General features: G+C 54.6%; 4 protein-coding genes across 7 annotated transcripts in view; 1 reads left to right on the forward strand and 3 right to left on the reverse strand.

Moving 5' to 3' along the window:
• Window positions 1-5,814: 5,814 nt before the first annotated feature.
• Window positions 5,815-27,122, reverse strand: MMP15 (matrix metallopeptidase 15). Its single transcript, XM_003263109.3, has 10 exons — window positions 26,173-27,122; window positions 15,099-15,247; window positions 14,343-14,471; window positions 12,521-12,828; window positions 12,005-12,166; window positions 10,838-11,091; window positions 10,339-10,477; window positions 9,348-9,498; window positions 9,081-9,196; window positions 5,815-7,700 (listed from the first exon to the last, which is right to left on the reverse strand). Exons 1-10 carry the CDS (start codon window positions 26,332-26,334, stop codon window positions 7,261-7,263), a joined length of 2,010 nt encoding a protein of 669 aa, XP_003263157.3. The 5' UTR covers window positions 26,335-27,122; the 3' UTR covers window positions 5,815-7,260.
• Window positions 27,123-31,063: 3,941 nt separating this feature from the next.
• On the reverse strand, window positions 31,064-51,360 carry USB1 (U6 snRNA biogenesis phosphodiesterase 1). Its single transcript, XM_012505037.2, has 7 exons — window positions 51,157-51,360; window positions 50,107-50,273; window positions 42,364-42,547; window positions 38,238-38,291; window positions 35,114-35,219; window positions 33,494-33,577; window positions 31,064-32,408 (listed from the first exon to the last, which is right to left on the reverse strand). Exons 1-7 carry the CDS (start codon window positions 51,252-51,254, stop codon window positions 32,304-32,306), a joined length of 798 nt encoding a protein of 265 aa, XP_012360491.2. The 5' UTR covers window positions 51,255-51,360; the 3' UTR covers window positions 31,064-32,303.
• A 711-nt stretch (window positions 51,361-52,071) lies between these two features.
• Window positions 52,072-58,068, forward strand: ZNF319 (zinc finger protein 319). 3 transcript variants are annotated; one of them, XM_030796231.1, is made up of 2 exons: window positions 52,072-52,338; window positions 54,220-58,068. In XM_030796231.1, the coding sequence occupies exon 2, from the start codon at window positions 54,477-54,479 to the stop codon at window positions 56,223-56,225; it is 1,749 nt and encodes a 582-aa protein (XP_030652091.1). In that variant the 5' UTR covers window positions 52,072-52,338; window positions 54,220-54,476; the 3' UTR covers window positions 56,226-58,068. The 3 variants fall into 3 exon arrangements, with proteins under 3 accessions (XP_030652091.1, XP_030652099.1, XP_003263156.1); XM_030796239.1 differs by lacking the exon at window positions 52,072-52,338 and adding an exon at window positions 52,528-52,644; XM_003263108.2 differs by lacking the exon at window positions 52,072-52,338 and adding an exon at window positions 52,690-53,248.
• A 6,575-nt stretch (window positions 58,069-64,643) lies between these two features.
• TEPP (testis, prostate and placenta expressed) overlaps window positions 64,644-65,157 on the reverse strand; it is an 11,614-nt gene continuing 11,100 nt past the window's right edge. For both annotated transcript variants that reach the window (XM_030796262.1, XM_030796254.1), the window contains exon 8: window positions 64,644-65,157. This exon is cut by the window's right edge and continues 203 nt beyond it. The gene's annotated coding sequence lies outside the window, so the exon portion shown is untranslated.

The raw sequence follows: 65,157 nt of genomic DNA on the forward strand, positions 1-65,157 counted from the left end.
CACTTGAGGTCAGGAGTTCGAAATCAGCCTGGCCAACATGGTAAAGCCCTGTCTCTACTAAAAATACCAAAAAAAAAAAAAGAAAGAAAATTAGCCGGGTGGGCGTGGTGGTGCGTGCCTGTAGTCCCAGCTACGCAGGAGGCCGAGGCAGGATAATCACTCGAACCTGGGAGGTGGAGGCTGCAGTGAGCTGAGATCGTGCCACTGCACTCCAGCCTGGACAATAGAGTGAGACTCCATCTCAAACAAACAAACAAAACTAAACCAAACCAGAACCTGACAGCTCACACTGGCTTCAGAAAAGTGAGTTGATCAGTACATGGAACTGCAAAGTCGGGCCGCGAGCCCTTAGGCACGGCTGGATCCAGGTGCTCAGATGATCCCTTTCCACAGCTCTGTGCCACTTCAAGGCTCCGTTTTCTTCTGTACTGGCTTCACTCCGGGGCAGGCTCTCTCCCTGTGGGGGCAAGATGACCTGTCAAGGGCTCCAGGCTCACATCCCAGGAGCTCAGCAATCCCAGTGGACACAGGTTTCTCCCTCCCAGGGACTCCAGGAAAAGTCCCAGGGAGGCCCTGATGGGCTAGGCTTGGGTTTCCTGCCCACCCCTGCACCAGGCACTCGGGAGCTGCTGGCTGGTCCTGGGGCACAAGCCCATCCAGCCACCACTGGGTGAGCAGTCAGCTCCGCCAGAGTCCATGCACTGAGAGAGAGGAGGGGTTGTTCTTGCAGGACAACGCAGGGGCCACTGGCAGAGGGAGGGGAGGCCAAGCAGAGCTCCTCCTCACTAGCCGCTGGAAACTCGTGCTCCAGGAAGCACAGAACTGCCCTTTATCAGGAAAGCTGAATTAATCCAACCCCCTGCCCTTGGTTCTGCAGAAGAGCAGATGCAGGGTCCTCCATGGGGGTGTGGAGGTGGGGGGTAAGATAGGGGAGGGTGGGAGGAGAGTCCTGCCTGGGGATCAGAAGACATAGTTCAAACAGTAGGTGACTATGGCCTAATCAACCCCCTCTCCAGGCTCAGTATCCCCATCTGTAAAGAGAGATTGATTGGGCTGGAGTCTACAGGTTGTAGGATAGTGCTGCATCACTGGCTCTGAGGAATTCCTTCCTTCCTTCCTTCCTTCCTTCCTTCCTTCCTTCCTTCCTTCCTTCCTTCTTCTCTCCCTCCCTCCCACCTTCCTTCCTTCTTTATTCCCTCCCTCCCTCCCGCCTTCCCTTCCTCCCTTCTTTCCCTCCTCCCTCCCTTTCTCCCTCCTTCCCTTCTTCCTTCTTTCCTTCCCTCTCTCTCTTCCTCCCTTCCTTTCTTCCTCCTTCCTTTCTTCCACCAAAAATAAAATTCTAAGCCCCCTCCCCCCGGTCATCTGAATGGACTCCCTCCTTTTGGCCAAGGGCACTCCAAAGTTAACCTGAAAAACTGCTAGAGGCCATGACGGAAAGGGTGGGGGGGTCGGACATGCCTCCTTATACCCTTTTCCCTTTTGGAATTCAGGAAAAGCCAACCAGCATTTAGCATCAACACAGATCTCAAGTCTGATTAAAAAAAAAAAAAAGTTTACAATCCATTGTCTCGGAAAGCCTGCTACCTGGAGGCTTCATCTGCATGATGAAACCTTGGTCTCCACAACCCTTTATCGCAACCACAGACATTCCTTTCTATCGATAATAACTCAACAAATTGCCAATCAGTAAAATTTAAAATCTACGTATAACTTGGAAGCCCCCACTTTGAGCTGTCTTGCCTTTCTGGACCAAACTAACGTTTATCTTAACTGTATTTGATTGATGTCTCATGTCTCCCCAAAATGCATACAACTAAGCTGTGCCCTGACCACCTTGGGCATGTGTTCTCAGGGTCTCCTGAGAGCTGTGTCACAGGCCATTGGTCACTCATATTTGGCTCAGAATAAATCTATTTCAAATATTTTTAGTTTAACTTTTTTTTTTTTAAGACTGTCTTGCTCTGTCACGTAGGCTGGAGTGCAGTGGTGAGATTCGGGCTCGCCACAACCTCCGCCTCCCGGGTTCAAGCAATTATCCTGCCTCAGCCTCCTGAGTGGCTAGGATTATAGGAGCCTACCACCACACCCGGCTAATTTTTGTATTTTTAGTAGAGACTAGGTTTCACCATGTTGGCCAGGCTGGTCTTGAACTCCTGACCTCAGGTGATCCACCCGCCTCAGCCTCCCAAAGTGCTGGGATTACAGGAGTAAGCCACTGTGTCCAGCCTTTTTCTCTCTCTTTTTTTTTCCTCTCTCTCTCTTATTTTTTTTTTAAGAGTTGAGGTCTTGCTCTGTCACTCAAGCTGGAGTGCAATGGCATGGTCATAGCTCACTGTAGCCTCGAATTCCTGCCTCAGCCTCCTGATTAGCTGGGACTACAGGCATGCACCACCTTGCCCTATTTCTGAACAGTTTTAAATGGAATCCAGTTGATCCCATTAAGAAATCATGCTGTGACCCATGTCGAGAGGGGAGTAATATTATTTGTCCAAGAGAGGCCTCTGAGCTTGACTGTCAGTGGAGGGGAATTGCAAGGCTATTTCTGGCGAAGACTGGAGTGGGTGAAAGATGTGGGGGTGGGAGGTGTCAGAGGTGCTTGGAGAGGAAACCTGAGCCTGGGGCTTGGAGCCCAGAGTCTGGGAAGAAGGGCAAGTGCTTCGGTGAGGGAGGAGCTGGGGCAGGGCAGCCCTGTCCCCAGGGCCCAGTTGGGTGAGGCCTCAGCAGCTGGGAGGGAAGCGGGTGGGACAGGAATGTCCCTCTTCCCAAGCACCTGTCCTCAGGCTGGCCGACCTGTGACCCCGTCCCACAAGCAGGAAACGGACACCACCCCAGTGCCCACCAGGTACCTGCACTTAGAGTAAAAATATTGGTAATGAACCATCGAGAGCCTTTCACAAGCCAGGAGCTGTTCTACGTGTTTCTAAACATCAGCTCCACCAAGCCGCATGATGGAATAGGCATGGCCGCATGCCCATTGTACCGGTGGGGAATTGGCTCAGCGAGGCGGAGGTACTTGCCCAAGGATGCACCCCTACCCTGTGAGTGATGGAGCCATGGTCAGTGTCTGCGTGCCTGGAACAAGGGGCAGGCTGGGCTCAGAGCTGAGGAGATCCATGTGCTGTGGAGCCAGAGGCAGAAGGAAACAACCACCTTGAGGAAGGCAGGCAGGAATCTGGGATGGGGAGGCCACACACTGGGTCTTGAAGGGTCTATGCCATTTGCACAGGATGAGATGTACAGGGAAAAGTTTTCCAGGGGAGGGAACAGTGTAAGGAAAGGCATAGAGGCAGGCAAGTGCAGGGGACATTTGAGACAGGGTGAGAAGCCTGGCAGGGGCCTCTGCCAGCACTTTGTGGGTCATGAGGCCACTTGAGAAGTCAGCTGAGGGTGGAACTGCTGCATCTTGAAAGTGCTGTGAGGCTTAAAATTCCCGGCATTTACCGAGGTAGCCGAGGGGGGCTGTCCCCTACCTCCCCGTGTGGTTCCTCAAATTGTCAAGTGTAAGGAGGAAAGTCTGGGAGCTAAAGTCCCCAGAGGCAGGGCTGGAGGGTGTGGAGGGGCTCCTCTGGGACCTACACGCAGGACCCCACTATGGCCTGGGCACTGTGGATGCGCAGGAAGCCAGCATTCCTTCCCGTGAGCCGGAGGAGAATGGCCTCTGTGTAAGCCACAACAAAAAGGCTTTTCTGCCAAGTTTAAGGGGGAGGAAGCAGCCAATTCAGCCCCTGCCCCGGCCTGAAAGAAGGCTCTGTTGGTGGCCCTGGGGTCTTCGATGCATAGAATGTGCGGGGAGGAAGGCTGATTGGCAGGGGCCACCTTGCCCGTCCTGATGCTCCGGCAGCACCAGGGTCCGGTAGAGCTGGGCTGTGGTGCAAGTTGGTCCAGCTGGGTCCTAATCCTGGCATGGCCATTTCCTAGCTGTGTGACCTTGGCCAAGTCACTTCACCTCTCTGAGCCTCTGCTCTCCTGAGTAAAATGTAGATGGGGAGCTTGTGAGCCTTGGGGTCACAATCACACATTTAGCACGTGCCCGGCGCCAGGCCCTTGCCTGCAAGGTTGCCAACACCTTGCAGCCACCCAGCATCCTCTGTCCACCTCCCACAGCAGCACCAGGGCTCAGGCACCGGATGTTTTAGACTCTAAAACTCCAAACTGTGCAAATGCAGGAAAATAAAGTCATAAGAAAACATGTCAAATTGTCAACACAGGCTGAGAGATTATGGCAACTGAGACTTTTCTTCTTTTTGCTTATCTTTAATGTCTTAGTTTTCGCAGCTGGGAATTAGTAAAAATGTAAAGGAAAAAAGGGTGCTGAGGGAATGGGGGCTGTGAGGGGCCCAAGGTGAGTTTAGGTTACAGTCACATTAAAAAACAAGCAAACAAAAAAACGATTTAAAGGTGCAGGCTCCTGTTTAATCCTGGGAAGAAGAGATGGGGGTTAGGCCTCAGGCAGGCCTGGGCTCTGGGCTCTCTGGACATAGGGGAGACAGGGCCTAGCTGTCCCATCCACCCCTCCTCATGCAAAGCTCCCCACAAGGATAGATAGGGCTCTTGGATGGGCCGTGCCTTCAGCCACTGGGCCTCTGAGACTTTAGCATCGAGCTTGGGGGAGGAAGCCTCTTTAGGCAGTTTCCTGAGGAGCTGAGGTCTCTGCCAACTCTCTCCCCTGGCCTTGGCTCTGAGGAAGGGCTTGACTCAAGGCCTTTCAAACTCTCCTCTCATCCCTGGGCCCCCACACTGCCCTCCACCTGCCCGGTGACCTCTGGGCTTTTGGGGGACCCTAGGGACTCAGGTAGGAGGCAGACCCGGGAGGGACCCCGTGGCTTCTGCCACACGAAAGCTGACAAGATGGCGGCTGCTTGGAACCTCCCCCTGCTGCCGCCAAGGCCCCTGTGGTGAGGGAACTCACCGGCTGTTTCCTAGATGAGCCCGAGAGGCCTTCGAGGTTTCCAAGGGCCAGCACTTCCTACTCTCCCCAGCCAGTTTCAACACAAAGAGAGGAAGGGGCAGGACGGGATGGGACTGGTTGTGGGGGTGGGAGCTGGGCCTGAAACAGGCGGAACGACCCTGCCTGAGGACTTGCAGAGGCCTGGCCTGCTCCGTGGTGGGGGTGCGACCCCTACTGCAGCAAATCATCACATTCCTGAGGGCCCAGGCTAGTACCTAAGAGGCTTGGCCAAGAGCATGGATGTGGGGGCTAAGGAGGACCTCCTGGGTCCACAGCCATGCTCAGACTCTAGGGATGGTGACGCCTCAGTCTCCTGCCCTCCTGGGGTATCACTTGCACCCTGCACAGGCCTGGGTGGGATTTTCTGCTTCTCAAAGATGAAAGGGCAGGTCTTGGGTGCCCACCACTCTGAGCAGCATGTGTGGGGAAGGGAACTTTTGGAATCAAAGTGCCACAATTTCCCATCTCTCTCTGGGCTCCCGTCAGTGCTCAGAACCCAGCCTGGGAGGACTGGCCTAGCTCCTCCTCCACTCCTAGATGGGGAGGGCTTGTGGCAAACTCGGTTGTCTTTTCTCAGCATGAACAAACGGCAAACTAACTCCATGCGCCCTCCCTGCCCCACCCCGGCAGGGTGACCCCAGGTGCCCTGCCTCTCCCTCTTCTGGACTCTTGAGGGCAGCCCTAAGCTCTGACCCTCCCAGGGCCTAGTTTCCAAGGGCCATCGGGAAGGACCCCCCATGGAATTGAAACAACGTCTCCTTGGCATTGAGGTCAAGCCCCCTAACCCTAGCATGGGCTGGACCCCCACCACCTGCACGCCCTTCCAGCTGAAGGCTCCAGCCCAAGGCCTTACAAACAAGGACACATTTGCCGGCTGTACAATTTATTCAGTGCACATTATTTACAGAAATAAATGTATGGGGGTGGACACGGAACCCCCGCGGCCCCACCCCTTGGCTGGCTCTCCGGTTCTGCAGGGGGCAGAAGCTGCCGGACCCGCACTTGGTGCCAGTGCACAAGAAACCACTCGTAGAGGCCAGCAGAACCCTTCACCCCCAAAGCGCCTCGGGGATCCTGGCTGGCAGACTCCACTTGCTCAGGGCCATGGGGAAGTAGAGCCAGCTGTACAGTACCATTTCCCACAGCAGCCACGGCCTCCTGCTTGCTTTGGGAAGGAAAAGAGGAAGGAGGCATCTGTCCTCAGGGCTGAGCGCAGGAGGGCAGCCTCTTAGGCCACAATGGGCTCCTTCGTGGGGTTCACAGTCTGATGCGTGGCTGGCCTATCCCCACCAGTGTCTCTCCTCCCAGGACCCTGGGGGCACAGGGAGCTGGAAGGGAGGAACCCCTCATGTCCAGTGCCTGGCACTGTGGGCACCCATTCACTGCCCAGGCCTAGGCACCCACCAGCCCCCTCTCCCTGGGGCTCAGGACACTGGCAGCTGAAGCCCGAGGGAGCTGGAGCTCAGACCCCTGAGGCTAGTGGTGTGAGTGGGAGAGGGAAGGAGGAGGTGCAGGGAAGGAACAGAGGGTTCTAGCTCAGGGAGGCATCTCTGCTAGGGACGAGGCGGCTGCTTCCCTGGGGAGAGGGGCCCTGGCAGACTCCCTTTGGTCCGTGGTGAGGCAGGCCCAGGGCCCTTTCTCCAGAGAGGGAAGGAGATGTGGGCCCAAGGGGAGGTGGGAGCTGGGAGCTGCTGCCGGGGGTGGGCTGGGTTCTCTGGCACAAGGAGCCAGGGTCGCTGAGGCTGTCAGAAGTGGATTGGGAAGTCCGCTGGATTGGGAAGGAACCAAGCCTCAACGGGGACTCAAGGGCCACGGCCCACCTCCCTTCCAGGTCCCCTTTGGCCTGGGGCTGCCCCTGGGTGGAAGGCTCTTCCTAAGGCCCAGAGAGACTCACTTGGGAGGGAGGGGACCAGGGAGGCCAGACAGTCTCCAACTGGGCAAAGAGAGCCTGGCAGTTACAGCCCTGGGGCTTAGGCTGAGGAGGTGCTGCTCTTCCAATGTGGGCCTCTGCCCCTCTGCTCCCCTGGCTGTGGCCAAGCCAGAGGACGATGGGGGCCTAATTCCCTGTCTGGAGCAGAACTACCTTTAGAAAATTCTAAACACCCTGCCCCGGTCAGGGAAACAGAAACAAATTGTCAAGTAAGGTGCCAAAAACAAAACAAAACAAACACCTGGGCATAAATAATGAGGGCGGGGCAGACAGGGTGTGTGAGGGCTGAGAGGGGTCCCTACCTGGGGGCGGAGGGAACCCCTGGGAGCCATCTCAGAACCACAGGTGCCCCCTGAGCACCGTTAGCAGGAGCGCTGGGTGGTCAGACCCACTCCTGCAGCGAGCGCTTGCAGTAGAGCAGTACACGTGGCGCACCCTTGCGCTGCATCTGCACCAGTGCGTAGGTGAGGCCCAGGACGCAGAGCAGCAGCAGCAGTGGCACCAGCACCATCACCACGTTCACCGTCCGTGCCACCTCCTCCATCTGCACCACCACGCGGCTGCCCCCGTCCTTGTTGACCCCGGCCCCAAAGTCCCCATCCCCATCCCCCATGTCGCCCTCTGCGCTGTCTGCCCCGGGCTCTGCACCCCCATGGGGGTTGAAAGGCGGCCGGGCCACGTCGGGCCATCGGGGGCCTGGCTCCACGTGCTCCTGGCAGCCCATGAAGTCCCGCAGGATGGACTTGGGGTAGCCGGGCTCCATCCGCAGGCGCTCATTGTCGAATTTCCAGTATTTGGTGCCCTTGTAGAAGTAGGTGTAGGCTGTAGGGGCAAGGAGGCCAGAGTGGCGTCAGGTTGAGCTGAACCACCAGTGAGAACAATCAAAGGCCAGGACATGCTGAGGGCTTCAAAACACCCTTCTTATCATTTGCTTCCCTGAGTATTTTCAAATATGCCCCTTCTCAACTTGCATAAGCCAGATTGAGGCTCAGAGGGCTTTGGGCTAAGGGTACGACTAGAACCCTGGGCTTCCTGACCAGACTGACATTAGCTGGGGCAGGGCCTGGAAGGGTCCTATAGCCTGCTGGGTTGGGGGCTGCAGTCAGGGATCCTGCTGCCCCTTCCGAGAACTGGCTTTACCTCACACCATAGAGGTTCGGGGTCTTGCTCAAGGCCACACAGCACCCCACAGTTGTTCTAGAGCGGAAGGAACCTGGTGCTGCCTTGGGCTGGCTCTCTGGCCTTGGGCACCTTGCCAGCATCCCATCAATACCAGGCAAGGCCAGGTTTCAATCAAGGGGTGAGCACAAGAGATCAGAGCAGCTGCAGAGTGCCAAGCTCACATACAGAAGCTGTGTAACCGGCCTGAGCACTGGCAAAGCAGGCAGGGTCCCCCCTGAGTCACCCAGGCTGGAGTACAGTGGTGCGATCACAGCTCACTGCAGCCTTGACCTCCCAGACTCAAGCAATCCTCCGACCGCAGCCTCCTAAATAACTCGGACTATAGGTGCAAGCCACCACACCTGGCTGATTTAAAATATTTTTTTGTAGAGACAGAGTCTTGCTATGTTATCCAGGCTGGTCTCGAACTCCTGGACTCAAGCGATCCTCTTGCATCGTCCTCTCCAAGAGCTGGGATTACAGGTGTAAGCCACTACACCTGGCTGGTTTTTCTTAAATGCACTAGAGACCTTGCTAGAGAAACAGAAGAGGCACAGCTCCCTGTCTCTTGGTTATAATGACAGAGACAGGGCTTTCCTTCTAGGTAGGTGAGTGATGACCTGGGAGGATTTTCACCCCTAACACTCTGAGCCAAGCCTGCCCCACTCAGGCTCAAGGCTCCCCTAGGATTGCCTGGGGGTGGCTGGACTCTGTGGGCATCAGGGCAGTTCCGAGCTCCAGCTCCGGACGCAGGCAGGACTGGCCTGGAATCCTAACTCCGCACCTCCCTGGCTGTGGGATTTGGGGCACTCTGCTCAAGCTCTCTGGTTTATTAGTTTGCCTGTCTGTAAAAAGGGAATTTTAACTATGCAGGAAAGACCAGGGTGTCAAGCTGGGTAAGCTCCCAGCCCAGAGCGTGACACAGCGTGTCTCCCATACACACCGTCACAGTGCCGGGTGACCTTGGGCAAGCCCTGCCCCATGGTGTGTGTAGCAGGGGGTATTAGGTGCTGGGCAAACTGGGAGGGACTGGCCAGGTACCTGCATCATTGCTCAGGAAGGCCCCTTTAGGGGAGGCAGGGATCCCCTGCCAGACACTGATGGGCTTGGGGTACCCAGGGTCTCCACGCTGTGTCTCCTCGTTGAAGCGCCAGTACCTGTGAACAAAAGCACCAGGCTGTGGACCTAGAGACCCTGCTTGGGACAGGACCCATTCCCCACAGGCAGTGGATTCCTTCCGGGTAGGCCTGAGGTTGAGGGGGGCCTAGCTGGGGCCTTCTCCCCTTAGGGGAGGGGCGCACTGCTCACCTGTCCTCTTGGAAGAAGAAGGTGTGGCCTGTGGGCTCCCACCAGATGGCTGTGTCAATGCGGTCATAGGGGATGCCCAAGCCATAGCTGGTCAGCGGCTGTGGGTAGCCGGGCTCCAGGTTCGCTTCTCGAAAGAGCCAGTAGCGGTCACCTGAAGGAGGGGTGGCAGGCACAGTGAGGACAGGCCTGGGGCTGAGGGGTGTGTGCAGGAAAAGAATGCTCTTCTGGGCCCACAAAATCACACTCACACCCCTCTACATATCCATGACAACATACAATGAGATCACCCGCGCATCACACGCTGCACTCACAGACACCTGAGGCACACTTGTTCCCATGAGCAAGAGTCACCCGTTCACACTCATACATGCCAGATGCCATCCACAGCCCTTGCTTCCATGTGCACATCCACCCCCGCACATATAGTTCTTGTATGGGGAGGGGGCTGCCTGGCCTCTGGGTCTGGGGGCTGTGTCCCTGGAGCACACCCGCAGCCCTCACAGTGTGTGGCCCAGGGCTCCCTGCTTTTAGTGTGGGGCCAGCCCTGTCCTCAGGGAGTTCCTGCCTCGCTGAAGCTCAGGACAGTGGGGTCAGAGCCCCGGTGGATCCATCACGGGGCACTGCCCTGCAAGACCTCGTCTCTGCAGACAGACCACAGAAATCTGGTCCCGGAGTGGGCTGGGGGCACCTGTTCTTATGAGGATGGGGCTGCAGGAGGCAAAGAGGCAAGGACAGAGGGAAGCAGGGCTGAGCCCTTTGCTGCACAAGGTGGCCAGGCACTTCTGGGTTGCAGGTCCAACTCTGCCCCCGGGCTCTATCTTCCTCCCGTCCCGCCTTGCTGCCATGTCCCCATCCTCCCGGAGTGAGCTCACAGTGGGGGCACAGGACCAGACATGCAATGCAGCCCTTCACCTCCTCTTCTCTCAGATCCAGCAGGGTCAGAGGTCATGGCAGGAAGGGTGCCCAACCCCCTAACCCTACCCCTGCTCACCTTTGAAAAAGACAAAACGACCATCTTGGCGCTCGTAGGCTGCACTGATGTCACCGGGCAGACCACGCCAGAAGTGCCCGATGGGCATGGGATAGTTGTCCAGGACGCGGTTGTGCCGGACTCGCCAGAACCAGCGGCCCTGGGGAGGGTGTGGTGTGAGTGGGCAGCGCAGGCAAGTTGCCTTGGCCGGGAGAGGTGCCATCCTCAAACCACCCCTTCCCAGGTGAGGGTGGGCCCAAGGAGAGGACACTGAGATACTGAGGCAGGCAGTGGCTTGGAAAGCCAGGGCTGCACAGAAACAGAGCCCTGAGCTGGGGAGCTGGCACCAGGGCTTGCTGTGTGACCCTGGGCAAGTCCCTCAACCTCTTGGGCTGGATTCTTCCCCATCTACAGCTGAGGGCTTAGTGGCTCCCCGGGGCCTGCTGAGTGAGGGTGGGACAGGGGGCCCAGAGTAGCCAGGGAAAAGGCTCAGGGACAGGCATGGAAGGCGGGGCCAGACCTTGAACACGAACATCTCCCCGCGAAGCATGGCCACTGTGTCAAAGTCCCCGTCGCAGATGTTGGGGCCATACTGGTCGGGCCGCTCTGTGGCTCGGGGCTGGACTGGAGGGCCTGGCTTTGGGGGCCGCTCTGGCTTCCCACCTGGGGGTGGTGGCTGGGGAGGCCGGGGCGGCCGGTGATCGGGCCGGCCTGGGCGCCGTGGCGTCACAGTGGGGAGAGGCTGGGTGGGCTGTGGCTGACCGTCTGGGGTACCTGCAGAGAGGCAGGGGTTCAGAAGTGAGGTCTGTTTTCCTACTCAGAACCCTGGGGCCCGGGGCCCCCAGCACAGGCCCACCCAGGTGGAAAGTAAAATCCTGTCCATCTACAGCAGACCCCTCCCCAACACCTGCCTCCATCCTCGGTGGGACCTGGGTACTCCTCCTTCCAGCCCCTCCTCGACCTCCCCACACTGACCTTGGGTCACTGTGCTCCTGAGGGTGTCTACCTGCATGTCCCCTTGGGGACATTCCCCTTGGGATGCCAGCCTGCTCCAGCAGAGGCTCCAGGCCCTGGCTTCAGGTGTTTTGGACTCTGCATTTCCAAGTTGCTGGGGATGCAGCAAGGGGTGCCCGTCAAGTGCCCAGCATGGCAGGAGGTGCCAGCCCCGAGGAGGGCTCGGTGTGGGCACAGAGTGCCTTGGCCTACTGAACTGGCCCAGGGGACCTCACTGCTGGAGACTTTCTCGGGTGGGCCCTGGGTGGGGGTTGGCACTTCCTCAAAGCCACTGGGAAGTGATAAACCAGCAGCACTGCGGACAGAGTGGTGACAGGCTCGGGCTGGGAGTGACGGTGGGAGGAGGCGGGTCCTGGGATCCCCCAGGCCCTTGTGGTCTAGTAAGAATACCGCCAAGGGTGAGGAGGAGAGGAGGGTCATGAGGAAGCTGTGTCCCTTCAAGGCCTCTAGCCTGCAGCCACAGCCTCAAGTGAGGCCCAGGCCCTGGAGGCAGCCTGCCCTGGGTTTCATTTCCAGTACCACCATTTATTCCCCAAATGATGTGGACAAGTCACTAATCCTCACTGGGCCTTGGGTTCCTCATCTACAAAATGGGGATGACAGCAATGCCTACTCCTCATTGGGCAGGGACTTGAGAGCGGCATGCAGAGCCCGCTGGTCACAGCCCACACACCGTAGAGCTGCTGGATGCCACGGAGATCGTCCTCGGGCAGCTTGAAGTTGTCGACGTCCTTCCACTGGTAGAACGGGGCCATGATGGCATTGGGGTTGCTGGAGTGCTCCAGCCCCAGCGCGTGGCCCAGCTCATGCACTGCCACCAGGAAGAGGTTGTTTCCTTTTGGGGAGAGAAGGGGGGCAGCACAGTCAACTCTGGCCAGTCCCAGGACTCAATCACCCTGGACCCTCCAGGCTGAGGCTGCCAGAGAGCCTGCCCTTGCTTCCCTCTTGGAAGAGGCTGAGCTCTTTCAGTCTACAACAACCCCATCTGAGAAATGGGTACAATCATCCTTTCTTGCCTCCCCTTGGAGATGGTGGGACAACAGACTGAAATCGAGTGTAGTGATCCAGAGACAAACACAGGGGAACTCTCTCCTCCCAGCCCCGTGGCTGCTGAACCCACTCAGCAGGGTGTTGTTGCCCAGCTCCGGGGCCACCTGCCCTGCCCCTCACCCTGGCCAGCTGTCCTCACCATGCAGGTCAGTGCTGGAGAAGGTCCAGGGCTCATCTGCGTCAAAATGGGTGTCCCCGCCCAGGCCGGGGCCAGGGAAATAGGCGTGGGCCAGAAAGCCACCGGTGCCATCAAATGGCGAGCTGTCACCGTGGAAGCCAGAGGCAAAGAGTACCATGATGTCGGCCTCCTTCTGTCGCCGCAGCCGGATGTCTTCATAGGGCACCTCCTGGAAGACCAGGGGCGTGGCCTGCTCCCACACGCGGAAGGCCCTGCGCACCGCCTCCATGGAGTGGTACCAGCCCAACTTCTCCGTGTAGTTCTGGATGCTGGGGATGGATGGGAGATGAGTGAGCGGATGCAGGGCCAAGGGCCTACTATCCTCTGCTGGCATGTTCCCAAGAGCGCATGCAAGGTCATCAACAAACCCGTCATTATCAATTGGCAGTTTGCTTTGATGTAAATCATAATTCGAATGTGTCAAATCCAGGAGATCATGAAGATCATTAAATTAAGATTGCATTGTGGCAAATAAACTGATTTTAAGTAAGCGAGACATTAAGTAAACTAAAATACAGGTGCTATGTGGCTGGGGGAAAAGTCTAGAAAATGGGATGCAAATGGGTGAGGTTTGGGAAACAGGCTGAGCAGTTCTCAATGTTGAGCTCCAGGGTCAGGCAGACCTGAGTTCAAGGCCTGGCTCTAACAGTATCTGTGTGACCTTGGGTAAGTGACTCTCTGATTTCCAGTTTCTTTCTTTCTTTCTTTTTGAGATGGAGCCTTGTTCTGTCACCCGGGCTGGAGTGCAGTGGCGCAATCTCGGCTCACTGCAACCTCCACTTCCTGGGTTCAAGTTAGTCTCCTGCCTCAGCCTCCCAAGTAGCTGGGATTACAGGCATGCACCACCACACCTGGCTAATTTTGTATTTTTAGTAGAGATGGGGTTTTTCCATGTTGGTCAGGCTGGTCTCGAACTCCCGACCTCAGCTGATCCACCCGTCTTGGCTTCCCAAAGTGCTGGGATTACAGGTGTGGGCCACTGTGCCTGGCCAATTTCCAGTTTATCTGTTAAGTTAGAAAAGAGTGTGTGTGTGTGTGTGTGTGTGTGTGTGTGGTGGGGGGGGTACTTTCTTCACAGGGTTCCAGTGAGGATTAGAGGAAGTAAGTTGTAGCCAGAGACTGCATTTGATGACGTATGGTGAGGCCTGCTCTTACCTATACAAATCAGATTCAGCTCTGTGTGCTAGAGAGGCTTCCATTAAACCTGAAGGGAATATTTTAGCTGGTTGGACCTTGAATTCACTCTGGGGGCTTGAGGTCTAAGTGACCATGGGAACCACTCTTCCTTGGGAGATGGAGCTCAGAGTCGGGACAGAGCCAGACTGGAACAACAAGGGGAGCCCCTGGGGACAACCACATGGCCCAAGGCACACTTGGCTGGGGGGTTTTCTTGCTCAAGAACTCAGCAAAAAGGATAGGGCCCCTGAACCAAGGATTCTGCAGGTGACTTGCTGCCTGTTCACTTGATGGATGCCTGGATTCCTGCACCCTAGCCGTCCCCCGCCCCTTGCCAGTCTGTGCTGGGGCAGTAGCCCAGCTGTGCCCAGTGAGGCTAGCCCCTGCCTGCCGGGAGGTGGGAGGTGGGGAAGGACAGGGCAGAAGTAGCTTGAAGGGTCCTGACCTTCCCTCGAGGGAGACTGCCTGGCGTGTGTGGCTGGTCTCATCAGCGTGAAAGCGGGCTGGACTGTTGAGGTTGGGTGCCCTGAGGTGGGCTCTGGGAAAGGAGGCCTGAGGCTCGGCCTGCTGAGGGGCAGATGCCTCCCTGGGCAGCTGAGCCCCCTACCTGAAGGTCAGATGGTGGTTGTTCCACTTCCTCCCGGTGAGGGCATAGCGCTTCCGCCGCCGCCGCAGATTGGCTTTCACTCGTACCCCGAACTGGTCTGGCACCCCACAGCGGGGCCGCTTCATCCACCTGGGACACAGACACAGAAGGGTGAACAGGGAGCCTCCCCTCCACACACCTGCCTGTTCTGGCACTGCCACTTCCAGGCTTCCCAGCTGCCCCTCCTATGACATGGTGGGGACAGGGGACTCTCAGCTTCAACTTCCAGTAAAATGGGCAAAATGCCTATATTGGAAGACTGAGTGCCCAGGAGTGGCTCAGTCAAGGTGAGCCCTTCTCTCATCACCCAGTAATGGAGGGTCGCTCAAGGCCTTCTGTCCTGGATACGTTATGCTCTGTGCGTTCTTTTAGGGACATGGCTTTAGGTCATGTCACTTATTAGATTCATAGCCATGCCTAGCTACGATTTCCCTTCCACAGCTCCCGTACTGCACCTCCACACTCCCTTGGCCATGTCAGACATCACTAATCACTGTGCTCCTTACTGCCAAGGCCTGGATTCTGCCCCTGGAGCTTTCTCAATACAAGGCTTTGGGCAGCCACTCCAACCAATCAGAAGTGACATGGAGGACCAAACCATTTGGCATCTCTTGTCTAGGTCACTCTCTTCTGGAAACTCCACAGGCTGAGCCCTCTTGAGAGCAGGCCAGATGGAAGGCAGGTGCCTGTGGGGTCTGGATGGTGGGGGGAACTCACTCCTTGGTCTCTTCATCGAGCACACCGGTGACTGGGATCCCGTAGAAGCGCTGCATCTCTGCAAGGGCCGAGGCCAAGATCTGGGCGGAACGCATGGTGGACATATGGCGGCTGGGCTGGGGCAGGTAGCCATAAAGCCGCAGCCAGTTCTGCAAAGAAGCCGCAACTCCGTCAGCAGATCTTGGTAGCACTGCTACCTCCAAACATGCACAGCCTGTGCCGACCGCTTCCCACCACCTCCACCACCGCTGCCCTATCTGAGCCATCATCACCTCCTGCCCAGGTGACCGTGCAAGCCTCAGCACCCTCCTCCCAGTCATCTCTCCTCACATAAGAGCCAGAACAAAGGCCAGGTCAGGTCTGATCAATCCTCTGCTTAGAACCCTCTGAAGATTTCTCATTGCAAAGGAAAAGCCATTTGTACAAGAGCCACAAGGCCCTCACTCTGTCACCCCACCTTAGCTGGCCCTCACCACCATCCACCCCAGCCGGGCATGCTCCTGCCGCAGGGGCCTTTGCACTTGCTGCCCCTGCTGCCTGATGCACTCTCCCGCCAGACAACTGTGTGGCTTTCATCCTCATTTTCTTCAGGTCGCTGTTTCAATACCACCTTATCTAAGAGGTGTTCTCTGACATGTTAAAAAAGGCCCCATCAGCTATACCCTGCAGCCCCCTCCTTCCTCTTATGCTTATCACCCATCTGATGCACTGTACATTTCAATTAGGTGTTTGCTATTTGTCTTCCCCCATTAGGACAGAAGCTGTGTCCACAGTAGCTGACAACTGCACTGGCCCCTCTAGGGTGGGCCCCTACCAGGCCAAGGACCCAAAAGGATTCAGGACCTTTTGACGCCTTACTCTTTGGCACTGCTCCCCAAAGACCTTAAATCTCCTGGAAGGAGTGGACAGATGCAGGTACCCACCCAGGCTTGAAGGTAGGACAGAAGCCTGAAGCCCCGTCCCTGCTCTGCTACAAACTCTTTATTCTCCCTGGGCCCCAGCTTCCTCACCTATAGAATGGGGAACCATGGGCTGTTGAGGGGTGAGGTTTGAGGAAAACAGCCTTGGAAAAAGCTGGTACACAATGGGTGTACCCTTCCCTTTCTAAGGCTTGCTTGGCAAGTCTTCTCATCCATCCACCACCCACCCTGCCAGATGTTTCTGAACACCCTCTGTGCCAGCTGGGGGCCATGGGAGGGCTAGGCTGAGGCATCCTGGCCTTCAGGAACTTACAGTCTCCCTGGGAGACCCAGCACACCTATATAAAGCAAGGAACCCATACCCCACAGGTTGCACAGCCAAGCCAAAGGGCAGAGCCAGGCCAAGCTGTGGTAGAGAGGGGATTCTGCCCTGCCTGCTTCACGTCCTCAAGCCCTCAAGAGCATGGTGACCGCCACGGGAGGCAGTGACCAGAGGCCAGGGGCTGCCCTGGACCTTGGACACTGCAAGTGTCTGACTTGTCTGGGTTTCTGGGGGTCTCCAGAGTGAGAAGCCCTTAAGGCCGGCACTCTGAGTGCTCTGGGATGTGAGGGCTGCACCCCGAGGGCCCAGGGAGCAGGGCAGTAGCTGGACACAGTGGTTGCTTTAGGCTGACAGCCATATCTGCCTGCCACCAACGTTACATCTAATACCTCAGGCACTTGTTTTCCGGTGCCATCCACCAGCCCAGCCCTGGCACCCGGCCAGGGCCCTGGTGTGGCTGGGCAGGCCAGCTCAGTGGTACCCAGGCTGCTGATAGACGGAGCAGCTGCTGACCCAAGGAGGGGTAGCATGGAGAAGCTGCCAGGGTCACAGACTGGATGTGCAGCCACAGCTTTGAGGCCTCTCAGAACCCGGGAAACAGCCCCAGAGCAATGAGGTGGAAATGCAGAGCTGAGAAACCACCACCAGCTCTGGGGACAGGTGGAGCTAGGCAGACCCTGGCTTGGCTATTTCCGAGGTGTGACTCCACCTCCTCATCTCTCAGTTGGTCATCAGTAACAGGGGGTTGCACCAGGACCTGCCTCATCTCCTGGGTTTCTGTGAGGAGGAAATGTAAAGTGCACGCTAGTGCCTGACACCACCCTGGGCAGCAGATGGTGCTCGACAAATGTGCAAATGACAGAGACCAGAGGCCTGTGTGGTTGTCCCTGGGGCAGGCAGCCTTTGGCCTCCTCGACCCATCATTGACCAAGAGGGCTGATGGGTCTGGACTTCCCAAGACTGGTGATGGGCCAGGCTCCACCAGGACCCCAGAGTGGAGGGAGGCAGGAGGCCCCTAGGACCCCTCCACTAGCACTCCTCACCTCTGGCCCAGGGCGCATTCCCACAGCTCAATAAGATACTGGCAATGTCGTGGGTACCCTCCCTGTTCTTCCCAAGCATGGGAAACCTCTCCCAAGGCTCCTGTGCTGGAAGGTGGGGAGTGGCAGATCCACCATCCTTAAAGGACAGTTTTCCTGAAGGTGCTTGGGGAGATCTAGAAGGCGAGGCCATGATGCTCAGCGAGCTCTAACGGCAAAGGGAATGCAGCTGGAGGCTGGGGGAGTGGTGGGGGACTGGCTGCCGGCAGATGAGGGCACCTCTACATCACTTATTTGCATAAGGTAAAAATATCTCTGGGAGCACAATCATGGGCCACGGAGGGACTGATTAGCGGTATCTGCGGAGCGACAGGAGGGGAGGGTGGGGGAGGATCAGGCTGGGGCCCTGGGGAGGAAAGCGAGGGAGCTGGCCTGTCTGCAGTGAAGAGCTCCAGAGAACGGCAGAGGGGCCCCTTCAACCCCGGGGCCAGCTCAGGGGCTGCCAGGAGGGTCCCAAGGGCACTATGGACCCTCCACACAGAGAAAACAGTATTGAGTTCCAGGGAAGTCAAGAGCTTCCATCTCGCTATCAGCCAAGCTTGAACCCTCAGCCACCTGGGGAGAAGAGCCAGAGGCTGAGGATGGGGCACCCCTTGGGCAATGACTGGGGGAGTTGGGGGGTGGTAGGCAGAAACACAGCCTTGGCGCAGACCACCCAAACCTCTGGATAACAAGGCGAAGCTGACAGAGCATGCCTGACTGGTGAAAGTGTGCTCAGGGTGGCTGAATGCCAAGTGCCCATAAATCTGCCCGGGTGGCAGCAATACCACCCATAGGACTGTGAGCTTCCTCCTTTCCCCAGGGTCCAGAAAGAAGTTTCCCGGCACCCTCCTGCCATACTAAGTGGGACAAGCTCAGGAGAACACAGGAGGGAAGAGACAGCAGGGGGTGGGGACGTGGGGGTGGGGCCAGAGGTGCTGCTGCCTCCAGGTGGGCAGCGTGGGGAGCTTGCTGAGCTGCTCTGCTGCCACTGGGCAAAAGGCGCAGATGAGTCCTCAGGTCATAACTCGCAGTCCCAGTGTTCAAGCTCTTGCTGCTCCTCCTGGTGACTGTAAAAACTGTCCCTAATACAAGGAACCTCTTCCTGTTACCTAGAGTCACAGGTGGGGTAAGCCAAGTGGGTGAAGCTTTGCTTCTCAAGTAAGGAAACTGAGGCTCAGAAAGTCTTGTAAGTGGCAGAGTAGGACAGGATTTGAAGCAGTACTTGGTTTCTTCTGCCACCAAGGCCACTGTCCAGTGGGAGGGAAGGAGGGCTCTGGGGCCATGAGGGCCCCTCCCTTCTGCAGCTTGGGGTGTGGGCTGCTGTGGGGGGCACTGGCCACTGTGGTTCTCTCAGCCATCTCTTTTTTTGAGAAGGAGTCTCACTCTGTCACCCAGGATGGAGTGCAGTGGCGTGATCTTGGTTCACTGCAACTTCTGCCTCCTGAGTTCAAGCGATTCTTCTGCCTCAGCCTCCTGAGTAGCTGGGACTGCAGGCATGCGCCACCATGCCCAGCTAATTTTTCTATTTTTGGTAGAAACACGGTTTCACTGTGGTGGCCAGGCTGGTCTTGAACCCCTGACCTCAGGTGATCTGCCCACCTTGGCCTCCCAAATTGCTGGGATTACAGGCTGAGCCACCATGCCTGGCCAATTTCTTTCTTGACTTCCAGACCCCATCCCATTAGTATTTATTGACACTTCAGGTGAGTGGCAAGGAGATATGGGCCACCAGGAGTCAGAAGGGGGGTTCCTGGCCCCTGGCACACAGCAGAGGTCATAACCGCAGCACCTGAGTCTGGCATGGGCCAGCCACCCATTCCAGCCCCTAATGAATGCTCACAGCCACTCCTGAAGGGTAGATTTGTGACCATTCCCATAATACAGACAGCAAGGTTCAGAGATAGTGAGTGCCTCACCCAGGGTCCCAGAGCTGATCTGGGCTGGAGCTGGGGCTATGGGACCAGGCCAGCTCCTCTTGGCCTCAGGCTGGGGACACTGGGCCTTTCTCAGGAGCAGTGCCCAGCACAGCACGGGGAAGGGTGCCTAATCCTCCCCACACCCAACATCTCCGGCCGGGTCTGGGCGCTGGGCCATCTCAGTCCACCCTCCCCCACAGGCTGCCGAGAGGGTTGGTGTAAGAAGCCGCTAGATCAATACTGTGCAGTGAGCAGCCGCCACGGTGGGGGAGTGGGAGTGGGGTGGGGGAGGGGGCGAGCGTCTGCTGCCGCCGCCCCAGCCGGCCCTTCCAGCTCATCCAGCACTCAGATCTGTGGAGCTGGCCGGCATCCCCCCTCCCCAGGGCCCTTATCAGACCCCAGGCGATAAGGACACTTTCTACTGGGCTCTGCTTTGCCTCTGTCACCCAGGTTCTGTCTGCAATCTGAGCAGACCCAGGCAGAGTTGCCCAGCCAGGCACAAAAGAAGCCTTGTCAAGGCTGCCAGCGATGGATCTGGCCCCCAGACCTTTTGTGGCCTTGTGAGGTCCTCACCATGCCCATCTCCCCTACCCTGTAGTCTTGGTGTTGAGGGCTCTAGGGAGCAGGCCAAGGCTGTGCCCAGCTCTGTACTCCCAGCCACTAGGCACAGAGCCTGTGCTGAATGGGACGAGTCCTGGAGGAGCCAGGGAGCTTGCAGAAGGCAGGGTGCGCACTCCAGGCCCACAGGGCCCACCTGGATCAGCGGACCTGAGCCAAGAGTCCACTCACCAGCTGGTGGCCCCAATACCATCAAGCCCAGCCACCCGCCGGGACTCCATGGACTACAGCTGGCCAAAAACTCATCCAGCCTGCATCCTGCAGACAGGGGGCGCTCACTGCCACTCAAGGCAGCCCATTCTCTCTCTGGACAGCAATGACTGTTAGCCCTTCCTCATGCTGAGCGGAAGTCAGCCCCCGAAGGCTGCCCCTTGGTCCCGACTGCTAGTCCACATAACAGGCCTCCCAGCAACGGAAGATGGCTAGGATAACTTTTCTGAGCCTTAGTTCCCTCCTCTGCAAAATAGGGCCAAGACCATCACTCCGACCCACCAAGTGGGGTTGAGAGCACCGATGGCGCAACTACCCCCAAGGCCAGTAAAGAAAGGTGGCATGGGCAGGGCACGGCAGCTCACGCCTGTAATCCCAGCACTTTGGGAGGCCGAGGCAGGCAGATCACGAGGTCAGGAGACTGGGACAATCCTGGCTAACACAGTGAAACCCTGTCTCTACTAAAAATACAAAAAATTAGCCAGGCGTGGTGTTGGCGCCTGTAGTCCCAGCTACTCGGGTGGCTGAAGCAGGAGAATCGCCTGAACCCAGGAGGCGGAGGTTGCAGTGAGCCAAGATCACGCCACTCCACTCCAGCCTGGGCCACAGGAGCAAGACTCTGTCTCAAAAAAAAAACAAAAAAAAAAAGGCCGCATCGAACTAGGTCCTCCTTGGTGGATTGCTCACTACCTTTAGAGGCAGCATGGTCCACATTTCAGCAGTTCTAGGACATATATGCTTAGTTTGGGCTTAAATCTGCTCCCTCCCATGGGTCTTAAAGCGAGTTGCAGGTGGGGGCTGGGACTCTGGGTGGTGGGGAAGTCCAGCAGGAGAAGCAGGAAGGAGGAAGACGTCTTGAGGTCTGACCACTTCTTTACCCAGCAGCCTTCCAGCCTGCCCCACACTCCTTAACTTGGAGGAAAAAACAACCGGGTTCCCTGGCCAGTGGGCGGGGTGAGGAGGCCTCTGTTAGCCAGGAGTTTCGGGCCTGGCTGGGGGCCCGGCCTTGGGTCCTCACCTGGAAACCTCCCTGCAGGTGCTGACTCCTAGATTGGGCTGTCCACAGGGCAGAGCTTGGGTGGCTGGAGAGATGGGGGCAAGGCTGGGTGGGCCTGGGGAGGGCTTTTGGCTCACATAGCTCAGGCAGCTCTGGCTCCACCTCAGAAACCTCTTTCCCACCTGGATCAGGCCCAGCAGAATTCTGCCTGGTGGAACTTCCACAGGATGGCACCCTAGACTCTGACCTGTAGCCTCTAACCCCTCATGGGGGTTGGGAACCTGGATTCCAGGCCAGACTGAGCTGGGTTCAAATCCAAGCTCTGCCACTCCCTGGCTATGGAATGCGGGGGTCATTTCTCTCAACTCACAGTATTAGTTTCCTCTTTTGTAGATTGGGTAATGACAGTATCTACACTTGAAGAGTTAATACAAGGATTAAATGTGAAAATGCTTACAAAACATCCCTAGTCTGCGTCCACAACAGACACAAGTATGTTGAAGGTGCTCAAAAATAACACCTGCGCCTCCTTAGGCCCCCCATGCCAGGCATTGTGCATAGCGTTTAGTGTTTTGCACATAAATGCAATGAATCTCCCCAGTAACGCCATCAAGCAAATATACCATTGCTATTCCCTTGTCATAGAGATCCTGAAGTTCATACAGGTTCAGTGACTTGCCCAACAGTAAATGCCATTTGCTTCTGTCACTGTTTTGCACAATTTTGCCAGGGAGGCTCTGGACACAGGGTGTAGGCCACCGTGTTGTGCACTATTTTGCACTGCGTATCAAGTGCCATGCTCATAAATGCTGAATGTGGAGTTGGACTCTCACCCCTACAGGGTGACAGTCAGTCCTAGGGGAAGGACAAGGCAGTGCCAGTGCCCTGGAGAGGTGATCTAGACCTTGGCTTGCATCACCACCAGCCGATGGCAGCAGGATGGGGGGCATCTCCAGGGGCTAGCTAATGGCTGGTACCAGGGGCTTATCCACCTGTCCTGACACTGGAGGCTGAGTTGGGTCTCTTCCCACTTTTTCTTCCATTCCCACGAGGGCCATGGGATTAGGGAAGAGGCATCCCTCTTTGCCTCTGGGATCCAGGCCCAGCTCCATGGCCTCTGGTCTCAGGAATCCCTGGAACCTGTGTCTGACTGTGGAGCAGCCCTATCTGAGCTGTCACTCAGGGCTGTCCAGCCAGATGGTGCCTACTGTGTCTCAAGTCTGGAGCATTCAACCGCCTTCAGGGTCCCGGTCCTCACACTCAATGGTGGGCTTCTCCCAGGACCCTCTTTGTAAAGGAGAGAGATAGGAGCAGAGTCTGCAACTGCTCTCTGCTGACTCAGAAAACACATCTCCAGGACCAAAGCATTGCTCCTGCTGGAGTGTCCAAGAGAGGGAGCCACCTAAGCTTTGGGATGATATGGAGAATACCCATTCTGATCTGATCTGGAAAGTAGTGGTTCTCATAGCGACCACCACAGCTAGCCTGAGGCAGAGATCAAATTCCCAGCGGGGCAGAGGTGATGATGGCAGGGAACATCTGGACCAAACAACAAAAGGGCCACAGAGGGACAGCAGAACAAACCGCTCAGCAGGGAGGGGATTTTCCACGCCTGCAGTGTAGCCATCCTGAATGGGCATAAGAGACAGCAGTGGGCACTGGGCTTTTGGGGAAAGTCTTCTTTTGGGGGTGGGGATAGCGTGTATTTCCATGTTGCTCCTCTCCACATTCATGGATATCTTTTAAGTATCGGCATCCCTTGGGGTGGGGCAAAGGAGGTATTTATGTTCAGAGGTCACAGTGGGAAGGTCAGGCCAATACACTGCTCAGACAAGGAGCTTACACTGGGCTGTTCTCTCCAAGGAGACAGATGACTGGCTGGACCCAAGGGCAGCCCCAACTCGGAAACATGGCAAGGGCTGGGTGTGAAGGGCATGGCCCAATGAGATCTAGGTCCCTGGCTGTGCCAATCAGACCAGTTCTCTCTGGGTCTTGACAGAGCATGGAGAGGAGTGATTTGCTACTAGCAAGAAAACAGAGTAAAAAGCAGAGACAAGAGGGGAGGGGGAGAAGATTCAGCTTCTGTAGATTCCCAATGACGAGGCCCCGCTATTAACCCCCTTTTCTTAGCTGGTGGGCACAGATGGCATCTGTAGTTTTGCTCTATTTAAAAAAAAGAAGGGACCAGTGCCCCCCCCCGCCACCCCCCAGAGCCAGCATGGAAGGGCTAGTAGAGACTGAAGCGCAGGACACCCAAGACTGTGGCTCACCTGAAGGTCAAAATGGTAATTCACGCTGACCCCCTCCCAACGCCCCCACCCCCGCTGCCTCATCTGCTCAGTGGCTGGGTAGGGGCTAGGAAGATACTCGTGGGCCTGTTCAGGAAAGGTGGGTGGATCTGTTTTGGTGGTGGTGGCACCACACCTGTGAACTCTGGTAGCCTGAGTCACCTCCACGAAAAAGGCTGAGGGCCTGAATTGTGCCAGGGAGGGGGGGGGTAGGGGGAGGCAGGTGAGATAAGAGCTCCCCTGGTGAACCTGGAGACTCTCAGCCCTGCAGGGCAGGAACAACAGTGGGCACCTCGGCCAGGTGGGGATCTGGCCCGGAATGGCTACAGACTGGGACCGGACATCCAAGGGAGAATGTGGGATAGGACAGGGCAGCTCAGTGGTGGGCTAGGGCCTGGCAGGTTGCAGGAGTCTGTCAGTTCCTAGCACATGCCAGGCTCCTTGATGTCTCAGCCTTGTGAAACTCCTGTGGCTTCCACCCTGGGAGGGGAGAGAGGAAGTGGAGAGGGGCTGGCCTTGGTTCAACTGCCAAGCTGCTCCGAGAAGGTCCCAGCCATGACCCAACTGGAGGCCTGAAGCTGTGTGGATGAGAGAACCAGCCCTTCTCCAAGGAAGGGAGGCTCAACACAGGGTGTAGGCCAGGCCCAGGAGTCTGAGGCCCCAGGCCCAGGAGTCTGAGGCCACAGGCCCCGGCAGATGGGCTGGCTGCTGAGGCCATTTGACTCTTTGGGCCCACATGTGGCCAGACCTGATGGGACTCTAGAAGCAGCCTGTACCCAAAGCCAACTGTAGGAGCTGGGACACTCCACCTGTCTCTAGCCCTCTATCTGCATGGCTGCCAACATTCAGGGCTTCCTAAACCTTCCGGGGTCTCTTCCAGCCACTGCCCAGGTCCAACCCAAATGTTTCCCCAGGAGTAGGGCTCCAGGACAGTCACAACCTCCAGATCAGGAGCATGGTTTGTGATAATGCAACCATGGCTTCTTCCCTGGCGGCATCGAGCTGTGGGCACTCCCTGAGCTGGGGAGTTGGGGTAGGGGTGAGATGGAACTGGAAAAGCAGGAGAGAGAGAGAGTGAGGCCCCTCCAAGTATAGGTCCCTGCATCCCTGAGCTCCTGGCCAGCTAGGATGCCATTAGCAATGCATGGCCATTGAATTCCATCACTGCTTCCTATGTACAGACGCCATCCCTAAGTAGATTAGAAACTCACGGGTGGGACTGTGACTTGAAATTCTTTGGCACTCCAGCCCAGAGTGGCAGGTGGGCCCAAATGGCACTCTCCACCCAGTACTTGGGTCACAGGCTGAGGGGTAATCCTCACCAACAGGAGCCCCCTAAAGCTCCTGCCTGCCTGTGTGAATGGGGTGGGGGAGGGTGGCCAGACTGGGTCGGGGCGGGGCTCCTATCCTGCCTCCTGCCAGGGCCTGGCTCCCTTCAGCTCTCCCATGGCCAGGCCAGGGAGGGAGGGCAGAGCAGGTGGGGAAATGGCTGGGAGGTGTAACTCGAGCCCAGGAGGAATTCCCTGCCCTTCCTCTATGCGTTTATTAAAGTAGGGCGGGGAAGGGCAAGCTTCCATCGGAAAAATCTCCCAGGCAGCCCGGGGAGGTGGGAAAGCCGCCGTGGGCCAGGGAGGGAGCACCAGCCCAGCTGCAAATAGAAACGGCGCTCAGGCCCGCAGCCCGGGCAGCCCAAGGGCACCAAGGCCTGAGCACCGTGCAGAAGCGGCTCCGGGGTGGTTCTTTCTCCCTACTCCCCCGCCCAATCCTCTCCCCGCCTATCTGGGGCAGGGCACAGGTCTTAGAAGTCGGGGAAGAGTGGACCCTGCTCTTGCTCTGGGGCAAGAAAGCTGGGGCCTTCAGTGTCCGCGCTCGGGAGACACCATGGAGCTGGGGCGCTGGCTGGACTCGGCTCTACGCCGGGATGCCGCGCCTGGTCACCCGCGGGACCCATCCAGAGCGGGACCCCAGGAGGGACGCCAAGCGGGCTCCTAGCGAAAGGAGGCGCGGGGTCCACCCTCTCCAACCCGGGGCTTCGGCGTAGGGGCGCTGTTGGGAGGCAGCGCTGTGGGAGGCAGGGTCCGTCCTTAGGACGCCGCCCGGGCGTGGCTAGGCTTCCTCGCAAGAGCGCAGAAAGTCGCCAAAGCGCCTCCGCAACCCGAGTCCACTGCCTCAGCTGTTTGCACCCATCCCCCCGCCTCCATCCCGGCCCGCCGTGCGCGGCTCGGTATCACCCAGACGAGAGGCCACCTGGGCAGGAGCGCTGTTGCCCAGCCGCCCAGCTCCTGCTCCGCCTGTGGCTGTCCCCGAGAGCAGCCCCCTCCCCACTCGCAAAGAGCGCCACTGCGCGCCAGCCGGGCTCTCGAGGAATCGGCTGCCCTGGAGGGAAGGAAGGAGGGGAGGCAAGGGCTGGGGGCGGCTGAAGCGGCTCCCGGGACACAGGCTGAATGTAAGGGGGTCGGGGTGGGGGTTCAGTGCCCAGAACAGGGCTGTAGGAGTAGCGGGGAGGCGCGAGGCCCTGCGCCCTCCAGGGTTTGCGAAGAGGTGCGCTGCAGAGGGCGAGCTGGGGAGGGGCAGACTGCCAAGTCCGCTTTCTTCCCCTCCACGGCCCAGAACAGGGGGGCGCGTCTCCGCTCCCTCCACCTCCAAGTCCCAGGCTGCGGACGTGGCGCCTCTCCCTCCAAGCCTCCAGCCCGCAGCCAAAGGGCAGGGCGGGGGTCTTACCTCGGCATGGACCTCTGCGTCTTCGGCCGCTACGCCAAGGCCCAGGCAGCCCAGAAGCACCAGGAGCAGCGGCAGCAGTCGCGGCCGCGCCGCCTCCTCCCGGTCGCCGAGGAGGCTGCCCGTCCAGCCCGGCCGTCCGGGCGCGCTCCGGTCGCTGCCCATGCTCTCGGCGCCCAGCCCAGCCCGCAACACTGCACGCCGGATCCTCGCACGCGCCTTGGAAACTTGCGACGCTCCCTGGCTCCTGGCCCGGCAGGCGCGCCGCGGACCTCGGGCTCCCGGTCCCAGCCGGAGCCGCCTAGGTCGCCTCGGCAAATTCCCAAGCCCGAGAAGCGGGCACGGCAGGTCCGGGAGCTCGGAACCAGCCGGCGGGAAAGGGGGCCGGCCGGAGCTAACCCCCGCGAGGTCCCGCAGCCTCGGCGCCCAGCGCCTGGGGCCCGGCTCCCGAGAGCGAGCGCAACTCCGGAGCCTTTGTCTGGCTCAGCTCTCCGGCCGCCCAGTCCCGCGGCGCCCCCTGCGCGTCCAGCTCCCTCTGTCCATGCCCGGGGCCGGGCGCTGCCCGGAGCGCGCGCCTCCTGCACAGGGATTCTGCTCGCCGCCGCGCCCGACCGGGCCCGGGTCCCCCAAGCAGTCCCGGGAGGAGGCGCAGGAAGGCGACCCGAGAGAGCGAGCGAGAGAGCGAGCGAGCCAGCCAGCCAAGGAGCGGGCGCCCGACGTCCCCGGCGAGTTCAGCGCGGCTCCGGGCTGCTCCCAGCCCTCCTCCCCGCGCGCCGCGGCCGCCGCGCTCTTAAAGGGCCAGTGTGCTCCCAGTGCGCGGACCCGGGCGGGGACCGGGGGCGGTGCCCCAGCTGGAGGCTTCTCACGAGCAGGTGCGGGCGGCCGAGGCCCGGCAGGTGGGCGGTCCGTTTACGCTTCCCAGACGGCGGGAAACCTCTCCAGCGCACCCCGCGTCACTCCCAACCCAGCGTCTAGGGGGCGGGGGTGACCTCCAACGCGACCCCCCCGCGGAGGGAGGAAGCAGGGAAGGCGTGGTCTCCCCGCCTGGGAGGAATGAAGACTCCTCCTTCTCATACCTGGTGGGGGATACTGAGGCCGAGGCGGACGGGAAGGAGGTCTTAGGAGAGGGACCAAAGAGTCGTTTTAGGCTTAAATATATATATATATATATGGATATTTGTCAGCCGGAAACCTCTTTTCAAAAGCCCCAGGGTGTCTCTGGCCATTGAATAACTTTCCTCAGTAGCAAAGTGAGGGTTTTGTGCGCGTCGAGGGCGCGTTGCGGCGGACAAGAGGCAGGTTTAGGAGGGACACGGTTCAAGTTCCGAGTCCGTCCCTTAGCTGCCGCTTGCACGTGGGCAAATTAATCTCTCCGAGCCTCCATGTTCTTATCGGGAAGGTGGGGTAAATAGTTGGGGTGAGGGCGAGGTAAGGCTTCCGGTTCCTGGCCTGGCGCAATAGGTGCCCAAGCACTTTGGCCACTGGCTGGTGCGAGTGAAGTGTGACAGTGCGGCCCGACTCGGCGCGGGGCGGGTGGACACACCTCCCCGCGAAGCTTAACGAGCTGGATTTCATTCCATTCCGGAAGCAGCTTGAGGTCGGGGCGGGGTGGATGCAGGAGGCCAGAGCTGGGAGGCCCGGGTCGAAGGTCCACCGAGACCCGGGGACCAGGCCAATGGCAGCCCTGGCGCGGCGGACTGGCCGGCGTGGTCAGTGAGTGAGAGTTGCAGGCAGGAGGGCGGAGACCGAAGATAAGCTATTCCTTATCTTCAGACCCGGAAATGGAAGCCGTCCTCACCTGAGTGCGGTTTTCTCTAGAGCAGGCCCTCGGGGCACCCTAGCCGGCCTCACCTCCCGGAAACTGGAAATCAGGAGACCTGGCAGAGTGCCTTAGAAAGGGCGCGTTTGAACCCTCCTGGGATGTCCTTGGGGAAAGGAAGTCGGAGTTTAGAGAAAGGAACCGGGCAATTTCATCATTTCCACGGACTCACTTCTCTGTGGGATCCGTCATCTGGGAAGTGGGTTTCTAAATTCCCCACTTTGAAATTTGCTTTTGGGAAATGTGCAGTGGTCTTCAGACACGGACAACAGGGTTGTCTTTGTTTAACCGACCACGTTGCACTCTTTCATGATATTTAGTCCCGATTAGCCAATTTTAAAAAGTTTGGGGCTAGGTAAAGTGGCTCAAGCCTGTAATCCCAGCACTTTGGGAGGCCGAAGTGGGAGGATTGCTTTAGCCTAGTAGTTCAAGACCAGCCTGGGCAACATGACAAGACCCCATCTCTACAAAGAATACAAAAATTAGCCAGGTGTGGTGGTGTACGTCTGTAGGCCCAGCTACTTGGGAGGGTGAGGTGGGAGGATCACTTGAACCCAGGAGGTTGAGGCTGCAGTGAGCTATGATCATGCCGCTGCCCTTCAACCCGGCTGACAGAGCGAGATCCTGTCTCAAAAAAAAAAAAAAAAAAAGTTGGGGTTTAAGGGGCTAGCTGTTAGTGAGAGGAGCCCAGGAATGAATGGAGCAACGTTTTTTGAGGCCTGGGTTGGTCAAGTCTGGTGATTTTTTCTCTGTTGGAGGTTCCTCCCTTGGGGTCCAATCCTGCCTTAAGGAAATGACATCCCCTGTGACCAGATCTTGAACCTCCCAATTATTGGTTCTGGCTCCTGTAGGTACTTTGGGAATCCAAGGTGGATTTGCACCTACATCCAATCCAAGATAGCTGGGTTTCTACCGGGTCTGGCCAGCACCCAAAGCCCGAAAGGACTAGTCAGTGGGACTCAGATGTGTGAAGTCCAGCCCTTCAATCAAGTAGCTTTAAACCTTATCCATATTTTGCCAATACCGTTTCATCTCTGCCCTGACACCCCCGCCCACCACCACACACCTTTTTTTCTTGGTCTTTTGAATGAAAGCCCAGACATGGTGTTTCAGAGCAGTTTCATTTAGAGGTCCCGATGTGGTGTGAGGGGTTGTAAAAAGCTCTGGATCAGAAGCCAGGTCCCTGGGTTTTTGCCTCAGCTGTAATTTACTGGGCAATCTGAGCAAGTTATTCCCCTCTTTGGGTTTGTTTCCTCATTTGCAAAAGGAGAGTTCTGAGGTCGTAGGGGAGGTCTCCTGTTCAGTGAAGGAAAGTAGCTGTGGGGTGGAACTAAGCCCAGGACACCCCCTCCCCCAGCTCTCCCCTCCAGGGGCCCCTCGGGTGATGCACCCACCGGACACACCATCAAACGTGAAGCAGGCCTTGGAACTCTTGGTGCCAAGACAAGGAATAAACAAACAAGCCAAGGTAATTTCCCTCTCCCTTGGAAACAAAGCTGGGGTGGTCTGGAGAGGCGCTGGAGAGTGCCAGGTGGAAATCGGCCAAACAGGCGTGAGATGATTTCCCTGCCCTGCGGGGAACATCTGAGGACACTGAGGCCAGATGTGTTGATTTTGTACTCTCCCTGGTGCGATAAAATCCTCATCAAGAGCATTTCTTTGGGCCGGCCTGCCTGGGGGGGACCGCAGCCTGCTCTGGTCTTCCCTCTGTCTCCAGAGTTGTCTCCCATGTTTCTCCTCTTGTGGAGAATCTCCTCTTATGGAAGAGCCCCGGCTGCTTCTGCACTGTCAGCGGGAGCGCTTGCTGAACGGGCTTACTCTGCTCCAGAGGCACAGTGAGTGTCTGGGTGCCCGCCAAGCTCCTGCCGCCAGCCTCCTCCTCAGGCCCAGCCTGCCCACCCCTCCCCCTCAACGAGGCTCCTGCTTCCTTCCTCCATTGCCACCTTCCATTCTCCATTGAGGAGCCAGTTATTGATCTTGGCCCATTTCTCAAAGTTACTGCACTCAAATTCCATCCTCAGCACAGACGGATTCCCCAGCCACATCCTCCCCCAGGGGAATGGCCCAGTCCCTCTTCCTGGGCTTGTTGATGAAGGCCCTACCTCACACCTGCCCCCCTCCCAATAAGAGCCAGTACCCAAGTCTGGGGAAGTGCCATGTTGAGGATGGGGATTCTTCTCTGTGCTCCCTGCCTGCTCAGCCCTGCTGTGAGCACCCAGAGGGCAGACCTAATCTGGTTCACCAAGTGCCCAGTTCAGGGCCTGGCACAGGGCAGGTGTCAGTTAAGTGCAGGCTGCACAGCCAGAGTTGCCGTGTTGCTTGCAAGCCAGAAAGTATGCCCAGCCTCCTCCTCTCCAGAAGAACCAACCTAATGATGAGTCGGAGTCAGCAGATCAATGCGGTGGGGAGCAGGAACAAGGCACAGAATGTGCCTGGGTCTTTCAATGCAGTGGCTGGGAGGCTGCCTCTTTCAGGAAGGTGGGGTTGCAGGGGCCACCATGGGATCCTGGGCAACAGGCCCCTCTCCCCACACCTTTCCCTCAAGCCCTATGTCCCCACCCAGATGCCAGGCCTGACCACGAGGTGGTGTGCAGGGCTGGAACAGGGCCGCCCCAGCACAGGACCTGAGGTTAGGGCTGAGTACGGCCCTATTTCTCATGCAAGCAAGTCACTTAACCTGTTCTTGTAACAGAGGACTAGACATTCCCACCCTGTTTACCTTTCAGGAGGGATATTGGGAGGAAGACACGAGAAGGTTCTGGGAAGTGCTCAGTGTCACAGCAGTATAAGGCGTCAATGTCTGCCTATGTGGGTGAGGGATGAGGGTAGTGACCCCTGCCACCTAGCTCCAGGCTAGATGTGCTATGTGAGAACTCTGTGTGTAGACCTGGCAGGCCAGGTGACCCCTCCCTACCCCTATTTTACCGAAGCATCATTAATGCCTCTCAAGGCCACCTTGGAAGTCACAGCAGAGACTTCCAAGAGTCCTCCCAAACTGTGAGACACAGCTGGACAGGGTAGGGGAAGGTGACAGTCATCTTTTCACTGGGTTAAATACAAGTAGTCCAAAAAAGATCCAAAATAAAAAATGCCATTTTTATTTGTTGGACATAATTTAAAACTGTAACATAAAAAGATTTCTCTGTCCATCACCAGAAATCCAGAAGACACCTGAAGAGGACTGACTGTTCCTTTGCCACGGGGAAGGTTTGATGAAAAAATTAAAATCCCATGCATCCCTGGCCCTTCCTCCACGTTGCCCCTCAGAATGCTTGCAGCTGCAGCAGGCAGGAGGCAGCAGGAGAACCCGGGCTGTGGAAGGCCCCTCTGCCTCTCTGGGAAAGCTGCTGGGGAAGCCAGAGGTCACAGTGCATTGGAGGCCTGGCTTTCAGCCACTGGCCAGGCCAAAATGAAACATCTGCTCAAGTCTCCCCAGGCACCTTGCTGGGGGTGAGTGGGAGAAAGAAGTGGAGAAAACTGATGCTGGACCACAAGTTATCACCCTGTACCTTGGCCTTGAAGTGGCCCCTGCTGGCACAGGAGCAGGGTGAGAGTAAAAGTAAATAAATAAAAGCGACATGCTTCAAGGAGAGAGGGTGACAGACCCACTGAAGCACCCCATGTCCTGGCTTGACCAGGGATAAGCCAGGGCGTGATGATTTAAAACACTCTGATCTGAGGCCAATGGCATCAAAATACAAATTGCTGAAGTGGGAGAGGGAGTGAAGGGCTGTTTGTTAGGGGGACTACAGTGGAGATTCTGGCCAGTGTGGGTGGGCTTGCCAGTGACCCCAATATTTCCTTTGTGTAACAACCAGAGTAAGAATTAGGATGCCCAGGCTGCCCTCTACTGGCAGTTTCTGCGAAGGACCACAACACAGCAGCACCCAACCTGCAACCCACAACAGCCAAGACAGGAGAGGGAGAAAGGAGAGAGAAGAAAGGAAGAGAGAGAGAGGAGAGGAAGAGAGAGAGTAGAGGAAGAGACAGAGGAGGGGAAGAGAGACAGGAGGGGAAGAGAGAGGAGAGGAAGAAAGGAGAGGAAGAGAGAGAAAAGAAAGGAAGAGAGAGGAGAGGAAGAGAGAGGAGAGGAAGAAAGGAGAGGAAGACAGAGAGGAGAGGAGAGAGAAAGGAGAAGAGAGAGAGAGAGAGCATATCAGCACTCAGGGAGGATGAGTGGCTACACCTCCTGCCAGCTTGAAGGCATGGCTGGGGCCTCCTACTGGGAGGCTAGAAGCATCTCCATCGATTTTAGCAGGTTCCTCCATCTCAGCCTGGTCTGCAGAGGGCCCTGGAGGAGGAAGGCCTCTGGTGCTCACTTCAAAGGCATCGAGAAGAACTTGTTCCCAGACTTGCAGCGGACTTGCTCAGTGTGCACGCGCAGCAGCACCTCAGCATCTTCAAACCCATCCACGATTGCCTTAAAACAGCAGCCAGGGGAGGACAGTCACATTAAGGGGCATCTGGGACCCGGAGGGCACTGCAGACAAAACCAGCTCACCCAACTTGAGAGGCTGGGCAAGGTTGAGGCTGCAGGCTCCAGGCTCTGCATTGGTGATCTTGTCTGATCACTTCTGTAATCTCTGAGGTTGGTCCTATCATCTCAACTTTACAGATGAGGACACAGATGCTCAGAGCCCTGGATCACAGAAACAATAAAACCAGGCCTGGGACCCAGGTCTGCTGGAGCCCAAACTAGAGCTCTTTGCCACCTCCAGCAACATCAGGCTAAGAGCAAGGTGGCTCCTTAATGAGGGACCACAGCTGCATCCAGCCTGCACATGTTTGGTTTGGCTTGCAAAATGTTTTTTAAACATCCAAATTAGTTGCTGACACTTGAAAACTGACAGATTACATGTAAAAATCTAGGTTTCTGGCTTCTCTTATGAAGCAGAAGTGCTGGCAACTCTAGGCCAACCTTCCCACATGGCCACACTCCCTACTGTCTCCCCAGCCAGGGCTGGAGTATCAGCCGCCGCTTACCACTTCATGTAACCTGCTGGTTCTCCTCCAAGGGCGCAGATGGGAAAGTGGAATCTTTCAGCTACTTATCAAAATTTGATAGACTCTGGGGGCTGGATGTTCCTTACACCTGGTACATTTCACCCATTTTCAGTGCCAGGCCCGAGCCTCTGACCTCTGGGCAAGTGGCTAGGACTTCAGGGGAAGCCTGCAGCCTCCTCGCAGATCAGTGTTCTAGGACAGTGCTCCCCAAACTGTAATGTGCACACAAATCCCCAGAGATCTTGTTAAAATGTAATTCTGATTTCTTAGGTCTTGGTGGGGTGGGGGCAAAGAGCTGTATTGTTAATAAGCTTCAGGTGACACTGAAGCTGCCGGTCCAGGGGCCACACCTTGAGTCGCAAGGGAAGGTGTTGGGGTCTCCTGCCATGTCATTTGTTTCCCAGGGATTCAGGTTTGGGTGCCTCATCCTCCCCCTCTCCAGCATCTGTCCTGTCATTTCTGGAGTTCAGCGCCCTCTGTGCTCCCACCCTGGAAATTCACCTGTAGTTCCTGCAGGCACTGCCCCTCCAGCTGGAGACGTGCATCACCCACACACCAGGCCAGGCTGAGGTGGAAAGAAGGGTCCTGGGGAGGGAAACGAGAGGCAGGTGGTCACCTGGACCCCTTGGCAGGCCCTGCAATCACAGCAGGTCTGTGACAGAGCTGTCGCGACGTCCCTGCTGGATCCCTGGCCTGCCCAGTGGGAGACAAGATCCTCAGTGTCGATCCCAAGCACCCTCCACAGACAGACAAAACAGCACAGGACTGGTCCTTGCTATGGACTGAATCGTGTCCCCTCCCCCAAATTCATGTAGCCCTAACCCCCAATGTGATAATATGTAAAGATGGGGCCTTTGAGGGGTAATCAGGGTTAGATGAGGTCATGAGGGCAGGACCCTCATGATTAGTGCCCTCTAATCACAGAGAGCTTGGGCACTGCTCTCTCTCCCTGCAGCCCCCAACCCCTGCCCCACCATGTGAAGGTGGCCATCTATAAGCCAGGAAGAACCCTCACCAGAAACCGACCACGCTTGGCCGGGTGCAGTGGCTCACACCTGTAATCCTAGCACTTTGAGAGGCCAAGGCAGGTAGATCACCTGAGGTCAGGAGTTTGAGACCAGCCTGGCCAACATGGTGAAGCCCTGTCTCTACTAAAAATACAAAAATTAGCTGGGTGTGGTGTTGCACACATGTAGTCCCAGCTACTTGGGAGACTGAGGCAGAATTGCTTGAACATGGGAGGCAGAGGTTGCAGGGAGCTGAGATTGTGCCACTGCACTCCAGCATGGGCGACAGAGTGAGACTCTGTCTCAAAAAAAAAAAAAAAAAAAAAGTCATCAACCACGCTGTCACCTTGATCTTGGACTTCTAGCCTCCAGAACTGTGCAAAAATAAATTTCTGTTATTTAGGCCACCCAGTCTATGGTATTTTGTTATGACAGCCTGAGCTAAGACAGTCGTATTCACAGAGGCTTTCCTTGAAGTATCATAGAGGGTCATTACATCTGTGACATGAAAGAAAATCTACCCTCTATTCGGATCTAGGACATTCCAGTATACACCATACTTTTCAGATGACATGAACAAAATCCCCAAAGTCTCAAGTTTTGAAGCAACAATAATTGTCTCCATTCAAATTCATACTTATCTCCCTCAGCACGGTTTAAAAACATATATCAAATAAAATGAATGGCCCTTCAAAGCCCTGATAGTCGACTTAGAGTCCAAGTGCCCTTGGAGGGCCTGGGCAAGGTGCAGGAAGGTGTGTGAAGGCTACAACTCTTCTCTGAGGGTCAATCTGACCTAAAATTATTAGGGACATCTACTTAAAAAATGTGAAAACAACATGGGAACATTATGGAGCAGAGGGTATAAATCTCGGGCGTATTTAGGATATAAAGCAAGTTTTCTAAGAAATGTTGGACTTTGGGTGGGCTGCATCTGACTACACCTCAAAGCCCTCACCTCCCGAGGTGTGCATCCTCAGAAGGCTGGCATTCGGAGCACCGACACGGGAGGTTCTGAAGGGTCTTCGGTTTGCCTCTTACGAGGGCTTCTTTAAAGACAGTTTTATTCTCATTAGAAATGGCTCAATGGAGAAGCAGCAGCCCCATTCGTTACCTGGTAGAAAGTGGTGAGGTCGAATTCCTCCATGACTCTATCCACCTCTGAAACCAGGTCCAGGAACTGGGCATGCCCTGAAGTGACCTCAAGCCCAATAAAGGTCCTGGGGAGAGGAAGACAACGCAGGCATGAGATGCAGCCTCTGAGAACACCAGCCATCTGTGCAGCCGAGGAGGAGCCAGGCAGAAGGCCAAGAGGCCTGGGCCGTGGGTCTCACCGTCTCCCTGGTACACTCGCTTTCCTGCTCCATGAGCCAACTCTCTCAGTCCTCAGATTCTCTGTCTGTAAATCTTCCTTTCCCAGTTCTCACCCACACAGCTCTCCTCCCTCCCCTGGATCTAATAACCCTTCCAGGAACGCCTTCACCCAACACTGCCAAGTCACGAACCCAGAAGCTTCTGCACCCCCATTCTCCATCATCGTTCCAATTGCAAATGACTCCTGTCCTCAAGGAGGCCTCTTCTCAAGGACTTTGCTCCCTGGCATCTGCCACGCCTCCCACAACCACTCAGGCATGCTCTCTCTCATCTTTAAAAACTCTCCCCTGAACCCATGGTTGCAGCCAGTCCCCATCCCATTCTCAGTGAAACTTCTCAAAAAGATGATTTGATCCACCATCACTCTCTTTCTCACCTCCCATCTTCAACCCACTTTGCTGGAAGTGCTCTTGTCAAAGTTGCCAACAACCTCCATGTTACCAAATCCAAGGGACACTTCGCTGTCCGCCTTGTACCCGCCCAGCAGTATCTCACACAGTGGACTCTTCCCTCTTTGAAACTCTTTTCTCTCTTGGCTCCCAAGACATCACCTGCCACGCAGTCCTGATTTAATCCTGCCTCCCGTCTCCCGGTTCAGGGTCCTCTGCCACCCTCTCTGCTCTCCAGCCTCCCCGTGGTGAAGATCACTGGATCTTCTCCATCTGTACTCTCCAGGAGGCTGATCTCACCCAGCCCTGCTTCCCACACAGGCCAACACTGCCCACATTTCTATCTCCAGCTGGTCCCTCTCCTGAACACCCAGTTGTATATGTGACATTTCCACCTAGGGGTCCAATAGACAGCAAAACCTAACAGGTACAAACAAACAGGTACAAAGCAGAACTTTTGCTTTTCATCCCACCAGTGTCTCTTATCACAGAAAACGGGGCCAGTTGTTCCAGCCTCAAACCCAGGAATCAATGTTCATCTTCCCCTTGCTTCACATAAATCCAACCCATTGGTAATTTGGTTGCTTCTGCCTCTAGTGTATCTCCAATGTGTCCACCTCTTGGTCTTCCATGGCCACCCTAAGATTAGGCCACCAATGGTCCCTCACCTGGACAATGACACCTGACTCCTCTCTGGTTTCCCTGCATCCACTCTTGCTCCCTTCTATCTTGCCCCCAGACTCCATGGCCACAGACACACCATCTAGCCAGACTGACATCCCCAGATATAGATCAGATCATGCCTCTCCTCTGCTCAAATCCCTCCAATGGCTTCCATTGTACTGAAAATTCAAACTCCTTACTTGACCTTGCAGCCCCTGGATGGGCTAACCCTGCCCATCTCATCTCCTATCATTCTCCCACATGCTTTCTGGGATCTGCCTCACTGGCCTCCTCAAACATGCTGAAATCTTCCCTGCCTCGGAGTCACTTAGTTTGCTATGTCCTCTGCTTGAAGCTCTTGCAACAGCTCCTCCCAAGGCTGGCTTCTCATTCTCAGGTCACCATCAAATGCCATCTCCCTGGCCACTTCCCTGGTACCCTCCTGGACTACCCACTCCTGAACATCATATCACACCACAGTTATTAACAAACACTCTCATTACTTGTTTATTGTCTGTCTCCCCTCCGAATATGAGATTGAAAAGAGCAGGGGCTGTGTCTACCTCTTCACTGATGAATCCTTAGCATACAGCAAATGCCTGGCACAAGTGGGTGCTTAACAAACTTGTGCAGCATGGAATAAATGAACGAATAAATGAGGCCCCTTTCAGAAGTGCTCAGAGAAGGTGGACCAGTGAGTGCATCAGACAGGGAGGCTCGGTTTGAAGGCAGGATAATCATTTCTTCTTATGTTCATCTAACACTTTAATACTTTTAACTTTTCAAAGGCCTTGGGGCTCATTTGAGCCTTACAACTGCCTAACAATGGATGGTGGGAGGCGTGTGCCAGTGTGAAAACGAAAGGTCACAGAGATGAAGACACGGACCAAACACCACAACTGGGATGGAGCTGGGCAGAAACAGGTTTTCTGACTTTCACAGGTTTTCACTAAACCAAGATGCTTCTCTCAATCTCTGTACAAAACCCGCCACATGCTCCTCCAGTCATTTTTTATTTATTTATTTATTTATTTATTTATTTATTTATTTATTTATTTTTGAGACAGAGTTTCACTCTTGTTGCCCAGGATAGAGTGCGGTGGCGTGATCTTGGCTCACTGCAACCTCCTCCTCTAGGGTTCAAGCGATTCTCCTGCCTCAGCCTCTCGAGTAGCTGGGATTACAGGTGCCTGCCACCACACCCAGCTAATTTTTTGTGTTTTTAGTAGAGATGGCGTTTTGCCATGTCAGGCAGGCTGGTCTCGAACTCCTGACCTCAGGTGATCTGCCCGCCTTGGCCTCTCAAAGTGCTGGGATTACAAACGTGAGCCACCGCACCTGGCCTTTTTATTTTTTTGAGACAGGATCTCACTCTGTTGCCCAGGCTGGAGTGCAGTGGTGCAATCTTGACTCACTGTAGCCTCGACCTCCAAGGCTCAAGCAATCCTCCCATCTCAGCCTCCCAAGTAGCTGGAACTACAGGCACACACTACCATGCTCAGCTAATTTTTGTATTTTTCATAGAGACAGGGTTTGGCCATGTTGCCCAGCTGGTCTGGAACGCCTGAGCTCAAGCTATCCACCTGCTTCAGCCTCCCAAAGTGCTGGAATTACAGGCATGTGCTACTGTGCCTGGGATCTCCCAGTTATTTTTCTTAAAGAAAGGTTCAGGTTTGGGGATAGCTGCCTTTATAGTCATAGAGTTGGTTAAAAGCAAACAAAAAACGGGACAAACAAGTCCAGAAATAAAGCACTCAATTTTTGCACCAAAGAATCTTCCTCTAATGGTGATTGGGGGTTGGGAGGACCCACCTGGTTTTCTCTTGATTGGTGTAAATCTTTACCTGGTTGGCAGTAAAGAAGAATCTGAAATTTAGAAGACCATATTTCAGGAAAAATCGTAAGAAAAAAAGCAGAAAAAATAGCTTATGTTAAAAAAACAGCACTTTGAAAATATAGTTAACTCATTTTGCACTTAATATTATCACCCCATTATGCAGGTGGTATACTGAACCCTAAAACATTAGAGCTGGACAAGACCTTGAAATCACCCAGCCCGAGTAACGCACAACATCGTCCAGATGCTAGTAAAAATTTTACTTTGTTAATAGCAGTTCATTTCGATAAACAATTTGAGACTATCTCAACTTTACTGATGGGAACTGAGAAAGCCTTATTGATCAAGTAGGTGATAATGGACTACTTAACAGCTGATTCATTTCTTGCAGTTTTTTAAAAAATAGACGACTCCGATTTCATCTAAGCAATCACGAGAACATTTCTTCGTGTGTCAGGGCTGAGCTCAAGCCTTTGCACGCTCCATTTCTCGAATTCTCATACAACTCTGTGAGCAGCCTACAATTATGCCCATTTTACAGACAAAGAAACGGGGGCATGGTGAAGCTGAATTTAGTGAGCCAGGATTTGAACAGTCAGTCTGCCTGTTTCCAGAGTCCTTGTTGTCACCTATGACCCTTTAGTGAGGGGAATAGGTCTGTTGGTGTGAAATCGAGACAGATGCCCCCACCCACCCACCCCTCAGATCAATAACACAGGAAGAGTCAGGCTCAGCTAGGTAAGTGCTTTGACTTGGACTGGTTCTGTCCTTTGTTCTCTGAGACACTAGCAATCTCACCGTGGAAAGTCTCGTCACAGAAACAGATCATTTTACAGCCCCCAGGCCAAGGGTCTCACTCCCATCTGAGGGAACATAATATACCAGCATGCTGGGTAGAGCCTCACAATCTGCCCAAGGGCAAAAGTCAGTCAGCCAACTCTCTGCCTCTGGAGAAAATGTAAGGGATCACAGAACCACCAGGAGCTCGGTTAAGTGAAGCTTTTAGGAAGAGTTCTCAAGGTGTCTCCCAAATATCCTGGAGTGGACATTGGATGTCTGTGCCCAACCAAAACTCCTTCTCCTGGTAACTTCGTGTTGCAGGATGGCTCTCCACCTAGGGCCCAGGCCTGGCCAAACAGAGCTTAGCATTTCTTCAGTCACAGCAACAGAATCAGGGGTGCACCGCCCACTCTTGGTCACCTTAGGCTCAACCAGATGATCAAAGTTGAAGAGACCACACCTGCCCGGGCTTCACTCATGACACAGATCCTTTCCTCAGAGGGAACCAGCCCAGGGGTCCAGGTGCTGTTTTCTAGTCTCTCAGTGAGCAAGGGAACCAGCCACATATACATCCCACAGGGATCAGTATTTCTTGCAATGGACTTTAGGCAGAGTTTTCCTAAGTCCCAGCAAGGGACTCATGCCCAGTTAACGAACCACTCTATGCAGGGGTGCCCAGGCCGTGGCTTCCCTGGAGGGGTGCAGTTCATGCCGTCTTCCTAGCGCAAGTGCAGTGTGCCAGTCATCAGCACTAACATAGCCACTCTCCTCCTTCATCCAGGGGCAGAGTTTCCGCAGGATAAGGGAGGCACTCTGTGTGGAAGGGCCTGTTAACTCTTTACTCCCAAAGAAAGCACACAGGAGCCGGGTCAGACCAGGCAGTCATGGCTGTGACTTGTGCTGAAGCCAATCAGAGAGGGAGGCTGTCTTTCCAGGCTGGTACACCATTAGCCGGGAGATGCGGTGGCTTCATCATTGTGACAAAGGAAGGGGACAGAGCTGAGATGGTGAACAGTCTGCCTGTGGTGGTGGCAGTCAGGTGCCATCTGATATCTTGTCACCCCAGTCCACTCATGCATGAGCCAGTGCTACCTCTCAATCTTTTAGTTATACTGGCCTATAAATTTCTCTTTGGTTTAAGCCACTTTGGGTTGGGCTTCTGGCACCTGTGGTTAAGAGAGTCCTGATAATATACAATCAATCAATTTGATAATGACAATACAAAGAGGGGGAGGGCTGGACTAGGTTGAGAGATGAGTTTCAGTCCTGATTCCCTGGCCGAGTGACTGCATTGGGACAAATCCTGTCCTCCTCTGGCCCTCAGAATGGGTTCAGCTAACTGAGCAGTTTCCCAGTTGGGCAGTGATATCCTATGGAATTCCTGGGCCTATGGCCCTCTGAACTGTGGGAATGGGGCTTTGGCTAGAAGACTGTTTATTTCTGTTTTACACAGCCACACGTCAGGCTTTTGTGCAACACCTCATTTGAAAAAAAGCTCTGCTGATAAAGGCAGGGTCAGAAAACCACCAGCCGGGCAGCTTCTTAGGCTCCTTCTAGTATCAACAGTAGAGGATCCAGAAAGATATTCTCTGGGCTCCCTCATTCCCGCTCCATGACTCACCAAGCATCTATTTGATGTCTACTGTGAGCAGAGCACTTGGAAAAAAGCTGCGGGGTAATTCAGAGAGAAGCCACCGTCCTGGCCTGGAGGAATGTGGGCTCCAGGAAGGAAGATGGACACAGGAATGACTGCATATGAGGGTGAGTGAAATGACCACCAGGGATAAAGAACCACAGGACCGACTGATCTCTAGACGGAGGGGTCACCTGTGAAACAACCACAGGACCGACTGATCTCTGGACAGAGGGGTCACCTGTGAAACCACAGGACCAACTGATCTCTGGACGGAGTGATTCTGCAGGAGATGCCAATCGGGAGAGCCTCAGTGAAAGAGCAGGGTTTTGATCTGGACCAGTCTAGCAGGAGATGCATTTCTGGTAGGAAAAGAGTTATGAAATAATGCAATAGGTAAGGGGGAAAAAAAGCCCCAGGCTGGCAGACAAAACCAGAAGTGGGGTCTGGTACTAACCCTTCACCCAAGTGGTGTGCTGAGGGCACCCATAATCTCCTTTCACCCCCATAGGCCCCCAGTGAGGTAGCTCCCACCATTACCATGACCTGTTTGACCTATCATTGTGAAATGATAACATATATGTTGGACTCAGCCTCCAGTTCCTGACACAGAGATCCTAAAACCTGTGTCATTTCCTAAGCAGTGGGGGTGCTAGGAGCATCTTTTGTTCTATTATCTGGTCTGTGACCCTGGCTCCTGACACAGAGCTCCTAAATCCTTTGGAATTTCCTGGGTGACAGGGGCATCTTTGGTTCCAATGAGGCAACTCTTGGTGGGGTCCTGGATGGGGGCTGATCACAGAAAGAGCAAGGCATGATTAGAAGCTGGGAACTTTCAGCTCCACCCCCTACCCTTGTGGGATGGGAGGGAAGCTAGGGACTGAGTTAATAATCCATCATGCCTACATGATGAAGCCTCTGTAAAAATTTGGAACTACAGGGTTTGAGGAGCTTCCCTTGGTGAATAAGAACACACCCATGTGCTGGGAGGGTGGCTCACCCCCAGCTCCACAGGGTCAGATGCTCCCATGCTCGGGACCCTTCCAGACCTCACCCTACCTATCTCTTCATCTGGCTGTTCATGTGTATCCTTTAATATATCCTTTGTAATAAACTGGCGACCTAGTAAGCAGACTGTTTGCCTGAATTCTGTGAGCCATTCTAGCAAACGATCAAACCTGAGGAGGGGGTCCATAGAACCTCTGATTTGTAGTGAAATCAGACAGATGTTATGGGTAACCTGAGAGTTTAACACTGCAGACGGTGTCTGACATGGAGCGCAGTCTTGTGGGACTGAGCTCTTAACCTATGAAGTCTGCACTAACCCTGGGTTATTAGTGTCAGAATTGAGTTCGATTATAGGACACCCAGTGGGTGTCTGGAGAGTTAGGTAATTTGTTGGTGTGGAAAATCTCTACACATCTAGTCACAGAAGTGCTGGAAATACTGAGCGAGAGCTTACAGAAAAACAGTTGGCTTTTCCTACAGAGCAGATAAGGCATCAGGGGTGTCAAGAGCTTCCATGGTATACCCAAGGTCACGGAGGACAAGAAGTAGAGCAGGCAGCCCCAAGAGAGGGGCCATATTCTATCTTTAGGTCTGGCCTGCCTGCTGGGGTAATGCCCACAGTAGCTCAGGAGAGGAGAAGCCGTGGAGGGGAGGGAGCAGAGGCAGAGGGAAGCACTCACCTCTGGAAGGAGGTCATACGAGCTTTCAGAGCCTGCACGAAGGGGAGGATCCAGTGATGGCGCAGAACCACGCTCTGGGACAGGCTGAGGTGGAATGCCTCCATCCTTACCAGCCGGGGGACATATGTCTGGGCATGGGGCAGCAACACATCAAGCAGATCCAGGAACTCCTCCTTGGCTTCATCTGGAGGGGAAGGGTAAAGAGGGCAGGCCGTTCTCTCAGCCAAGGTGCCACGGCTGAATGAAGAAGCCCAGAAGGCAGAGGGAGGTCCTTATTACTCTGGGTTTGGGGAGAAAATTACTTGGACAGCAGCCTATGTCTATGTCTTCTAATAGAATTTTATTTTCATTTTATTTATTTATTTGTTTGTTTGTTTGTTTGTTTAGAGAAGGAGTCTCGCTCTGTCGCCCAGGCTGGAGTGCAGTGGTGCGATCTCAGCTCACTGCAAGCTCCGCCTCCAGGGTTCACGCCATTCTCCTGCCTCAGCCTCCCGAGTAGCTGGGACTATAGGCGCCCGCCACCACGCCCGAATAATTTTTTTTTTTTTGTATTTTTAGTAGAGACGGGGTTTCACCGTGTTAGCCAGGATGGTCTCCGTCTCCTGACCTCGTGATCCGCCCGCCTCGGCCTCCCAAAGTGCTGGGATTACAGGCATGAGCCACTGTGCCCGGCCTTATTTATTTATTTTTTTAGATGGAGTCTCACTCTGCCAGAGGTTGGAGTGCAGCAGCACCATGACGGCTCACTGCAACCTCTGTCTCCTGGGTTCAAGCAATTCTCCTGCCTCAGTCTCCTGAGTAGCTAGGATTATAGGCACCCACCACCACAGCCAGCTAGTTTTTATATTTTCAGTAGATACAGGGTTTCACCACGTTGGCCAGGCTGGACTCGAACTTCAGACCTCAGGTGATCCACCTGCCTCGGCCTCCCAAAGTGCTGGGATCACAGGCGTGAGCCACTTCTAATAGTATTTTAATAGGTATTTCTGGGAAGTCCCAGCTAGAGCAATCAGACAAGTGAAAGAAACAAAAGGCATTCAAATTGGAAAGGAAGAAGTGAAATTATCCTTGCTTGAGGATGATATGATCTACTCGTCTTTTTGTTGTTGTTGTTGTTCTTTTTTTGAGACAGTCTTACTCTGTTGCCCAGGCTGGAGTGCAGTGGCTCGATCTCAGCTCACTGCAACCTCTGCCTCCCAGGTTCAAGCAATTTTCCTGCCTCAGCCTCATGAGTAGCTGGGACTACAAGTGTGTGCCACCACATCTGGCTAATTTTTCTATTTTTAGTAGAGATGGGGTTTTACCATGTTGGACAGGCTGGTCTTGAACTCCTAACCTCAAGTGATCTGCCCACCTTGGCCTCCCAAAGTGCTGGGATTACAGGCGTGAGCTACTGCGCCCGGCCTGATCTTATATTTGGAAAAGCCTAAAGACTCCACCAAAAAACTATTAGAACTGATAAATTTAGTAAAGTTGCAGGATACAAAATCAGCCTACAAAAATCAGTAGCATTTCTACATGCCAACAATGAACAATCTGAAAAAGAAATCAAGAAACCAATCCCAATTACAATAGCTACAAATAAAATAAAATACCTAGGAATAAACTTAACAAGAAGTGAAAGATCTCTACAATGAAAACTATAAAATACTGACACAAGAAATTGAAGAGGATACAAAAAAATGGAATGATACTCCATGTTCATGGATTGGAATAATCAATAATGTTAAAATGTCCATGCTATCTAAAGCAATCTACATATTCAATACAATCTCTATCAAAATACCAATGACATTCTTCACAGAAATAGAAAAAAAATCCTAAAATTTATATGAAACCACAAAAGACCCAGAATAGTCAAAGCCATCCTGAACAAAAAGAACAAAACTGGAGGAATCACATTACCTCAAATTATACTACAGAGCTATAGTAACCAAAACAGCATGGTACTGGCCTAAAAACAGACACACAGACCAACAGAACAGAATAGAGAACTCAGAAATAAATCCATACATCTACTCTGAACTCATTTTCAACAAAGGTGCCAAGAATATACACTGGGAAAAGATAGTTTCTTCAATAAAAGGTGCTGGGAAAACTGGATATCCACATGCAGAAGAATGAAACTAGGCCCCTATCTTTCGCCATATACAAAAATCAAATAAAAGTGGATTAAAGACTTAAATCTAAGATCTCAAACTATGAAACTACTACACATTGGGGAAACTCTCCAGGACATTGGTCTGGGCAAAGATTTCTTGAGTAATTCCCCAAAAGCACAGGCAACCAAAGCAAAAATGGACAAACGGGATCATGTCAAGTTACAAAGCCATTGCACAGCAAAGGAAACAATCAACAAAGTGAAGAGACAACCCATAGGAGAAAGTATTTGCAAACTATCCATCTGATAAGAGATTAATAACCAGAATACATAAGGAGCTCAAACAACTCCATAGGAAAAAAACTAATAATCCAATTTTTAAATGGGCAAAATATCTGAATAGATATTTCTCAAAAGAAGACATACAAATGGCGAACAGGCATATGAAAAAGTGTTTAACATCATTGATCATCAGAGACATGCAAATTAAAACTATAACGAGCTATCATCTCACCCCAGTTAAAATGGCTTTTATCCAAGACAGGCAATAACAAATACTGGTGAGGATGTAGAGAAACACTGTTGGTGGGAATGTAAATTAGTACAGCCATTATAAAGAACAGTATGGAGGTTCTTCAAAAAACAAAATAGAAATACCATATGGCCCAGAAATCCCACTGCTGGGTTTGCACCCAAAAGAGGAAATCCGTATCTCAAAGAGATATCTGTACTCCCGTGTTTATTGCAGCACTATTCACAATAGCCAGGATTTGGAATTAATCTAAATGTCCATCAACAGACAATGGATAAAGAAAATGTGGCACATATACACAATGGAGTACTGTTCAGCCACAAAAAAGAATGAGATCCTGTAATCTGCAATAATATGGATGGGAACTGGAGGACATGATGTTATGTGAAATAAGACAGGCATAGAAAGACAAACTTTCCATGTTCTCACTCATTTGTGGAAGCTAAAAATTAAAACAATTGAACTCATGGAGATAGTAGAAGGATGGTTACCAGAGGCTGGGAAGGGTAATGGGGGTGGGGCAGGTAGGGTGAAGAATGAGGATGGTTGATGGGTACAAAAATATATAGTTAAGTACAATAAATAATATCTAGTATTTGATAGCACGACAGGTGACTACACTCAGCAATCATTTTCTGTACCTTTTAGAAGAAGGGAGTACAACTGGGATGTTCATAACACAAAGAAATGATGAATCCTTGAGGTGATGGTACCCCATTTACCCTGATGGGATAATTACACATTGCATGCCTGTATCAAAATAGCTCATGTACTCCATACATATATACACCTACAATGTACCCAAAAAATTAAAAATAAAAAAATTTAAAGTTTTGTAATTTTTTCTTTAAAAAGTAGGTGTTTCTGGTTATAGAAGTAACACATGCTCACAGCAGAAAATTGAAGTCAATAAGCAATACGCAGGGGTCTTCCGGTTTCCAATCCAGCATGTAAGATGCTTAGAAGTCGCCACCTCATCCTAACAACAAGCAAAACTCTGAACAAACTGAAAAAGCAACAACTATTCTTAGCTCTATAAGAGACGTGAGGTCACAGGGCAAACTGCTGCCCCTAAAATCAGAGATACCAACAGGCAAATACAGAGACTCACAAATTACCAGAGCAGAAACCTACAACGAGCTGAAAGCTCTGCAGGAACCAGCGGCAAGGTAGGGAAACCTGAACTGTAATTGACAAACTGCCTGAGACTCAGTGTGTACAAAACAAATCTGAGTTAAAAACTCCAGGGGAACTCTGTCGGTGGGGGGCCCCGCATTTTTGTGAGGTTTACCTCCTAGAGGTCTACCAGGTTATCACAGTGAATACTGGAGAAAAATACCCTGTGCTTCTGGCTGGGGAAGGGGGAAAGCAGCCATTTGGAAACACATAGGAGCATCCTGTTTTTCTCCCTCCCTTCCTTTATTTTTCTTTGAGACAGAGTCTCACTCTGTCGCCCAGCCTGGAGTGCAGTGGCACCATCTCTGCTCATGCTGCTCACTGCAACCTCTGCCTCCCGGGTTCAAGCGATTCTCCCGCCTCAGCCTCTCGAGGAGCTGGGACTACAGGCATGCGCCACCATGCCCGGCTAATTTTTCTTTATTTTTAGTAGAGCCAGGGTTTCACCATGTTGGTCAGGCTGGTCTCCAACTCCTGACCTCAAATTATCTGCCTGCCTCAGCGTCCCAAAGTGCTGGGATTACAAGGGTGAGCTACCGTACCCAGCCGGGAGCATCCAGTTTTTCTTTTTTCTTGTTTTTGAGACGGAGTCTGGCTCTGTCGACCAGGCTGGAGTGCAGTGGCGCGATCTCAGCTTACTGTAAGCTCCGCCTCCCGGGTTCACGCCATTCTCCTGCCTCAGCCTCCCGAGTAGCTGGGACTACAGGCGCCCGCCACCGCGCCCGGCTAATTTTTTGTATTTTTAGTAGAGACGGGGTTTCACCGTGGTCTCGATCTCCTGACCTCGTGATCCGCCCGCCTCGGCCTCCCAAAGTGCTGGGATTACAGGCGTAAGCCACCGCGCCTGGCCTCCAGTTTTTCTTAACAAGGTCTGCCCCCAGGAGAAACTTACTGAATTACAGCCTAACCTGAAAGTGTTTTACCAGACTCTTAACTGACCTGGAGGAAGTGAAATACCAAACTGCAGCACCTTCTGGCCATCCTGTCCCACCTAGGAGGGGGAGAATTCTGAGAAGCTTGTGGGAAGTTCGCAGTCCAGAGGAACCGGCTCACCAAAAGATTGACACCCAATCACAGGACTACAGAAGGATTCTTGTCCCCCACCACCTCACCACCACATTCATACAGGCCTGTTTACCACAGTTCCTTTTACATAGTACTTCATGTCCAGCTATCGAGGAAAAATTACAAGACATACTAGAGGGCAAAAATACAATCTGAAGAAAAATAGTAAGCATCAGAACCCCTTAAATATAAAAGACTAGAAACCATACAATGTCAGATCTCAGGCCATAATGAAATTAGACTAAAAGTCTACAACAGAAATGTAGCTGGAAAATCCCCAAATACTTGGAGATTAAACAACACACTTCTAAATAACACACGGATCAAAGAAGAAATCTCCAGAAAACTTTATAAATATTTTGAACAAAATAAAAATGAAAACATAACTTATCAAAACTTGTGGAATGCAGCAAAAGGTGCTTAGAAGAATATTTATAGCATCAAATGCATATATTAGAAAAGAAGACCTAGGCTGGGTATGGTGGCTCATGCCTGTAATTCTAGCACTTTGGGAGGCTGAGGCAGGTGGATCACTGGAGGTCAGGAGCTTGAGACCAGCCTGACCAATATGGTGACACCCCGTCTCTACTAAAAATACAAAAATTAGCTGGGCATGGTGGTGCGTGCCTATAGTCCTAGCTACTTGGGAGGCTGAGACAGGAGAACCGCTTGAACCTGGGAGGTGGAGGTTGCAGTGAGCTGAGATTGTGCCACTGTACTCCAGCCTGGGCGACGGATCGAGGCTCCCTCACAAAAAAAAAAAAAAAAAAGATCTAAAGTCAATCATCTGAGTTTCATCTTAGGAAAGTAGAAAAAGAACAGCAAATTTAATCCAAAGTAAGCAGAAGTAAAGAAATAATTAAAATTAGAGCAGAAATCAATAAAATTGAAGAAATCAATAAAGAAAATCAATAAAACCAAAAGCTGGTTGTTTGAAAAGATCAGTAAATCAACAAGCTTCTAGCCAGGCTAACTAAGAAAAATAGAGAGGGCACACAAATAACTAAAATCAGGAATGAAAGATGGGACATCATTACAGATCCCATGGATAATAAAAGGATAATCAAAGAATACCATGAATAACTTTGTGTCCACAAATTTGATAACCTAGATGAACTGGAACAATTCCTTGAAAGATCCAATCTGCTAAAACTCACAAAAAAATAATCTAAATAGGCCTAAATCTATTAAACAAATTAAATAAATATATATATATATATATATATTTTGAGACAGAGTCTCGCTCTTTTGCCTAGGATGGAGTACAGTGATGCAATCTCGGTTCACTGTAACGTCTGCCTCCTAGGTTCAAGCGATTCTCCTGCCTCAGTCTCCCAAGTAGCTGGGATTACAGGCACCCGCCACCATGCACGGCTAACTTTTTTGTATTTTTTTAGTAAAGCCAGGGTTTCACCATGTCACCCAGGCTGGTCTCAAACTCAGGCAATCTGCCCGCGTTGGCCTCCCAAAGTGCTGGGATGACAGGCGTAAGCCACTGCACCCAGCCTGAATAAATAATTACCTTCCAGCTGGGCTCTGTGGCTCACACCTGTCATCCCAGCACTTTGGGAGGCCAAGGCGGGTGGTTCACCTGAGGTCAGCAGTTCGAGATCAGCCTGGCCAACATGGTTAAACACTGTCTCTACTAAAAATACAAAAATAAGCCAGGCGTGCTGGCGGGCACCTGTAATCCCAGCTATTCGGGAGGTTCAGGCAGGAGAATCGCTTGAACCCGGGAGGTGGAGGTTGCAGTGAGCTGAGATCACGCCATTGCACTCTAGCTGGGCAACAAGAGCGAAATTCTGTCTCAAAAAAAAAAAAAACCAAACAAAAAAACACCAGAGTCTTCTCACACCCAGTATTCTATTCAATTTGCCCAAATCCCCTGGTGGATAGGCAGCATAGAGAATCATCTCATCCTCCTTGTGCAGATGGGGAAATGGAGGTTTCAAGACCTAAACTTACTCTGTGTACTTTGCTAAGAACTTAACATAGATTACCTGATTTAATCTTCATGAAAGTCCTAGAAGACTGGTACTACTACTCTCCCCATTTTATCTATTTATTTATTTTTATTTTATTTTATTTGAGATGGAGTCTCACTCTGTCACCCAGGCTGAAGTGCAGTGGAGTGATCTTGGCACACCACAATCTCTACCTCCCAGGATCAGGCAATCCTCCTACCTCAGCCTCTCAAGTAGTGGGGACCATAGGTGTGTGCCATCATGCCTGGCTAATTTTTTTGTATTTTTGGTAGAAACAGGGTTTCGCCATGTTGCCCAGGCTGGTCTCAAATGCCTGGGCTCAAGTGATCTGCCTGCCTCCGCCTCCCAAAGTGCTGGGATTATAGGTGTGAGCCACCTGGCCTAGCCAGTGCTATCCCCATTTTAGATGTGAAGAAACTGAAGCTCTGAGAAGTCTAGTATATTATAAAGGGCACCCAGAGTAGTGGGCAGCGGAGTGAGGTCTGACTCTGAAGCCTGGGCATTTCTTGCCTGCCACCTGCTGATCAGAGCTAGGGTGGGATGTGAACCTTGCACACCCAGCGTACCCAGGGCCCTCTCAGAAATAAAGTGCCTGGCATGACCTTGACACCCTGCTCCAGATTCTCCTTTGGTCACCTCCTCATGAACAGGGAGAATATTATACCCAGAGGTCATACATATTTTAGGCAATGAATTCAAAACCAAGATGACAGAAAAATCCCCAGTTCTTGAAACCTGCTCTTTCTCTGCTAAGTCAATGACTTTCCCACCACCAGTGTTAGAGGTTTCTGGTTTCTTCCTTCTAGTTGGGGCCAGATTCTGCCCTTCATGAGGCACCTATGGGTCTATGGGTCTTGGCCACTTGTCTTTCACACATCACTCACATGGTACATAGACGTGGGTGGCCCAGTTGCCCCGCTCGTGGGGGAAGGTGCGCACCCGTCCCCCGTGTTTTGTGCTGTCATCTTCAGGCCCCTCCTCGGTGCCCGGGAACATGTTCAGCACACTGTCAGGTACTGGAAATCTCTGCCTGGGAAGGGGGCTCCAGCCACTGCAAAAGAAAAAAAGAAAAATGAGCTCATTTATCCTCTTAGCATTCTCTACCTTTGTACATACCACAAAAGTTGTAACCCCTTATATATGGTGGCTCTGAGTGTGTGTTTCCAGCCTGGTGCTGGAAGCAGCTTCTAGATAGCAAAATTGTTTCTCCAGTATTGTCTCACTGGGGTCGCCAACTCTGGGGCACGAGGTCCCCATGGGAAACAACGGGGCATGCAGCAATGTGGTTCAGGGGTCACATTCCCAAGCTGGACAGGCTGCAGCTGGAGTAGCACTTTCTAGCTCTGTGATCTTGGGCAAGTCATGTCCCCTTTCTGGGCCTCAAATGCCTCATTTGAAAGTATATGTCTATCTGATAGAGCAATTGTTAGATCAACTGAGCTACTGCTTGTAAAGCACTCAGGAAAGATAAGGCCTAGCATTTAAGAATCTAAGCCCCAGGAAGTAAGACCGATGGTTTTGTTCACCGCTGAATTCCCAGACCCCAGCCTGGCAGGGAGTGGATGCTCAGTGAATATTTACTGGATGAATGAAAAGGCTCTCCCTACGCTTTAGCAAGTATTACTATCGCAATTGTGTTCAAATCAGGAAACGGACCTAGGATGGTACAGGGATGTGTGCCAGGCGATAGAGTGGGCCAGCGCGATGCTGGACCCGAACCCAGGTCTGGCCTCCCAACTTGGCCCTAGCCATGTGGGGCCACTCTGGGGCTTTGTCTGGGGGTATCTTCTGGATCCTCCTTTCTCCCTGCGTCCCCTTTTCCTTCCCGGAGCCGCCCTGCACCCTCCCTCCCCACTCCACCCCCAGACATTCGGGTCCCGTCTGGGTCTAGGGTGAATGCGCGCGCCCTCCGGAGAGACTTCCTCAGTCCTCACCGACGGTGGCTCCCATCCCCCGGCCTGGTCCGCATCCCGTCCTCGGACTCATCCTCGGAGCCGCTGCTGCTGTAGCCCACCAGGGGCGCCGCGCTCATGGGGCCTCATCCAAGACCACCAGAGCAGGTCCACCATCAACCTCAACCGGCACCCGGAGTTCCGCTGTGCCGGAAGCGCCCTCCCAGGGGCGGGACCTGGGCTGGCACCGCCTCGGGGCGGGGCCGGGAGGGGCGGAACCCGGCAGGACAGTGGTGAAGATTCAGCCCACCGACTCCACGCTGCCTGCCGGCTGCGCACGCGGCTCTGGCCACTTGCAGCCTCCCGGCAACCCCCGGGACCCCCCCAGCCTTCGTGTACCCATTTCACATATCGCTCAGGGCCCTCACCTTTCTGCCCGCTGCTCTGTCTGCAGCCACCCGGGACCAGTCATCCCAGACACGACAGTCCTGGGTCAGCGCACTAGACCCAGCGGAGACCCCTGCCTGCCCCGAGCCCAGCCAGGATCAGAGGTCCTGGAGCCCCCTCCTCTAACCAGCCCAAAGTCCGAGCCCCTAAAAGCCAAGCTGAGCAGTTAGGGGCGGGTCAATTGTGGCAGACCAGAGCCTCTAGGAGGCCCTTCCTCTCCTGCGCAGAGCCGGGCCGAGGGCAGTCACCCGGAGCCCCCTCCCCTAAGCCCGAGCGGGGTGGCCGGAAGCAGAGCGCCCTTCCTCGGTTAGTCGAGGCTCCCAGGCCTGGCGACTCGAAAACCGCCCAGAGCACCCGGCTTGCCCGACCTGGCCCGGCCGCGAGGTCCCCGGCAGGGGGCGGCCTCGCTCCGCGCCATCCGCTCCTCCCGCATTCGCCGCCGCCGCCCGGGATGCCGCTCCTCCCCCGGCCCCGCCTCCCTGGCCCCCGCGCCGCCCGCCCGTCCGCCCGTCTCCGCAAGGCCATCGGTCCGTCCGCCCGCCCTCCCGGCGCTCCTCGCCCCGGCCCCGCTACTCCGGCAGCGCGCGTCGCTTCCTCCGTTCCGGCCGCCGCTAGCCCGTCCCCCGCCCCCGGTCCGGCCGCCGCCGCTACGCGAGGCCGGGGATTGGCAGCGCGCGTAGGCCGCGCCGCCGCGGATGGAGCCGGAATAAAGGGGCGGCCGAGAGAGCAGCTGGTCGCCGCTCGCCTCGCGCCTGCCCTGCAGGCGGCCTGGAGCAGGTGAGCGGCGGGGCGCCCGGGGCCACATCTGGGAGCCACCCCCGCGCCCGCCGCACCCCTTCCTCTGCCGGCCCGGCCGCTCCCCCCCGCGCCCCTCCGCCGCGACCTGGCGGCCTCTTGAGGTTCTGGGCGGCCCAGGCCGGGCCTCGAGGCGCAGCCGCTTCCTGGGCCCGGCCTGTAGCCCTGGGGCTTTTCTCCAGCCCGACCGCCCTCGGGGCTCGCCCTCGGGTCGCAGCGGCCGGGCTATCCCGGACGAGGGCTGACAGGACGCAGCCCAGCTGGGCCTGCAGGCAGGACCGGCGGGAGGTGATCGGCTTTCATTCGGTTTCTCAGGGAGGAGGAAGAGCCGGGGTGGGGCGCAGGTGGGGGGCCTCCCCCGCCTCTCCTTGCCTCCTCTCTCCCCTTTGCGGAGTGATCACAGAGGCTTCCTGGTTGCACCTTGCTGCAGGAGGGCCGGGGTGGGCAGAGGGTGCTGCAGGCCAAGCCAGGGGACACTGTCTGACAGCCATTCATGCCAGAAAAAGCAAACAAAACAGTGGGTTGGCACAGCGGACCTACAGGCGCTCAGAGAAGTCCACCTTCCCCCTCTCTGTCCCGGGAAGGCTTAGAGTGGTACCTGCTTGCTCAAGCAACCTGCTGCCTCCACCCAGAGCAGCCACTCCTCTCCTACCTCCCTTCCGGAAGATGCTGAGGATGACAGCTTTTAGCCTGACTCTTACATTTCTTTGGCAGAGCAGTTAGAGGCCAGGCTGGCCTGTGAAGGCTTCTCCTTCCTTCTTCCTCTGCTCAGGAGAAAACTTACAAACTTTTAAATGTAAGAGGCAGATGAGCTGGGAACCTGGAAGTGGGTTGCATCTGACTCTGAAAGTTCCTCCCTCTCGCTGGCATTACCTTATGCTGCCACAAAGTGGTGAGTTAGAGATTTGCCTGGGCTGGGTGGGCTTTACTTTCCAACAATTACCCAGAACTTTATAGGCTTGGAGTAAGGGAATGGAGTTTTCTCGAGAGAGGTGATGAGAAATGCTCTGTGGTTAGCATGCTGCATCCTGCATTGCCAAAGCAGACCAGTGCAGTTTCTTACATTTTCCTGCAGGCCTTGACACTATGAGATTCAGAGGATTTAGGACTGTGTGTGTGTGTGTGTGTGTGTGTGTGTGTGTGTGAGTTCTGGGAGAGAACCAGAGTGAGGAAGTTCTGCTGTGTGGACATCAAGCATGGGTGGTTCTGTGGCCCTCTCATCTAGCCCCCATCACCTATGGGCTCTGGTTCCTGTAGGGCCACCCATCCTGTTACGCGGAGAGAGAATGGGCCTGTGGTCAGGGATAGTTGAGGGGATGTGGTCAGTCCCTCATAGGTGAGAGTTTTTGAAATGGTCCTTGGTTCCACATAGTTGTCCTAAATATTGACTGTCAGAGGCCATTTGCCACTGGGCTCTCAGACCTGGGAGGTCTGGCCTCCTTAGCTCTAAGTGGTGGTGGCCCGTATTGAGACTCAGGGTAGCGACAAGAGAGGAGCCGCGGGCCTTAAGGAGGATTCTGTATTGTAGGCAGATAACCCCGGACTCTCACCTGTGAGTCCCAGCTAAAGGGTTGGCAGGAAGCTGGAGGGGACTTGTGGAGGCTGGGATGTCCTGGCCCAGGGGCGGGGCACTGAGGTGGGTGGGGGTGGAGGCCGCTGCCATTTCCTCTGCCTGGAGGAGCTGAGCTGGCTGCAGACCTCTCTGATTGCCTAAGAAGGGAGGAGTCCTGCAGCCCTGAGCACCTCTGCCTTCCCCGATGTGTGGTTTGTGATGGTGTGGTGAGTGCAGGCAGGACAGGGAGAGGGCCCAGGAAACTGCTGCTTGTTCCTTCCTCGAGCTCATACTTTCTCTCTTCTCTACAGAACGGATCACTGGGGAAGGCAGAGCCTCCCCAGCACTGCTGAGACCCTCCCTTGAAGAGCCCCCATGTCCTGTAGGCAGAGCCTTGTAGTCTGTCCGCTTGGTTACTGACTCGGGCTGTCTGACCAGCCCCTCTTCTGTGCCTTGTCTGAGGTCCTTGTCCATCTCTGTGATCGGGCAGCCTCTCTCTCTGGATTGGGTCACTTGAAGCGGGAAACTGAAGCCATTACTCTCCAAACCCTGTTTCATCTTCCCAAGCATGTCGGAAAGCTGGCAACAGCCGCCACAGACGCAGCCGCAGCAGCCACAGCCACCGCAGCCTCAGCACCATGCAGAGCCACCGCCAGCCCTGGCAGAGCACACGCTGCCACCGGGCACGGCGGAGAACCCCCTGGGCTGTGCCGTCTATGGCATCCTCTTGCAGCCAGACCCGGGTCTGCAGCCCCAACAACACGCACCCCTGCAGGCAGCAGGAGAGTCAGGCCCCAAATGTGGCGTGTGTGGTCACGACCTGGCGCACCTGTCCAGTCCGCATGAGCACCAGTGTCTGGCGGGCCATGACCGCTCATTCCAGTGCACACAGTGTCTCAAGATCTTCCACCAGGCCACTGACCTGCTGGAGCACCAGTGCGTGCAGGCTGAGCAGAAGCCCTTCGTATGTGGGGTCTGCAAGATGGGCTTCTCACTGCTCACCTCACTGGCACAGCACCACAGCTCCCACAGTGGCCTGGTGAAGTGTTCCATCTGTGAAAAGACCTACAAGCCAGCCGAGGCAGCGGAGCCGGCCACCACTGCCGCCCCGTCGCTTCCCGCAGCACCCCCGCCTTCCACTGTCACCCCTGCTGAACAGGCCGACAAGCCCTACAGCTGCCCCATCTGCCAAAAGCCCTTCAAGCACCTGTCGGAACTCTCTCGGCATGAGCGGATCCACACCGGTGAGAAGCCCTACAAGTGCACGCTGTGTGACAAAAGCTTCAGCCAGTCGTCGCACCTGGTGCACCACAAGCGCACGCACAGCTCCGAGCGGCCCTACAAGTGCGCAGTCTGTGAGAAGACCTTCAAGCACCGCTCTCACCTGGTGCGCCACATGTACGCGCACTCAGGCGAGCACCACCTGTTCCGCTGCAACGTGTGCGAGTTGCATTTCAAGGAGTCGTCGGAGCTGCTGCAGCACCCGTGCACGCCAAGTGGGGAGCGGCCCTTCCGCTGCGGCGAGTGCCAGAAGGCCTTCAAGCGGCCCTCGGACCTGCGGCAGCATGAGCGCACACACAGCGCCGAGCGGCCCTTCAAGTGCGACCTGTGCCCCATGGGCTTCAAGCAGCAGTATGCACTGATGCGCCACCGGCGCACGCACAAGACCGAGGAGCCCTTCAAATGCGGCCTGTGTGAGAAGGGCTTTGGGCAGCCCAGCCACCTGCTCTACCACCAGCACGTGCACACCCTCGAGACTCTCTTCAAGTGCCCCGTGTGCCAGAAGGGCTTTGACCAATCTGCCGAGCTGCTGCGGCACAAGTGCCTGCCCGGCGCGGCCGAGCGGCCCTTCAAGTGCCCTGTGTGCAACAAGGCCTACAAGCGCGCGTCGGCCCTGCAGAAGCACCAGCTGGCCCACTGTGCGGCGGCAGAGAAGCCCCTGCGCTGCACGCTGTGCGAACGCCGCTTCTTCTCTTCTTCCGAGTTCGTGCAGCACCGCTGCGATCCGGCCCGCGAGAAGCCACTCAAGTGCCCAGACTGCGAGAAACGCTTCAAGTACGCGTCAGACCTGCAGCGGCACCGGCGGGTACACACGGGCGAGAAGCCCTACAAGTGCCCCAACTGCGACAAGGCCTTCAAGCAGCGGGAGCATCTCAACAAGCACCAGGGCGTGCACGCCCGCGAGCAGCAGTTCAAGTGCGTATGGTGCGGGGAGCGCTTCCTAGACGTGGCCTTGTTGCAGGAGCACAGTGCGCAGCATAGTGCCGCCGCCGCGGCAGCGGAGGGCGCCTACCAGGTGGCCGCCTGCCTGCCCTGACTCCGCGGCTGTGGCCCCTACTAGCCTGACCTGAGTCGGCGCCGTGGGCCTAGCAGGCCTCGCGCAGCCTAGCTCCTCACAGCTGCCTTGCACCGAGGGCCCCACCCAGCTCGGTGTTCTGAGACCTCGGGAGTGAGGACACAGGGGTATGAAGCAGGGAGAGGGTGTGGTGCTCGTACTCCTGGCACCAGCGGGCAGTGCGGGCAGCCAGATTGCTGTGGCCCATCCTGATTCCACAAACCTCTTTCCCATCACAAGATTCACTTTCTTGAGAGCCATCAGCCCCCCTTATTTCCGGGGCACTGGAACCAGGCTGGAAGTCAAGTGGCTTCTCCCTGTGCTAAGGAGGGTGTGATGCCAGCCCAGCCTTCCCATATCTTTCAACCTAGCAGCCACATAGGTTAGGAAAGTGGAGGCTCACGGTGGGGCTGGGGCCCCGGAGGTGGGCTAGGTGTAAGGTATCAGTTGCCGTGTGCGGGAGAAGGCCAGCTTTAAGATGTAGTCCTGGGGACTGGGAGGGCAGCGGGTGAGTCACAGCCCTCTCTGTCTGCTCTAGCCAGGGGCGATGTGTCCCCAGGTTTCTGGCAGGGGAGATGTGCAGGGTGGGTCTTGGGGCTGGGTCTGCCTGGAGACCAGTTGGCCCAGGGGGAAGGGAGAAGCTGAGAAGTTCGTGTGACACCCTCAGCCAAGGGACAGTGCCATCCCTGGGAACAGGAGGAAAAGCAGCCTGTCTGTGCTAAGGGCAAATCCTCCGGTTTTGGAAGCGCCCCTCCCACCTTTGTAGTGCGGTTCCTAGGTGTGGTGGGGAATGTGCTGTGCTCTCAGCAGACAGAACTGCTAGTGTGAAAGGCAGGGATCGTTAGCCCACTTGAGGCTGGGAGGAAGCAGGACCAGGCCTAGGATCTCCCCAGCAGATGCAAACAAGTGTCCTCCCCTGAATTGTGTGAACCAAAGCGTAAGGGGCTTGGGGCACAGCCCCAGTCAGCTCACCCCAGTCCTGCTTCAGAGCCAAGACCAGGCCAGGGTGAGGACCCCCCCCCAGTACCCTCCCTACATCAATGTGGCTGCTGGCCTGGACCCCAGGGGTCTGGTACAGCCAAGATGTTCTGGACAACATCCAGCTACTTCAAAGGCCAGAGTGTCCTTTGGGTCCTCCTAGAGTCCCCCTAGGTCTCTGGCTGCCCATGAGACTCATGAAGCGGAGGGTATCCCAGTCATAGGGAGCAGAAAGAGCAAGTGGGTTAAGGAAGCCTGCGGGGGACCTGGCGGATGGAGTTGACCAACATCGCTGGGTGGCTACGGCCCTCGTTAGGAAGCCCAGAAGGACCTTTATTATTAAAATAATCATTTTGAACCCTGCTCTATCCCCTGCCCTCTTCCAGCCCCACCCCTCCCTGGTCTTGAAAGAAGACTAATAGTGGGCACACCAAGGGCCCCGAGGGGCAGGGAGATGCCACCATGCTGCTCTGTCACAGTAAGAAGGCTGACCAGCCACGCCCACCTCCTCTGTCTGACTGAGTTCCTTCCTGTGGCCACAGGGAGGGGCTGGTCCTTCCCCTCGGTGCTGGCTCTCTGTCACAATGCCTCAAAAGACACGGAACCCAGGCCTACAACCGTCCCAACTGCTAATTCTTTTCATTTTGCTTTCTGAAAGCAGTTTGTTATACTATTCATAACACTGTAGAGTTTAATTTCCTGTCATTTTGGATCTTATATAAAAATGTGAGGATTTGGATTTTTAAAAAGAATGACTCCATTTTAGGTAGCCACTTTTGATGTTAATATATAGTGAGTCCAATGTATGCTTTAGAAGTAAAGACATTGACCGTCACAGATCACTGCACTGCTTGTTCTGCTCCTTCTTCCACAGGGGAACGATGGACATGGAGAGGCAGAGAGGGGCACAGGCCCGAGTGGCGGCTTGGAGACTGGGGCATAGGGCTGGGTTTGAATCCTGAGCTTTGAACGTTCTGGCTGTGTGGCCTTGGGAACCTCTTTGGGACTCAGTTACCTCATCTGTAAAGTGAGGAGGTTCACCTTGCCTTGCTTGGTTGTTGTGAGAATTAAATAGAGCCCTGTAGAGAGTCCCTGGTGGGGATGCTTGAGGATGCTGACAGTACCAACTCCAGGACACCTGGGACTTTCAGGAATGAGCCTGAGGCCTCCTCACTTCCTTTGGCTTTAACCACAGCCCCCAAAGTGGGAGCTGACCTGTGAGAAGCAGCAGCTCATGGAAGCCTGGAAGCCAGGCACTGGGCCTGGTGAGCATGAGAGCTTGCTCAGCCCCGATGGAAAACCAAGACCTGCCTGCAAAGCAGCAGATGCAGCCAGCCCGGCCCTGCCCCAGAGGAGGGGGGGGACTTGCTGTCACCCCACGACCACCCACCCTGTCTCACAGTGACCCTTCTGCAAGGTCAGCCCAGCTGCCTCCCACCTGAGCCCCTCCAGCACACCTTTCCTCCTGCACCCCGTCCCTGCCCCAGCGGCCCAGCTGCAACTCAGGCTCTGTCTGTTGCTCCAAGGTGGGGATAGGGGTAGGGGAGAGAGAGGGAAAAACAGCCTCCCAGGCCCGGGCACCTGAGAGCCAGTGAAAGTGGTCAGCAGGGGCCCCTTGCCCTGAGTTAAAAGGACAAGGAGCTGCCCACACTGCAGGTGGCCAAAAGCTGGGTACAGAAGGTGCGAAAAGCCAGGGGACTGAGATGTGACCCAGTCCCCATGCTCCTCTTCTTCCCTCTGGGCGGTCATGGGAGGAACCTGCCCTTGAGAAACCATGTGGTTCCTTCCCACAGGCTTCTACCTCCCAGGAAGAGGATGCCCGGGGCCTTGGTTCCGTGCCAGGCTCAAGTACCAGCTTGCTTTCTTGCCATGTGACCTAGGCAAAACCCACCCATCCTGAGAGGCCCCTGGAAACTGCTAGCGTGTGTGTGAGGCTTTATAATTACCACCGCAGGTTGTCCCTCCTGAGTGGGTGACAGCATGCATGGGCCAGGGCAGGAGGGGCCCTGGCTGGACATGGCTGAGCTCACATGGAGCCTGCAGTGGCTTCTTCTTCCTTTGTCCCCACCCCTACCCCCCTCACAAAGCAGTAGGGTTTCTACACCTCCCACCAGGTCCTCAGCCTCTAGGCTCCAGCCTGGGCCTAAACCAGGGCAGCCAATGGGTCCCTGGTCTGGGAGCCCAGATGTTCGAGTTCAAGGACAGGACCTTTGGTAACACACATGGCCTAAGGCCTCTGTCGGCCCCTCTTAGGCCTCAGTTCCCCAACTGAAGCAGGCCTGGTGCTCTGATTGTGGGAAGGCGCCAGGATCAACCCATGGCCCATTTTCCCTTCCCTGCCCCTCCTGGCCTCCAGCCTGCTCCCCTCTGGTATCTCCGCCTAGCCTCTCTTGGTCATAAGTGGCAGAAACAGCACAAACCGGCTTAAGCAACTGCTCACTGCACCTGGCCATACAGGTACTCCTCCCACCAACCGGCCCAGGAATGCTGACCTACAGGACGGCCAATTTCCTGTGTCCCAAACCTGATGAGTGTCTCCTTCACTTACAGCATAGCATTTTTTTGTTTGCTTGAGACTGAGTCTCACTCTGTCACCCAGGCTGGAGTGCAGTGGCGCAATCTCAGCTCACTTCAACCTCCGCCTCCCAGGGTCAAGTGATTCTCCTGCCTCAGCCTCCTGAGTAGCTGGAACTACAGGCACATGCCACCATGCCTGGCTAATTTTTGTATTTTTAGTAGAGACAGGTTTTCACCATGTTGGCTGGGCTGGTCTTGAACTCCTGACCTCAAGTGATCCACCCACCTCAGCCTCCCAAAGTGCTGGGATTACAGGCCACTGCACCCGGTCAAGCATAGCATCTTAAAGGGGAGCTTCAGATGTGACTAGGAGTATAAACTAGTGCTATATCTTTAGTCTCTGGCTAATCATTCCTTTTGGCCCAACCACTGGGAGGATGGGAAGTGTGGTTCTTTAGGATGAGGGTGACATCTGGATGAGTGCTAGGGCTAGGAGGAAGAAGGAAGGAGGAGGGAGAGAATGACACAGCCTCCCCTTTGGGAGTCAGTCATTCCTCCTGGCTAGTGAAAGAGACACCAGGGGTGGGAAGGGGAGGGGGCCATTCTCCTGGGTCCTAGAAGTTGGTGCCAGGGCAGGCTGGGCCACCAAAGGGGATGTTCCTAGGAAGCCCATCATCCTGACAGCTTTTCCAAACTCCCACCATGCACTGGCTCTGCTCTGTGCTTGGCCCTGCAGGGGATGGGGGAGAGGATGCCACTTTCTGGGGTGGAACCTGTACTCATGAACCATAGTAGACTGAGTGCTGTGTCCTGCAGGGTTCAGAGCACCACAGTCAGCCCTGGCTAGAGTCCCACCTCTCCACTCATTGGTTCCAGGGCTTTGGGAAGGCTGTTGAAGCTCTCTGAGCCTCAATGTCCTCATCTGTGGAATGGAGTCAATAATGCTCTCTTCTGAGGTTTAGGGTAAGGGCACAGTGGAATGATCTGTGTGACATGTTTGGCATATAGTAGCCACCCAGAAGGACTGTAGCGCTGGGAGGTCAGAGGCAAGAGCGAGCCAGCCCAGCCCTCCCATCTGAGAGTCAGCCCTCCCACTGGCCTGCCATGCACCATTCAGAAGCCTTTTCCCATCTGCCAGCAGGTCTGAGCCTCACTCCATACTTACAAGGGGGCGGGGCAGATGCTTAAGAGGTCCAGGGTTTGTTCACAGCCACGCAGTGATGAAAGTGGCCTGGAATTGTGGGGGTTGGCCAGGTGAGCCTGGTACCTGCACACGGGTGAAGGAGAGGCAGTGGGGTCTGAGCCATATAGAGCTCCTGCTCACTCTTTGCTGGCCAGAAAGCAGGGAACGATGGCCAGGACCAGTCCAGGGCTGGCCAGGGCAGTAGGAAAGCTCTTCAGCAGCAGGCAGATGGCGTGGCCAACCCCTCTGGCCCCCTCTCAACTCTTTGAAGAATCAAAGCCCACTATGCTCCATCTTCCCAGATGTACAGAGGCAGCGCCACGAAGGCCCTAGGCCCCCCAGCCTAAGAAGGGCCAGACTTCCCACGAGCTCCACACCCAGTCCTCAAGCAGGTGGCTTCTTGGTTCCTTGAAGGTGGTGCTTCCTAGAAAAACCTTGGCCACTATTGATTTTCTCACCTACAAAGATTCCAGCCAGAATACACAGTCTTCCTCAGGGCCGTGAAATGGAGCCAAGGGGAGGGCTCCTTCTTTATTGTGTGTCTCTCCATCCCCACCCTGGGTCTGCCTTCCTGCCTTTGTTCATCCACAAGCATTACTGAGCACCTACTGTTTGCCAGGCACTGAGCAGGTGCTACAGGGCACAAGGCACGAACTTCAGGTGAGACGGTTTTGAGGTTTTTGTGTATCAAAAGGTACAGTCAAAAAATGTCAAAACTGCTGATATCTAGTACAAAATATGATGTTCACAAGTTCTCCCTGACCCCTACCCCACCCCTGCCCACAGCTTGGACCCTCACCCTGTCCCTGAACCTCCCCATTGCCAGCCCCAGGCCCTGGGTTAGGACATCATTTTGCAGGTGACTTTGTAATCGACACCGCTATAACTCTGTAGTAGTTAATAATTTAGTCCTGATTGGTGTGTTGGTTCTGGAAGAGACCACAGGCCCCATTCCTGAGCCTGAGGTCCAGTTAGAATAAAAAGAGCCAGCAAATGAGCCCAGGGCGGGCCAGAGGGCATGAGTTAGCCCATGAGAACAGTTATGGTCCCTGTTTTTGTGATTTGAGAGAAGAGTTGGGGGGAGAAGGGAGGACTTCAGAGTAGCCTGCCTGGAACTCAGGGTGGGATTTGGGTAGGAAGAGTTGGGGGAAAGCATTTCTGGTGAGAGGAAGGCTCTAAACAAAGGTTGGAGGCAGACAGAAGCCCAGAGCCTCTGGAACTGCAAGGAGGCTGTAGGGGGTTCATGTTGGGATAAAGGGCCACAGTAGTGGATTGGGGTCAGGCCCTGGAAGGCCTAGAGGTGAGGCCATGGAGGCTGGACTGTCCCCAAGGCCATGGCTGCTGGGAAGATTTCTGACGTGATCTAGGACTCTAGCATCCCTGCTGTGAGCCCTGGGCAAGTCCAGCTCTTCTCTGAGTTGTCATTTGGAGGGGACACTGGGTGGCACAGAATGTGGCTCTGATACTCTGATGAGCAAACAGTCCCTGGAGACTGAGAGGGGGTGTCAGCATGTTGGGACACAGTGGCCCCAGCTGGGAGGGAATGGGCTGCTTTCCATCTCTCAACCTCTGGTCTTTGGCCTCTGGGTGGGATTCTTAACCTGCAGATTCTGCCACTGCCAGCAACTCCAAGATAGCTTTCTCATTTTTGTTTGTTTGTTTGTTTGTTTTTAGATGGAGTCTTGCTCTGTTGCCCAGGCTGGAGTGCAGTGGCTCGATCTTGGCTCACTGCAACCTCTGGCTCCTGGGTTCAAGTGATTCTCCTGCCTCAGCCTCTAGAGTAGCTGGGATTACAGGTGTGCACTACCACATCCAGCTAATTTTTGTATTTTTAGTAGAGATGGGGTTTTGCCATGTTGGTCAGGCTGGCCTCGAACTCCTGGTCTCAGGTGGTCCGCCCGCCTTGGCCTCCCAAAATGCTGGGATTACAGGTGTGAGCCACCCTGCCCGGCCCCAAGAGAGCTTTCTGATGGGACATCCTATCCTCCCTCTAAGCCCTGGTCAGATGCCCCCACCCCCAGGAAGCCCCCTTTGGTTTCTTCCCCATTCTTGTTTTTGATCTGTCCTGTAGCAGGCAGGCAGTAGGGCCTGGTGGCCACAGGCGGGGGATGGGGGTGGGGGGCTTAGGCAGGCCAGCTTCAATTCTTAGCTCTGCCAATCACCAGATCTTGGGCCAGCCACTTAACCTTCCCGAGTCCATTTCATCATCTGTAAAATGGGTCTAAAATTACCCATCTCACGGGGTCTGCAAGATGGTTAATGCATTGTCTTCCACTTAAAAATAGAAATTGTACGTGAAAGCAGACTCATTTATGCTTATCAACTCTGCATTTCCTTTATTCTTAGGCACACATTTTTTATATTTATATTTTATATATATTATTACATATATACATATACATATTTATATTTATATATTTTATAATATATTTATATTATTGAAATCAGGATTAAATTTACAATCAGTGGGCAAGAAGCTTTAAATTGCTGGTGTGGGTTGCCATTCATGGGGTTTGGACTGGGAGAACATGGTCTAAGTGTGTACTCATGTGATCACCTCTACTTTCAGGTTCTCATTGGCTGGGCCTGCTGGGCTGGAAGCACTTCAAAGGCAGGGAGGGCAGGGAGGGCATCTTGTCTGTGTCCTCCCAGCACCCAGCAAAGGGCCTGGCCCAGGCAAAGCTCTTTAATGTTCGCTGGGCTGTATTCTGGCAGGGACTTGCCCAGTCATACAAGGAAGCAGGGCCAGGAAAAACACCTCAGTCACTTGATTCCATCTGGCAGGCTTCAGCATGTCTGCTGGGGCTCTCTGGCTGGCCCACCTCTTCCAGGCCAGGATTCTAGCATCCCTGCTGTGAGCCCTGGGCAAGTCCAGCTCTTCTCTGAGTTGTCATTTAGAGGGGACACTGGGTGGCACAGAATGTGGCTCTGACACTCCAGGCGGCTCTGCCAGTGGCCTCCCAAGTGCAGTCCCAAAGTGGATACATGATTCTGTACATGATTTCAGGAGGTCTGTGGGTCCCTGAAGCCCCAGGTTTCAGGACCGGAAGTCCTATACAGGTAGATTTTTAGCTTAGTAGCTATTTATCCTGATCTGGGTCCATGCTTGCCAGCTGCCCACAGGTGGGATGGGAGTAGGGTATCTGGAAGGTCCTGGAGCTAAGCACAGATGCTAGCAGCCCTAACCCCCTGATATGGTTTGACTGTGTCCCCACCCAAATCTCATCTTGAATTGTAGCTCTCATAATTCCTTCATGTTGTGGGAGGGGCCAGTGGGAGATAATTGCATCACGGGGGTGGTTTCCCCCATACTGTTCTCGTGGTAGTGAATCAGTCTCACGAGATCTGATGGTTTTATAAGGGAAACCCTTTTGCTTGGCACTCATTCTGTCTTGCTGCCACCATGTAAGAAGTGCCTTTTGCCTTCCACCATGATTATGAGGCCTCCCCAGCCATGTGGAACTGTGAGTCCATTAAACCTCTTTCTCTTCCCAGTCTTGGGTATGTCTTTATCAGCAGCATGAAAACAGACTAATACACCCCCTTACCATGCTGGAGATGCTCTTCCCTAGCCCCCTGGATGGCGTTATTCCAGACCTGGGCCAGGAGTCCCCACACTGTCCCCAGGACATCATACCTTCCTTTCACAGGAGCGGATTGGAATGGTTGGTTGGTGAGTAGACAAGGGCTAGTCCTGAAGCCTCATGGATAGAGCAGAGGACTTTTTGCTTAGATGACATGTTTATTGGTGGTGCTTTGGAGAGCCAGGAACTTTCTTCTCTGAGTGGCTTCATGCATCTCATGCAAGTTTAGACTCTACATTCTGTTGCGTCACAGGAATCAAGGCCATAGGCCTGGCCAGCTCCCCTTGCCCCAGCCTGCTCCCACACCTTCAGGGGGACCCCAGGCACAGGGAAGCCCCCCAGAGCACACCAGTATGACAGCTTCAAAAAGGCACCTAAAGTAGCTTTCTAGCCCCCTCCCTTTCTTCTTAGGGCTCAAAATCAGGATCTGAAATGGAGGGGGCTTGGGTATGGGGCTGCAGGCAAGGGGCCGGAGCACATCTCTTGCTCTTGGACCTCAATTCTGGCTGGACCTTGCGGCTCACACCCTGACTCTCAAACCAGGTCACCAAACATTTTTCTCCAACCCCCCACCAGTCCTCCAGGAGTTGGCCAGGGACAGGCAAGGGTAAGATACTGTCATCCTGTGGCCCTGACCCTCTCCCAGGCTCTG

This window comes from Nomascus leucogenys, chromosome 2, assembly GCF_006542625.1.
Source record: "Nomascus leucogenys isolate Asia chromosome 2, Asia_NLE_v1, whole genome shotgun sequence".
Taxonomy (NCBI): Eukaryota; Metazoa; Chordata; class Mammalia; order Primates; family Hylobatidae; genus Nomascus; species Nomascus leucogenys.

Bases quoted from the DNA above. Each gene is read 5' to 3' on its own strand.
- USB1 (XM_012505037.2), bottom strand. From the start codon at position 51,254: ATGAGCGCGGCGCCCCTGGTGGGCTACAGCAGCAGCGGCTCCGAGGAT. The intron at 50,274-51,156 runs GTGAGGACTGAG...TTTCTTTTGCAG, and splicing joins GGGGATGGGAGCCACCGTCG to TGGCTGGAGCCCCCTTCCCA. The intron at 38,292-42,363 runs GTGAGTGCTTCC...TCTAAATTTCAG, and splicing joins CGTATGACCTCCTTCCAGAG to ATTCTTCTTTACTGCCAACC.
- MMP15 (XM_003263109.3), bottom strand. From the start codon at position 26,334: ATGGGCAGCGACCGGAGCGCGCCCGGACGGCCGGGCTGGACGGGCAGC. The intron at 14,472-15,098 runs GTGAGTTCCCCC...TCTGTGTCCCAG, and splicing joins CTCGATGAAGAGACCAAGGA to GTGGATGAAGCGGCCCCGCT. The intron at 12,829-14,342 runs GTAGGGGGCTCA...ATCCATCCCCAG, and splicing joins AACCACCATCTGACCTTCAG to CATCCAGAACTACACGGAGA.
- ZNF319 (XM_030796231.1), top strand. From the start codon at position 54,477: ATGTCGGAAAGCTGGCAACAGCCGCCACAGACGCAGCCGCAGCAGCCA.